This window comes from Acinonyx jubatus, chromosome D3, assembly GCF_027475565.1.
Source record: "Acinonyx jubatus isolate Ajub_Pintada_27869175 chromosome D3, VMU_Ajub_asm_v1.0, whole genome shotgun sequence".
Lineage (NCBI taxonomy): Eukaryota > Metazoa > Chordata > Mammalia > Carnivora > Felidae > Acinonyx > Acinonyx jubatus.
Window position 1 is genome coordinate 11,620,999 of NC_069392.1, and position 60,948 is coordinate 11,681,946.

General features: G+C 51.7%; 1 protein-coding gene and 3 long non-coding RNA genes across 5 annotated transcripts; 2 read left to right on the plus strand and 2 right to left on the minus strand.

The window, feature by feature from the left end:
- Positions 1-30,658: 30,658 nt before the first annotated feature.
- LOC128312424 (uncharacterized) lies at positions 30,659-35,445 on the minus strand. Its single transcript, XR_008291742.1, has 2 exons — positions 35,044-35,445; positions 30,659-33,254 (listed from the first exon to the last, which is right to left on the minus strand). It is a non-coding gene; the product is annotated as an uncharacterized LOC128312424 (long non-coding RNA).
- LOC128312425 (uncharacterized) lies at positions 31,237-35,445 on the plus strand. The gene is made up of 3 exons (XR_008291743.1): positions 31,237-31,783; positions 33,914-34,089; positions 34,802-35,445. It is a non-coding gene; the product is annotated as an uncharacterized LOC128312425 (long non-coding RNA).
- A 3,679-nt stretch (positions 35,446-39,124) lies between these two features.
- TBX3 (T-box transcription factor 3) lies at positions 39,125-53,454 on the minus strand. 2 transcript variants are annotated; one of them, XM_027043914.2, is made up of 9 exons: positions 53,440-53,454; positions 50,907-52,413; positions 48,999-49,266; positions 47,999-48,058; positions 47,562-47,708; positions 45,634-45,710; positions 44,432-44,589; positions 42,303-42,979; positions 39,125-40,599 (listed from the first exon to the last, which is right to left on the minus strand). In XM_027043914.2, the coding sequence occupies exons 2-9, from the start codon at positions 51,293-51,295 to the stop codon at positions 40,138-40,140; spliced, it is 2,238 nt and encodes a 745-aa protein (XP_026899715.1). In that variant the 5' UTR covers positions 51,296-52,413; positions 53,440-53,454; the 3' UTR covers positions 39,125-40,137. The 2 variants fall into 2 exon arrangements, with proteins under 2 accessions (XP_026899715.1, XP_026899716.1); XM_027043915.2 differs by lacking the exons at positions 47,999-48,058; positions 53,440-53,454 and having other exon boundaries at positions 50,907-52,388.
- Positions 49,240-50,712, plus strand: LOC128312312 (uncharacterized). Its single transcript, XR_008291406.1, has 2 exons — positions 49,240-49,987; positions 50,619-50,712. It is a non-coding gene; the product is annotated as an uncharacterized LOC128312312 (long non-coding RNA).
- Positions 53,455-60,948: the final 7,494 nt, after the last annotated feature.

Here is a 60,948-nt window from a genome sequence, read left to right on the forward strand (position 1 = left end):
GGCCCTTGGTACTTTCCCCCAAAGGCCATGGTGATATTTATGGTCCCACACTCTTCCAGAGCCTTAGCGCCCCGCCATCAAGAGGTAGAACTGTTTCCCCTCCCCTTGAACCTGAGCAGACTTCTGTGGCTGCTCACTAAAGACGAGATGGTTTCTGCTTGGGCTTTCTCTCTTTCAGGACACGCGCTATTAAAACCCAGCTGTGGGGCATCGGTTAAGCGGCCGACTTCGGCTCAGGTCACGATCTCGCGGTTCGTGCGTTCGAGCCCCGCGTCGGGCTCTGTGCTGACAGCTGGGAGCCTGGAGCCTGCTTCGGATTGTGTCTCCCTCTCTCTCTGCCCCTCCCCTGCTCTCTCTCTCTCAAAAATAAACATTAAAAATAATAAAAAATTAAAAATTAAAAAAAAAAGCAGCTGCCATGTTGTAAGGAAGCCCAAGACACAGAGAGGACACAGGTAGGTGTGTTGGCCAATGGCTTCAGTTAAGGCACCAGCCTGAGCGAATTAAGCATTGCTGCTTTAAGGCACTAAATGTGTGTGTGTGTGTGTGTGTGTGTGTGTGTGTGTTTAAACTTACATCCAAATTCGTTAGCATATAGTGCAACAATGATTTCAGGAGTAGATTCCAGGGATTCACCGCTACATAGAACACCCAGTGCTCATCTCAACAAGTGTCCTCCTGGATGCCCCTTGTCCAACTAGCTCATCCCCCCCCCCCCAATCCCTCCGGCAACTCTCAGTTTGTCCTCTATATTTAAGAGTCTCTTACCTTTTGTCCCCCTCCCTGTTTTCATATTCTTTTTGCTTCCCTTCCCTTATGGTATCTTAAATTCCTCATATGAGTGAAGTCATATGATTTTTGTCTTTCTCTGGCTAATTTCACTCAGCCTAATACCCTCCAGTTCCATCCACGTAGTTGCCAATGGCAAGATTTCATTCTTTTTGATTGCTGAGTAATACTCCATTGTGTATATATAGCACATCTTTATCCATTCATCCATCGATGGACATTTGGGCTCTTTCCATACTTTGGCTATTGTCGATGGTGCTGCTCTAAACATGGGGGTGCATGTGCCCCTTCGAAACAGCACACCTGTATCTCTTGGACAAATACCGAATAGTGTCACTGCTGTAGGGCAGTTCTATTTTTAATTTGTTGAGGAACCTCCATACTGTTTTCCAGAGTGCCTGCACCAGCTTGCATTCCCACCAGCAGGCACTTAATGTCAACCCTTGACCCAAAGCCATAGATGCCCGGAACGTAAGATGTCAAAGCATGTGGCAAAGAGACTGTCTAATGTAATCTTTAACCAACAGCCACGCAAGGCAGGCATCCTTGTTATGATGCAGGGTAAGTAAGACTTGAAGACGTGAGATGATTTGACCCAAGTCACATGGCTAGGAAGGGGAGAAGCCAGAATCTCTATCCATGTCTCTCGTTGCAGAATCCCGTGCTTTGGATGAGGAACACCTACCCAAGACAAGGCCGGGAAGAACCAAAATTATGTGGCGGCTGTCAGCTCCGGGGCACCTGAAGAAGAGTCCCCCAAATTCATTCAGCATGCTTGCAATTTCACTGTATTAAGACCTTTACTTTCCCAAATAAGGACTCAGCATGGAGCACCTTGCAAAGTGTCCCTCCACAAGGGGGCTCCTTCATGTCCTGCCTCCCACCGTTGTGCTCCAGGGAGAGGCCCAAGATTGTAGGGATGGGCCACACTGAGGGTGGGAAGTTTTTTTGACAGCCTACGGTTTTATGGGAACTCCTTCCTCCCTGGGGATAATTTTTTTAATGTTTATTTTTGAGAGAGAGAGAGAGAGAGAGAGAGAGAGAGAATGTGAGCAGGGGAAGGGCAGAGAGAGAGACAGAATCCGAAGCAGTCTCCAGGCTCTGAGCTGTCAGCACAGAGCCCGATGTAGGGCTCGAACTCACCTGAGCCGAAGTCGGAAGCTTAACCAACTGAGCCACCCAGGCACCCCTCTCCCTAGGGATACATAGCTGATTACATTGAGCCGCTATATACATGGAATGAACCTAGACTGAGGTTTATGATGGGAAATTCAAGCACAGTAGTTCCTCCAACCCACCCCCTCCATTGAATCCTGGTCGCAGCCCCCAATACCACCCCCAAAACATCCTCACGAGGTAGACTATTATTGAAGAATTCGCGAACAATGATGGAGAATTTCCACGTGCCACAATTTAGCCTGTATCGTTATCATGCCCAATGTATGGATGAGAAAACGGAGGTTCAGAGAGGCCAGTGATGTGACCTAGGTCAACGAACTATCAAGTAAAAAGGGTGGGAGGTGAGCTCGTTTCTGTCTGATCTGAACACTGCTGCTCTTTACAAGGGCAAGGCAGACCCCCTATAGATGGGGGAGGGGAGGGCGCGGGGGGGGGGGGGGGAGAGGAAAAACAAGACGACAGAAAGACAGAAAGTTAAGACAGACCTGACTTTACAACTCTAAAGAATACGAAACAGGGGCGCCTGGCTGGCTCAGTCGGTTAAGGGTCCGACTTCAGCTCAGGTCGTGATAGTGTGGTTCAAGGGTTCGATCCCCCGGGTCTGGCTCTGGGCTGACGGCTCGGAGCCTGGAACCTGCTTCGGATTCTATGTCTCCCTCTCTCAGCCCCTCCCCCGCTCATGCTCTGTCTCGCCCTCAAAAACAATAAACATTAAAAAAAAAAAGGGAAATCACTTAAAAAAAAAAAAAGAATAAGAAACACGATAATAATGATGTCAGCTGCGTTATTAAGCGGCTCCTTGCACCTGGGAGGAATCCAAAAAGCATTCACAGGGAGGACGGCAGTTGAGTCTTGAAGAGTCATCTCAGGCTGTCATAGCAAAATACCCTAGACCGGGTGGCTTAAATAACTGACATTTCTTTCTTGAAGTTCTGGAGGCTGGTGAGTCCAAGATCAAGGGGCCAGAAGATTAAGAACTTGGCCTTCCACCTGGTTTGTAGATGGGCACCTCCATGCACATGCTTCTGGGTGCGTGTGCATGGGGAGCAAGAGAGTGCTCTGCCTTCTTGCAAGGAGGCGGTCCCCATCCTAAAGGTCCTATCCTCATACCTCATCTAAACCTAGTCACCCCCCAATAACCATCACCTTAGGTGTTAGGGCTTCAGAACTCGTACTGGGGGTGTGGGAAGGGACACAAAATTTCAGCTCATCACAAAGACCATGCCACCATATAAGCCAGCCATAATGATCAGTGTTGGAATACTGATCACATAATTATATTGATAATATGTTGCCAAACAATATTATTTCTGTACGTACATTGGTGAGGACCCTTTCGGGTTGTCAACGACAGAATCTTCACAAACTAGCTTAAGAAACAAGGAGGGGCCGCCTGGGTGGCTCAGTCGGTTGAGCACTGGCCTTCGGCTCAGATCGTGATCTCACAGTTAGTGACTTTGAGCCCCGTGTCAGGCTCACTGCTGTCAGCACGAAATCCGCTTATGATCTCGAGTTTTCTCAGAGATCTTGGAGCCTGAATGAATACGCACCTGTGGTCAGCATGGTGTCCCCGTTCCCCGCATCCCTCCCTCTCTCTGCCTCTCCTCTTCTCATGCTCTCTCTCTCTCTCAAAAGCAAAAACAAAAACGGGGCGGGGAGGGGGGGATGGAATTCACTGGTTCCTACCGGGAAGAGAAAAAAGTAAACACAGATCCAAACAACATTAGCCAGTCTCAAGTCCTTCCTACCTCTCTTAATCTCTGCATTGGTGTCATTGCCGTGTGCTTTAGCTGTTCTCTTCCCGGGCACTGCAAGGCCCCAGACAGCTTCAGGCTGATATCACCTCCCCCTCTCCCGAACTAAGAGAAACCTTTTTTTCCTCCAGCATTTAGAGCCACAATGCCAGGGAAGAATCTGATTGGTTAGGCCTGGGTTTTATGCCCGCCCCCCGCCTCACTCCAGCCAATCATTGAGGCCCGGAAATGGGAAGAGGTGATTGGCCAGATGTGGGCCACGTGCCCGCCTCATTCCCCCGTAACACCCAATAAAACAGCCTCCCTCCTAAGGTCGCGGGGAGAGCCTCAAATGAGTTGGTATTTTTGAGCGTTCGGACGGATGCTTGGCAGATATGAAGCCTGCGACGAATGCCATTAGTCATTAGTGTGACTCCTTTCACTTCCTCGGGAGAGCTCGAGCTTCCGGATGGCCGAAACCGGGCCTCATCTACCCGTATGATCAACAAAACTGCCCCTCCTGCAGACACCAGCCTATTTGCTGCCTCGTGACGAGAGTGAAAAGCTGGGTTTTTTTGTTTTTGTTTTTGTTTTTGTTTTTGTCCCCACTTTAGAAGGGAAGGAAACTGGGAGGCTCAGCATCTGGTTCAGGGCCAGGAGCACTGGTTACCGATCAGTAAGGAGCTCTTGAAAGAATGTTTCTGACCCCGGAGGAAATAAGAGTCCCGGAGAGCCAAGGGACGTGCCCGCATCCTGTCACTTTAAGAGCCAGGACCTGACTCCAGGACCCTGACTCTTTGGCACTACCTGGACGATCAGATTAGGTAGCTCTAATTTGTCGACTGCTCCTTGTAGGCCAACCCCAGGGGCTGGACTCCTTTCCAATGGAGTTTGACTTCTGGCATCGGCGAGCCACACGATCTTGGGTTAACCTCTCAGCCCTAATTGCTTCTCCAAGTCGTGAGGACAATCGCCGCGTTGCAAAGCTTGGGCTGACAGTGCGTGTGATTCTGAGTTCGGGGTCCTTGAAAATATTTAGAACATTTGTTGCCTGAAGGTTGTGACCTCAAAGACAACCGGCCCCTGCCAGGGGACTGACCCGGTGAGCAATGAAAGGGCGTTGCCACCAGGGGGCAGCAGAGCTCCAGCAGAAACTGCAGACCTCCTCCCGCCCCCCAACCCCAATTGTGGGCGCGCCCCTTTGGGGGAACCTCCATCATGTAACCAGCTTTGCAGTTTGCCTGCTTTGGTCAGACAAAGAGATTTGCAGTTGCCTCTTGCTTTAAGCAAACCCAGCCGTTTAAGGGCCTCGGACTTCTAGAATTAGGTAAGGATGGCTGTTTGACTTTGGATCAAGTCTAACCTTTCTAAGCTCCTTCATCTTTAAAATATAGGTAATGACAGCGACTACCCCCGTGGCATTATTGTAAAAATGAAGCGAAATGATCTCAAGTAAAGCACTGCAGGGAAAGCGTAAGAATCCAAAAACAACAAATAGTTGTTAAAAAACAGACAAGCACGGACCATAGTTGACAATATTGTACAGTCATATTTGAAAAGTTGCGACGAGAGAGCTTAAAAGTCCTCCTCGCGCGCGAGCGCGCACGCACGCGCACACACACAATTGTAACTGTGCGAGGCGATGGATGGTAACTCGGCTTCCTGCGGTAACTATGTCACTGTCTAGACACGTGTCCAACCATTATGCTGTGTGCCTGCAACTAATACAGTGGGACGTGTCAATTAATCTCAATAAAACTCACTAAAAACTACCCCAATAAAAACTAAAAATGAAGCCCGCATGGAACACTTTGATGGAAAAGTTTTTGCACTTTGGAAAATCGGTTTGTTTACGCGGAAGAAGCTACTGGAACCTAGACGCAAAAGTCTATGGCACAAGGATGTTCAGTGCGGTGTGGTTTATAGTGGCAGCAAAAACAGAAGAATTAAGTCCAACGATAGGGGAAAACCAATCCAAAGGAGTTGATTAGACGCACTAGAGAGTATTCATATCAAGGACGCTAAGCAGTCGTTAAGCATGATATAGATAGCCTTAATCGTAACACTGAGGTAAAGAGAAGACAATATATTATTGAATTATTATCATTATGAGTCAGCAAATGTACAATGTCTTGCATGCAAAATTCCATGCGTGCGCACGCATAGATGTGCATTCTTAAGGAGTAGTGTAGGAAATGTACCAGATAGAAACAGTGGTTACTTTTGAGGTCATTTTTGGCTTTTTATTTGGAAAAAAAAAAGAAAAAGAAAAAAACAAAGTTGAAGAGGCAGCCTATGGAATGGGACAAAGTATTTGCAAACCATACATCTAAGAAGAGGTTAATTCCAAAATATATATATTAAAAAAAAAAAAACCTCTTGCAACTCAATACAAATAAATAAATAATCCGATTTTAAAATGGGCAGAAGACTCACATCCGCAGCTTTCCAAAGAAGACTTGACCAGGGCCCGTGGGTCCATGGAAAGGTCCTCAACATCACTCATCATCAAGGAATTGCAAATCAAAACCACAGTGAGATGTCTCTTCATAGTTGCTAGGACACCTGTTATCAAAGATAAAAGCAAGTGTCGGTGAGAGTGCAGAATAAAGAAAACACTCCTGCCCTCTTGGTGGGAATGCAGATTGGTGCAGCCACCAAGGAAAAGAGGGTCAAGCTTCCTCAAAAAGTTTGGAAAAGATGGGGCGCCTGGGTGGCTCAGTCAGTTAAGCATCCGACTTCGACTCAGGTCATGATCTCGTGGCTTGTGAGTTCGAGCCCCCCGTCGGGCTCTGTGCTAACAGCTCAGAGCCCGGAGCCTGCTTCGGATTCTGCCTCTCCCTCTCTCTCTTCCCCTCCCCCGCTTGTGCTCTCTCTTTCAAAAATAAATAAACATTAAAACAAAAATTTTTTTTTTAATTAAGACAAGAACTACCATAAGATTCAGCAATCCCACTTCTGGGTATGTGTCTGAAGGAAAAGTCACTGTCTCCCAGACAGAGCTGCACCCCAGTCCACTGCATGTAGCATTACCGTTCCCAAGATACGGAAACAACTCAAGTGTCCACCATTAACAGATGAATGGATAAGGGAAATGTATTTGCATACAATGGAACACAATGTAGCCGTCCAAAAAGAAGGACATTCTGCCCTTTGCCACAAGGGCCCATGGACCTTGAGGGCATTGTGCTAAATGAAGCAAGGCAGAGAGAAAAAGAAAAACACTATATGATCTCACTTAGAAATGGAAGGTAAAAGAAAGGTCAAAAAAAACACAAAAAAAAACACAAAAAAAACAAACCCACGATAGAAACAGAGAGTAGAGGGGTGGTTACCAGGGGCTGGGGGAAGGGGAAATGCGGACATACTGGTCAAAGGGCACAAACTTCCAGTTACAAGATGAGTCCGTTCTGGAGATGTAATGCACAGAATGGTGACCATAGCTCACGATCGTGTCTTGAATACTTCGGAGTTGCTAAGTGAGTAGATCTGCAATGCTCTCACCACACACACACACACACACACACAAATATATCTGTAAACGGTGATCATTTTTATTTTCCTTTTTATGCGTCTAGAATTCTGATTTTTTTCTGCCTGAGGTGGTAAAAAGCATCCTCACAATTCGAAGGGGCCACACAGGTATGTCCTTTGGGGGGAAAATGATAAAATACAACTCAGAGAGGCAGTGAGTTCCCTGTTGTTGGAAAAAGTAGAGACCAAAGGTGATCACCAGCCCTGGTCCTGCCCACCCAGCTACCCAGGAGAGCCTCCGTTCTCCCTTTCTTGAGCTACCTGGGGGGGGGGGGGCGGGGGGGGTCGAGGGATCTCAGCAGGGAAGATGCTTCTTGGCTGAGTCACCGCAGGAGCCCACATGCTGTGCCAGCCTCGCTCTGCTGGGGACTGGGGACCGTTCAGTTCCTGCCTGCATTCTCTTACCTGCTTCGCATGTTCGTGGAGAGACCCTCGGTCAACCTGAGATTACGGACTAGAAGTCCTCTTCTAAGGTACCTGTTTTGAGAGGTTGAGATAGGCTATAGAAGAAAACGCCTCTACCTCTAATTCCCCCCCCCCAGGAGACCAAGGGCGAAGGCAGTACGGCCACCTCAGAGGGCGGTGTGTTGAGTAGATAGGTCACCCTGCCTCCCAACGCCTCATCCTGGGTTGTTTCCTGGAGAAACTCAGGGGCACATGCACCAGGGGACACGGCCAAGAAGGTTGTTCCCACATAACGTGCATGAAGTCTCCAAACGCGAAACGGACCAGATGCCCAGCGACGGAGGAACGGATGAAGGGCAGCATGTCCACACAATGAGTTTCTACGCCCAAAGGGAAGAGGGGACGTCCGGCCACCTGCAACCACGCGGGGGGACTTCACAGGCAGCATGTCGCAGGGAAGAAGCCAGACCCAAGAAACTCACGGGGCCCGATTCCACACGTATGAAACTCAAAAGCCAAGGAAGCTCCATTAAGCCATATACTTAGGGACCCTTACACGGGAGTTCAAACTACGGAGAAAAGCAAGAAAATGATCATCTCAAAAGCCAGAGTAGTCGTTCCTTGCAGGGGGGAAGACGGGTCCTGGGGGAAATTTGGGGTGCTGGGTCCCGCGTGCTGCTAACACCGATGCTCACTTTGTAAATATCGGTTCAACTGTGCGTATCCCAAGCAGCTATGTTTCACAGAACAAACCCCAAAACAAAACAAAACTTGTGAAAGACTTGAAGCATCCCGTGGAGCATGATGGTTCCTGTGACACCCCCAGAAAGGTGTTTCGCATGTGGGGCTTTCCCACTAATTGCCAGCTACCAGAAACAGCACTGCGGAGTCCTTGTAAGAAGCCCCATGAATGAGGAAGCTACTATTTCTGTCCTCAAGGAGTTTAACATCGGGAGGGGCTGACAGTCAACAGGGGAGGCACCACAGTGTCCCGTGATGGCACTTATGCCGGGCAAGTTCAAAGGGCTGGGACACTAACTACCTTGAAGAAGAGGCAGCCAAATGAGAAAAAAAGAGCCAGTGGGCTGAATCCGAGGAGAGAGAAAATCGAGCATGTTGCAGGCAGGGAGAACAGAAGGTACAAAGTCTCAGGGACAGGGTGCGTGACAGAGCGGGCAGATCATTTGATAAGGCTGGACCATGGACTATGGGCTGTAGTGAAGGAGTGACACAAGAGACGAGAGCCCAGAAGGCAGGGCCCAGAGCAGGAAGTGTTTGATGCGCAGGCAATGGGGAGCCAAGGCAGGATATAGAGCAAGGGGAGCCAGATTGGTTTAGGAGCAAGAGGAAGCAGATCAAATGCTGCTAAGTGATTCAGATGAGAGATGACAGTGGCCTGGTTTAAGGCCATGCAAGTAGACGTGGAAGAAGGGGATATGGCAAAGGAAGAGAGTTGAGAATTCACAAGAAAGCAGGTTGAGAATTCACACATTTACAGACTCTGCGGGGGCAGGAGGAGCTCCCGCGGACCACACTTTGAGTAGCAGCAAAGTTCTGCATGATCTGGGGCGGGCCGTGCTGTTTCCTGACGGTGTCTCGAGTATAACTAAACTGGATTTACACGCTGGTGTTGTTCGACCAGCTCGCGGCCTTGGCTGTCTCCTTGCCACGTTCATCCTGTTTTCCCACCTGTAAAGGGGCCAAAAGCTCACATCTCGGTGGGGCTCTGCTGGTGGTTGAGCAAAGCCATCAGCACTTGACCGACGGGGCTCTGGTGTTTGATGCGTCCGCTCTTAATGTCCAATCCCCTGGCTGCTTCTCTGGGGCCCCAGGGGGCTCCACCAGGGTTGATGAATTGGGGACAGCAGATTCGTCACCACACTAACAACCAGGGAAAGAAAATATCACCACGTTGACCCCAAAGACAAAACATGAACTCGTGAGATTTTTGACAGTTGGGGTATTCTCCGAGAGTTCTGTTCCAGGAGGGCACATGTACCTCTATAAAGTCTCAGAGCCTCGGCTCTGAGCCTGGGGCCACACAGCCTTCCCCGAATCTTACCCAGGAACAACGCCTGGCGACATTTGGCTGTATTTTTCCCCCACGTCTTTGTGTGGCTAGTCTTTAAATTTTCTTTTTTTTACACTTATTTATTTTTGAAAGAGAGACAGGGCACGAGTGGGGTAGGAGTAGAGAGAGAGGGAGACACGGAATCCGAAGCAGGCTCCGGGCTCTGAGCTGTCTGCACAGAGCCCGACGCGGGGCTCAAACTCACGGACCGCGAGATCGTGACCTGAGCCAAAGTCGGACGCTTAACCGACTGAGCCTTCCAGGTGCCCCTTTTTTTTTGTTTACATTAATTTATTTTTGAGACAGTGTGTAGTCTTTTAAAAATTAATTTGGTTGCATACTGTGTATTCAGCCTTACTGAATATTATTGTTTGTTGTAGGTTATAAAAATACTTGTCTTTTTTTTTTTTTTTAATTCAAAGAACACAGTAAAATATACAGGTGAAAGAGAAGACTCCCTGTTCCCTGACCCTCCTTGCCCAGATGTCCTCACTGGCTACTCCCGTGTATTTTTCTTTCCACTTGCCAGACAGGTATTTGCACCTATTCTGTGCCAAGCCCTGTCCTTGGCTTTGGGATCAAAGATGTGTTAGGAAGATAAGAATCACAGGTCCCTTGCCCGTCCGAATGAGCCAAGGGGGGGGGAGGGGCCAGACAAGGCCACAACTTGACCTTAAACCCAGAGACATGGAGTCAGTGTAGCAAGGATGAAAATAAGACAAACGTGTTTTGCTGCATTATAAGTAAGAGGGAGCCCATCCATCCGTGGATCCAGAGTTCCTGGAGAAGGTGAAAGGGAAATAAAATGTTGACAGGGTTCCAGCTCATGAACTGGCTCCAGATTCAACCAGTGGTTGGTTCATCCCAGCCGAGAACGTTGGGATCACACACGGCACCTTGGGAATGAGATCTCAGCCTACAGCAGAAGTTCTGGTTTTTCTTTTTTTTCTTTTCTTTCTTTTTTTTTTTTTTTTTTTTTGGCGCAGAAGGACTCTAGCCCCCACCGCCGCCATCCCAGGGGACATTTGGCTGTGTCTGGACACGTTTTCGGCTCTCACAAATGAGGGAAGAGGGTGTTACCGCTGGCATCTGGTGGGCGGAGGCCATGGGCACTGCTCAACATCCTACAATGCCCAAGACAGCCCCACACAGAGAATGATCTGGTCCAAAATGCTCAGAGCGCCAGGACAGACAAACCGTGGCCTGAACAGATAAGTTAGGAGGCGAGGCGGGTGCTCAGATCCTAGATAGGCCACTCTGTCGCTCAGGCGTCTGGAGAAAACCTTCACCTCTTTAAACCTCAGTTTCCCACTCTGTATAATGGCAGGCAATACCAGTACCTACTTCCTGGGCTTATAAGAAAGATGAACTATGTGGGGAAGCACTTGGTCCCTGGCACATAGTAGGCACTTGATGAACAGGAGTTAAAGCACACACACAGGGGCGCCTGGGTGGCGCAGTCGGTTAAGCGTCCGACTTCAGCCAGGTCACGATCTGGCGGTCCGTGAGTTCGAGCCCCGCGTCAGGCTCTGGGCTGATGGCTCAGAGCCTGGAGCCTGTTTCCGATTCTGTGTCTCCCTCTCTCTCTGCCCCTCCCCCGTTCATGCTCTGTCTCTCTCTGTCCCCAAAAAAATAAATAAACGTTGAAAAAAAAATTTAAAACACACACACACACACACACACACAAGTGAAAGTGATGGGCATGTGGATTACAGAGACAAAAGTGGAATCCTCAAATGCCCCGAGAAGAGTCTAGGCTTCTCTTCTGTTTGCACGTCTGGAGCCTTGAAGGTGTTTAAACATTCGCAGAATTTTACATTCGAGATAATTCACCCCAATTTGAAAAAGATCTTCTTCAACACATACAGCACTGTTACTCTTAGGACACTGAAATGTGCAAGATTTTAACAACAAGACACGTTATTGCTTTTGCAGTGAAGGATAACATTTGCGGGGTGCCTGGGTGGCTCAGCCGGCTAAGCGTCCGACTCATGATCTGGGCTCAGGTCATGATCTCAAGGTTCGTGGGTTCGAGCCCCACATAGGGCTTTTCACTGACAGCATGGAGCCTGCTTGGGATTCTGTCTCCTCTCTCTCTCTGTCCCTCCTCCCGCTCGTGCTCTCCCTCTCTGGAAAAAAAAAAAAAAAAAAAAAAAATATATATATATATATATATATATATATATATATATATATGGAGAGAGAGAGAGAGAGAGATAATTTGGAAAATGTCCAATTATGGGAAAAATCTTTAAATGGCCAAACAAAAGAATGCATTCAAGCGAAATGCAAAACAAAGATAAACAAACCTCTAACGATGATTTACTTATCTTTCAAAAAGTCTTTCGGCCACAGCTAAGGAAATCAATCCTTGAATAATTCAGTGACAACACGCACACATATTAACTTTAATGTCTGCTTGTAACTGATTTCCAAGAAAAATACAGAGCTATACTTCTGTGGTTTTTCTCCACCGGGCACTGAATCCATGGCTCATTCATTCACGCGCTGATCGTGGCAAAATTGACCGCATTACCGTGTAAGAAAAAGATCCAGAGGGTTTTGCTGTGGGATACGTCCTCGGTAGCAAAAGAAGAAAGGTGTGCATCCATATTTCTCAAGCAAACTGCTTCGGGGTGGGTCTCAAATTGGATTTGTCCAATGTAAGCCATCGTCGGTGCACATGAACCACCAGGGACCTTACCCTTCAAGCCTTCTCCTTCTGGAGATCTCTCCGGAATCTTTGACCAGATGCCACTGCCCAAGAGGCCGGGGAAAATACCACGGTCCCCGAAGTCCTTGTCACCCGCAAATAGCTTGGGACCGGTTTTAGTTTAGAACCAGCAAAAGGTGAACAGATCTTTCCTGAAAGTCCAGGCATCTAACAGCAGAATTTTTACATTTTTTGATATTTATTTATTATTTTAGAAGGAGAGAGAGACAGAGCATGAGTGGGACAGGCAGAGAGAGAGGGAGACACAGAATCGGAAGCAGGCTCCAGGCTTCTGAGCTGTCAGCACAGAGCCCCATGTGGGGCTCGAACTCACGAGCCGAGCTGTGAGACCGTGACCTGAGCCGAAGTCGGACGCTCAACCGACTGAGACTCCCAGGTGCCCCTCAACCCCAGAATTTTTTTAAAATTTTTTTTTCAACGTTTATTTATTTTTGAGACAGAGAGAGACAGAGCATGAGCAGGGGAGGGGCAGAGACAGAGGGAGACACAGAATCTGAAACAGGCTGCAGGCTCTGAGCGGTCAGCACAGAGCCCGACGCGGGGCTCGAACTCACGGACCGTGAGATCATGACCTGAGCCGAAGTCCTGTAGTCGGACGCTTAACCGACCAAGCCACCCAGGCGCCCCGACAACCCCAGATTCTAAGTAGAGGACAGTTTGGGGATGGGGAGGGGAGGTGTCACAAAGAACATTAAGGACCAGAAGTTGGAACCCATTGGGGAAGTTCTGGGTGTCCTTGGGTATGTTACTTAACCTCTCTGAACCTCAGTATCTCCCTCTATCAAATGGGTCTATTGTCAGCCCTGGCGGGCTGTTGTGAAAGTATAGAGAGACAAAGGAAGCTGGAGAGTTCTGGAAAATGCCCAGTACCTGCTCTTGTAAGAGGTGATCCCTGTTACACCTTCTACCCACATGGCCCCCCGGGCAGGCCATTTAGACTTCTCAGCCCCTTATCAGCCGGAATGCTGGGAACACCCAAAATAAGAGCTAGTTGGGGCTTGTCTCCACGAGCACAGCTTAACTGACTTTTGAGGTTTGGGTCAACTGGCTGATGCTCTGATTCTATCTTGATTCTGTCTCTGAAAGGGTTGGTGAGAGGCCGAGATTAGCTATCTGGAGCCCTCTCTCCCTCTCAGCATATGCACATACTAGAGATCGGAAAACAACCCAAATCAGATAGTCTCCTGTCCACACCCAGAAAATGTGCGTCCGGGGAGAAATCGAGAGAAACCAAAGAGACCTGGAACATTTCTCAAGAGATGCCCAGTCCTGAGGGGCAGAGCCCCTGAGAGGCTGGGAGGAGGGGGGAGGGTTCCAGAATCCTAAGCAGGGTATTATTTCTTAGGGAAGGAAAGGTGTAGATGAACAAGGCTGGCCTTTACCGAAGACGTGCCTCTCGGGAGGGCGATCTTGTGGTCTCCTGGAAAATTCGACTCTCGGATGGCCCGTTCAACCCCACCGCCACCCCCCACAGCCCCACTAACAACAACCAAAATCACGGATGGCAACCCTGCATTTCCTTTGAGTAGTAATTCTGTGCAACACATTGTTCTTTCAATATATTTGATCACTTTATCCTCATTGAAACTCCTGCCCCGGGAGAGTGTTAATATCTTCAGTGTATGTATAGATGAGGAAAGTGGGTAATTGACTCCCGGAGATTATGGGGAGCCCTTGTAGGCAGGAAGGAGAAAGGGAAGCAGGAATGGATTTTCTGGGATGTGAATTTGAATTTGGGGTGCTGGATGGACGAAGGGGGAGGGGACAGGGGACCAGAGTCAGGTAGCTGGGGCCAGAGCAAGGACCCTCTGGGAAGAAGGTACCCAGTTTAATTTTTTTTAACGTTTATTTATTTTTGAGACAGAGAGAGACAGAGCATGAGTGGGGGAAGGCCAGAGAGAGAGAGGGAGACACAGAATCTGAAACAGGCTCCAGGCTCCGAGCTGTCAGCACGGAGCCCGACGCGGGGCTCGAACCCACGAGCCGTGAGACCATGACCTGAGCCGGAGTCGGACGCTCAACCGACTGAGCCACTCAGGCGCCCCAAGAAGGTACCCATTTTAAAGAAGAAGAACTGGGTGGCCAACGGGAACTTGAAAAGATGCTCAACGTCCCTCCTCATCAGGGAAATACACATCAAAACCACACTGAGATACCACCTCACGCCAGAGTGGCTAAAATGAACAAATCAGGAGACTATAGATGCTGGAGAAGATGTGAGAAACGGGAACCCTCTTGCACTGCTGGTGGGAATGCAAACTGGTGCAGCCGCCCCGGAAAACAGTGCGGAGGATCCTCAAAAAATTAAAAATAGATCTACCCTATGACCCAGCAATGGCACTGCTAGGAATTTACCCAAGGGACACAGGAGTGCTGATGCATCGGGGCACGTGTACCCCAACGTTTAGAGCAGCGCTCTCAACAGTAGCCAGATTACGGAAAGAGCCTAAATGTCCATCAATTGACGAATGGATAAAGAAGATGTGGTTTATATATACAATGGAATACTACGTGGCAATGAGAAAGAATGGAATCTGGCCATTTGTAGCAACGTGGATGGAACCGGAGGGTATTATGCTGAGTGAAAGAAGTCAGGCAGAGAAAGACAGGTATCATATGTTTTCACTCATGTGGATCCTGAGAAACTTAACAGAAGACCATGGGGGAGGGGAAGGGGGAAAAAAAGTTAGACAGGGAGGGAGGCAAACCATAAGAGACTCTTGGATACTGAGAACAGAGGGTTGATGGGGGATGGGGGAGAGGGGAAAGTGGGTGATGGGCATGGAGGAGGGCACCTGTTGGGATGAGCACTGGGTGTTGTGTGGAAACCAGTTTGACAACAAATTATATTATATAAATAAATAAATAATGAAAATTTAAAATAAAAAAAAAAGAGGAAGAATGGGAGATTCAAACTGAAAAGTCTACTTGTTGCCTGAAGTCATAAAACCATCAGGGTGAGTCGAAGAGTCTTGACCTTGCAAGGCAATCATCTAACCCAACAGTACAATTAAATAGCTAATCTCGCTAATCTCTAGAGGCATCTTGGAGTCAGGGACTACATAAAAAAATCCAAGTATCCCCTCCTGATCTCCATGCAACAAATGGGATTAGCACATCAAAGGCTAGATTCTTTGTACTGTAAGGAGTCCTGCCCTAAGGTGAGAGGTGGGCCAGATGGGAGATCCAGGAGCGCAGGAATGGCTCACTGGCTCATGTCTTGGGCTTCGCTCCTCACTAGCTGTGTGACCCAGGACAAGTTACCTAACCTCTCTGTGCCTTAGTTTTCCCACGTACAAAATGCAGATGGCTGGGTTCCATACCCTTGGGAAATTAAGGTAACATTATTTAGGGAGCGGTTAACGTGTGCCAGACCCCGTTCCTTTTTTTTTTTATATTTTTTTTCCAACGTTTATTTATTTTCGGGACAGAGAGAGACAGAGCATGAACGGGGGAGGGGCAGAGAGAGAGGGAGACACAGAATTGGAAACAGGCTCCAGGCTCTGAGCCATCAGCCCAGAGCCCGACGCGGGGCCCGAACCCACGGACCGCGAGATCGTGACCTGGCTGAAGTCGGACGCTTAACCGACTGCGCCACCCAGGCGCCCCCAGACCCCGTTCCAAGCTCTTTTCTTATTCCATCTCACAACCACCCCCGTATTAAGTGAGTTATTACATAAGGCAGTGGACTGTTACATGATGCTTAAAATGATGGCTTGATGCGTGCGGAATCTAGTTAGCCACATGGGAAACACACACTGAGTAAAACAAAGATCGTAAATTTCAAAATACTACGTACTCTGGGTCAACGACCGTTCTCATTTCTGAATGCAAGGGCAGGAGGAGAGAAAGTGGAAAAGCGAGCCTCCGACTTTTGGTAAAATTGTTTGCCTGCCAATGTGTCTTGGGCTGTCGCAGTGTGATTGTTTTTTTGCAAGAAATGAAATTGATGTGTAATATTTGGATAGTCTCATCGCCGAGTGGGTGGATGAGGTCTGAGAAACAAAGATACATGCAGGTACACACCCACATACACGCACAGCTATCTGGTTCCATACCCACGTGTGCGTATAGGTGCATTTACTTCTTAAACCCGGTTCTACTGCTCTTATCACTTTGCACTTTGAGAAAAAGTTGGCCAGGAGGCAAATCCTGTAGGAAAATGTGGCTGGAATGGCTTCAGCCCACAACTGTGTGCGTCACAGACCCTTTGAAGCCCTCGGAAAGGCATGTTATTCTCTCGCCAGGAAGATGCCCGCTCTCAGAACCCAGAAAGTAGGTGGCCCCCCATTCATGGGAATTTAGACCCTCCCTCCCCCCAAAACCCAACCAGTGACCATCCCCCCCCCCCCCGGGATTCTCAGGTGACAGACTTGTGCTTGCATTTTAGGAAGTCATTTTTTTTCCCTCTGTAAATCTCTATTGAGCATGAACCATGTGCCAGAGTGGGTCAGGGACACTTCAGAGTGTCACCTGGGTAGCATTCACATACTCTCTTTTCTCTGGCTTTCTCCCTTTCTAGTCAATTTCTGACCTTGCTTGTGAAAACAGCAACAGAGATCAAAGAATAACTAACCTCTAGGGGGAGACATTACTGATCAGAAAGGGTTTCTTCACACAGGACCTGACCCGTGGCAAGCCCCTGGGCCATGAGTAAGTAGGTATTACTATTATCTCTGTTTAAGGAAAAGAACACAAAAACCCGGAGAAGGTAAAATGAATGACAGGTTTATCTGCAAGTGGAGGAGACAAAATTCTGAACCCGGAGGCTGGGTTTTTGACTGCAGAGATCACAAGGGAGCCTATCGGCCAGTGGGTAAGACCAGAGTTTGAATTCAGACTCCAGCAGGTGCTGTGTGACCTTAGGGGAGTTACTTTCACTCTCTGAGCCTGTGTTTCCCTAGTAAAAAAAACACGAATAATAATAGCGACGTTGGCTCATTCATAACAACGAAAACAATAGGAAGAGTAGGAATAACCACTAGCAGGAGATATGGTGCAATTGTCATCCTATTTAGAAACCAGTGACAGCAAGGACTGTGGCATAACTCGTGACACAGTGCTCAAGATAGGATAGCGAAAATAAAAAATCTCCCTTCCGTGATTTTTTTTTCATCAGGAGGGGAAAATCTGGGCTGAATCTGTGACAATTCTTCCTCCAGGCCCCTTGGACCTAAATTTCCATTGTCGTGAAAGGTTTTTAATTAGTGAGGACGCCCTTTTTGTTGATCCAGGTATCGTTCGGCGTATCTGAAACGGGGCCGGTCTAACCACTGGACGCAAAGTGAACACTTGTCCAAATTAAAACGAATGAAAGCTTCCGTGTGGGCAAAATGTAACTTTATGTCAGCTCGCCAAAGCTCAACTCAATGAACCACCGAAAATTGTATGTATTATGTAACACGGGTGCATTTTAACATGTGGGGCGAGGGTGGCCCCAAAAGTCAGACTGCTAGAGAGGACTCCGTGCAAAGTTATGATAATTGTTGGAACTAGTTGCTACGCATGGGGGGGGGGGAGTTCATTATATTCGCATACGTTCCAGATTTTCCAAATCAAATTAGAAAAGGTCCTTATCCCCTAAATTCCATTTCCCCCCAGTTCTTCCCTGTAAAAGACCTTTTGCTTAGTGGCGTTTGATGTATCTCGTATTTTGGTGAGTCCGTTCCTCCCATCATCAGACCTGAAGGTGGTTTGAGATGGCAGGAGACAACCAGAATGAATGAACGAATGTTTGTTTTCTCCTCTTTTAAAATTCTGGAAGGCATGAGGCAGTAGGTGAATAAACTAGTAAGTAAACTAGTAAACTGTGTCTCTTACCTCTGTTTTTCTAAGACTCTGAGGCTTTGTCCCCCAAGTCAGTCAGTAACAAAGCCATCCCACCCTTGTTTTCAAAGACAGCAGGTTGCATTCAAGGTCGAGGAAGGTCTCCCTCCGCAGCTGGGAGACCGGACCCCCTGGCGTCGCGTGGGCTCACAGAGACAGAGATCGTTAGCCCCAGTTAAGTCCTCCCCAGCTGGCCCACTGGGATGGGAGGGAGGTCTTCACAAACACCAAGGGAGAAAGTTCTCTTTGGACACCCTCCTCCTTCAGGAGGGTGAACTCCTGAAGGTCGTTTGGGTGAAATGTATCACAAACCTTAAAAAAAAAAAAAAAAAAAAGGCTTATCTCGCCTCCTGCCCTCCCACCTCTTGGAATTGATCCTGGAGGAATCCAGGAGATGGGATTGCCAAGATGAGGCTCACTGGGGTTTAAAGAGGGAAAACTCCCACCTCTTGGAATTGATCCTGGAGGAATCCAGGAGATGGGATTGCCAAGATGAGGCTCACTGGGGTTTAAAGAGGGAAAACTCGTGAATTAATTGGAAAGTTAATGCCAATTCATATGGATATAATGGGGGACACAAAAAGCTGCGTGTTGCCCGACTTTGCAAGTGTTAAACGAAGGGGGAGGCGTGTTGCCTTTGCCCGGGTGGACTTGAAAAAATGTGTTTAGTAGTCTAAAGAAAGCAATTCAATTGCAAAACAGTAAAATTTTACTAAAAATAAACTATGCCAGGGCTTGTGCTAAGCACTTTTTGGTGCCTATTTTCTTTTCGATGCATTATTTTCCTTAATCTTTTTTAACATATTTTTTAAGTGTTTATTTATTCGGGGGGGGGGAGGGGCAGAGAGAGAGGGAGACACAGAATCCGAAGCAGGTTCCACAGAATCCGAAGCAGGTTCCAGGCTCCGCACTGTCAGCACAGAGCCCAACGCGGGTTCGAACCCACAAACCTAGAGATCATGACCTGAGCTGAAGTCGGATGCTTAACCGACTGAGCCCCCCAGGCGCCCCTAAATCTTCTTTAATTTTTAGATTAGAAAAGAAAAAAGAAAGATCCTGAATTACATTTCAGTGACAACTAGCAGCGAAGTGACTGGGAGGGGGGTCAGAGAGCCTAGAGATTTTGATCTGAGCCCTTCCCCTGGCTGTCTTTTGTCTTGAGTTGTCACCTTAAATGTCATCTCCTGGAAGGCCTCCCATGAGATCGGCCCCTCCCTGTCACTCTCAGGTCACCCTGTTTATGTTCTGTGTAGCACTTACCACTGTCTGTGTTTATCAGGTGCATTTTTCACTTGGTAGTTTACTCTCCCTGCCCCCTCTGCCCTGCCAGCCGTGACCTTGGCCACCTTGTTCACGGCTACGAGTCCTCAGCAACCGCATGTCATGTACGAGGTCATGAAGACAATTTATGGACTATTGTAGAATAAATCAGTGGATGAATATGAGAGTGTGTGCGTCTATGAGGGAATGAATGAATGAATGAATGGGCAAATAAGTGAATGAGTGAATGAATGAAATTTGACTTCAACGTGAAAACCCTTTGTGCAGGACTCGGCAATTTTGGAATCTCCCAAATGTGGTCACCCTGCACCGTGACAGTCGGAACGTGAGGGATGCGTGGATGTCCCAAGAGTCTGGAGGCCCCTCCCCAGCCCCCTGCGCCCTCTCAACTGACCGTGACTCAGGTCCAAGTAATGCCAACAGAAGGGGACCTCTGTCCCCTGGGATGGACCTCTCATGAGTGCTTTGCACACACCTCCTCCTTTTGCCTTCACGACCACTCCTTGGGACCAGTATGATCATCCCTGTTTTCCTGACGAGGAAACTGAGCCCCAGAGGGGTGAAGCGTTTCATTCAAGTTCACAGAATGAACAGGAAGCGGTCAGAAGTCTGCCCTCAGGCGTTAGGGCTGGATTCAAACCCCATCCTTCCCACCTCCCTATTATTGTGGGACTTCAATTCGCCTGAACCTCAGTTTCCCCATCTGAAAAATGAAGGCAAAAGGCTCATCATGATAGTTAACCAACACAATACTCCATACCCGGCACGACATAATGTCTGAAGACACGGAGGTCTGGAGCCTCTTGCGGTGGATAAAAGGGAGGTATTGTCATTTCTGTCATTCCGTTTCATCTGGAGCCTGTCCGTGAGTGGCACCATCGTGTAGGGAGCCTTGGAATCAAGCAAATCCGAGTTCAAACCCCATTCGCCCTGACTGGCTGCACCACTTTCCAAGCCCGTTTCCTCATCTGCAACTCCCCAGGGAAGGTACCCCGGACAAGAAGTGCTGAGACATCCGTGGGAAAATTTCAAAGGTGCTCCGCATACAGTCGGCCCCCAGGCAAATCGAAGCCTCTCTCAGATCCCCGTCCCAGCCAAGGAGGCCCGAGAGCCTTGCCAGAATATGTTGGAAACCTGGCATAATTTCTAAAGATAATGAGTGTCGGAATAAAGTGATCGGTAACAGACGGAACTGCGTGTTCCCAGGATGGCCTTTCCAGTAGGAGGGACAGGGCACAGGTCAGAATGGCAGCCACTGTGTTCCTCATCTCTGAGTCCCTGGAGCTCAACACACCTGGTGTTAACACCTGAATTAGCCAGTCGTCCACTGACGGCATCTTTTCGGCGAGGCCTGAGAACTGAGCTCTGGGCTGATGACCTAGGATTCAAGGTTAGTGGGTCTAAGCACTTTGCGTCGTCTTACATGCAAATCCCAGAAGACAGAGAAGGTGACAGATCCCTATGCATTCTCGATAATAAAAATGACAAACAGGGACCAAATACTTGCTAGCGGCCAGATGCTGTTCTAGTGACTCTAGATGCGTTGAAGGAAAACACTGAGCTCAGAGAGGCTAGGTTACTGGCTCTAGGACACACAGCTAGGAAGCTACAAAACTATGTGTTGAATGCAGACTCTCTGACAGAATCTAGACATTCCAGGCCAGTGTTTCCCAGACTTTTCATTGTTTTGTACCCCCTCGGGAGCTTTTTCGGACTTTTTTTTCCCTAAAGGTGTCATTTTTTTCTCATTTCTAATGACGTTTTAATATCATGGATGCTGTTCCAGGACACAATGTGTATCTGCTTATGTACATATGCGCATCTGTGCTTTCTACATAAGCAGAGTAAGGTGCTTGACCCCCACCCCACCCCACCCCACCCCATCTCAAATCCTTCTTCGTCCCGATGAGAACACAGGCTCTAAACTACAACCCCCACCCCCACCCCGAGCCAGGAGCTCACTGCCTTTGCTCTCGTTCTGATGCTGGCTGGAGGGGCAGGGGCAGGGGGCATACTGTGGCTGCCACGTCCCCCCCTGCCCCAGATACAGACCAGGGTTAGCTAAAGGTCCCATCTTGGGGGCACCTGGGTGGCTCAGTCGGTTAAGCATCCGGCTTCAGATCAGGTCATGATCTCATGGTCCGCGGGTTCGAGCCCCACATCGGGCTCTGTGCTGACAGCTCAGAGCCTGAAACCTGCTTCAGATTCTGTGTTTCTTCCTTAAACAGAACAGGTGTCCCAGTCAACACCTCACGCCCTCTCTCCTCCGCAGCAGCCGCGAGGAGAGGCCCAGAGCTCCCACCACACTTCCCACTTGCCTTTCATGCACCTCGGAAGGCTCAGGGGTCTGTCTGAAGAGGTCGTCAAGAGCCCTGCATTCTTACCCCATTTCTGCCCAGCCAGCACTCTCTCCTGACCCACAGAAAAGGGACTGAACACAAGCCCCTGATGGGGGGGAGGGGTTAGGGGGCTGACATTGTAATGCCAGCCTCTGTGGCCTTCCCAGAGTCGACAGGATCTGCACCCCCCCACCCCCGCCCCTGCTCTCGTGCACTTCCTCCCCACTCCCATTAACTGATGTCAGCGCAGAAAGGACGGATTGTTCTCGGCCTGCCTGGCGGCCGAGCGCACAATCCCAGCCCGGAGAGAGAGGGTGTGGAATCAAGGAAGCACCCACCACCCTGGAGACGGAAAACTCATTAAACCTCCTGCCAGAGACGCCCCCATCTGCGGGCGCCAATCCTGACATTCAACAACAAAGCCGGGCCTGGCATTCCTGATGAGGGAGGGGACACTTGTCCTTGCCGAGCTCGTAAAATGAATGCCGCCACGGAAAGGAAATGGAACGGGGGTGTTTTTGAAGTCGAGAGGAAAGAGCACATGATAGTTACGGGGCTCCTTGGCTATAAATGCGTGCCTTCCTTTTTTTGTTGGAGCTCTCATGGCCCACTGCCAATGAATCATGGCGCTCCATTGGTGACACAAGAGTTTGGGGCTAAATAAAACGAATCTTCTAGAAGAAGCAACCGACCGACATGGGCAAGACGCTTGGCCTTCCTTGGATCTCACGGGGACACGGTCGCCAAGAGCTTCGAGAATCCCACTGGTCCAACGCGCCCGTTTCACAAATATGGGACAAATATGGAGGTTCCAAGGAAAGAAGGGCTTCCTTGAAGCTGCCTCCCATAGCTCAACACTTGGTAGGTTCTGGTCTCTTATGTACAACCGGGAGGCTCCTTCTTCCCACCGCCTTCCGTCGCACTTCACATTGTCTGCGAAGATCAGCCCGGGAATTCTGTCCGATGGTGAGACGCAGGGTCGCGGGGGAGGGCGGTGGCTCTGAATCTTAGGCTGCTCAGTAACGGTGTGACTTTGGACAACAGACCTGGCTCTCCCGGTTCCCGTCTTCCCACGTGGGGCAGAGAAGTGCTATCCGTGCTTCACAGGGTCACGGGAAGGCCGAGAATGGCGTTGCGTGACAGGTGCACCCAACGCCTGGCATGTTCGTTCACTAGGGCTGCCGGAAAAAAAGAACAACAGACTGGGAGACTGAAGCAACCGAAGCCTCTTTTTTTGCTTCTAGTGTCTGTTTATTTTTGAGAGACGGACTGAGAGCGTGAGCCGGGGAGGGGCAGAGAGAGGGGGAGACAGAGGATCCGAAGCAGGCTCTGGGCTGACAGCACAGAGCCCGACGCGGGGCTCAAACCCAGGAACCGGGAGATCCCGACCTGAGCCGAAGTCGGACGCTTGACCGACTGAGCCGCCCGGGGCGCCCCAAAACGCCACCTATGTTGCTATGGCCTGCGAGCTGAGAGTGGTCCTTTCGTTGTTTCCAGGGGTTGGAAGAAGTCCAAAGAAGAGTCATATTTCACGACATGTAAAAAAGTATATGTCATTTAAGTTTTACTGTCTATAAATCAAATTGTGTTGGGGTAGAGTCACCCCCGTTCATTGACATACCGTCTATGCCTGCTTTTGCCACAGCATCAGCGAGCAGTTGTATGGAATCTTTATTACCTGTCTGGACATGTGCAGAAAACGTCTGCAGACCCCTGATTTAGAGAATCACCAAAGGCGCTAATTTAAAATGCAGATCTTGGGACGCCTGGGTGGCTCAGTCAGCTAAGCGTCTGACTCCATCGAGGCTCAGGCCATGATCTCACAGTTCCCCGAGTTCAAGCCCTGGCAGCGTGGAGCCTGCTTGGGATTCTCTGTCTCCCTCTTTCTCTGCCCCTTCCCTCATGCTGTCTCCGTCTCTGTCTCTGTCTCTGTCTCTCTCTCTCTCTCAAAGAAATAAACTTAAATAAAATAAAATAAAATAAAATAAAATAAAATAAAATAAAAAACTCATGGGGATAAATTAAATGAAAACAAAAACCTCACCGGGAGAGGTGCCTGGGTGGCTCAGTTGGCTGAGTGTCTGACTCTTGATTTCAGCTCAGGTCGTGATCTTGCGGTTCGTGGCTTCGAGCCCCATGTGGGGCTCTGTGCTGATGGTGTGGAGCCTGCTTGGGATTCTCTCTCTCCCTCCCTCTCTGCCCCGTGCTCTCTCTCTCTCTCTCTCTCTCTGTCTGTCTTTCTCAAAATAAATAAATAAACTTCAATTTAAAAACAAAAAGAAAAAGAAAGAAGAGGAAAAAGGAGACACTCTTGGGGAAGGTGGAAGCCATTCAGCAAGTTGAATGAATGAAGGAGTCTGGTAATCACACCCTCGGAACATGGAGTCAGGTTTAGATGTACCTCGAGGGTCACGGGTGCGGCAGCCCGGGGCCTCACCTTCACCTTGGAGCTATCTTCCAAGCCCAAATAACGAAGCTATTAAGAAGTGTATTTCAATATACTTGGCTTCCTTTGAAATCCTACGTAGTTCACCGTATTCGCTTAAAAGCATTCGTCTGAAGAATCCATCCACCAATCTAGCAGATGTGTTTGTGGCTTTAGAAAGATCGGGAATTTCCAGGGAGGTGACATTCCTTCCCTCAAGCAGGAACTGAAGAGACATTGAGCTCCATCAGTGTATATGAACTTAATTTCATCCCTTTTGTGGCTATAATAATCCCATCTAGGGGCGCCGGGGGGTTCAGTCCGTTAAGCATCTGATTCTTGATCTCAGCTCTGGAATTTGATCTCAGGGTCCTGAGTTCAAGCCCCACATTGGGCTCCACGTTGGGCATGAAGCCTACTGTAAATAATAACAGTCATCGTAATAACAATAAGAACAATAATTCCATCTATTTGACTGCAGCCTGATTCATTCTCTCCATTCTGGGCTGGGCCAACATTTGATTTCTCATTTTCCTTTAAGAGGTCTGTATCCCTCCAGGATGCATTGATGGGATAGGCTGCTGCCCAGCTTTCCTTGGGAATCTGCTGACCGCCTTACAATTCATCCCTTCAACACGCCTCTACTCATCACTTGGTTACCCCAGTTTGTCACTCGTGCCCCAGCCCTACTGACTTCTTGAGGGAAACCTTCCCACATCCTCCTGAAATGTCCATGTTCTTCTTGGATTTCTCATGGACACATTTGTCCCCAGTGGGACCGTGAATCGGTCTGTTGTGCCTCGACCTGGAACCTCATTCTCGTCTTTCAGAGAAGCTCTTGGCCTATGTGAGTTTACATCCGTGTTTTTTTGTGCAATGACTGTCTTCTTCCGTAGGCTGTAAATTCCATGAGGGCGGAGCTCTATCTCCCCTGGGCGTCTCCGTATTCCTGACGCTTAGCATAACGCCTGGCACAGAGAAGGGGATCAGTAGAGAGCTGTCAGAGGGCTGGAAGGATGCGTATCAGTCAACGATACAGGAAATACAGAGACAGAAGGGCTCAGTTTGGGCAGGGGGGAGCAGGGATATTGGATTCCGGTTGAACATACTGCCGTTAAGATATGATTGAAATATCTAAGTAAAGACGACCATAGGTCCATGAGTCTGGAGCTCAGTTCAGAAGAAAGATCTGTCCCGAGAGGGACCAGCTTTGAAATGGCGAATGTGTTGATGACTAGAGAGCCCTGGGAATAAGGAGAACATGTTTACCGAAAGGCAGAGGGGGGCCGAGGATGGAAACTGAGGGCTGCATCATGCAACGGACAGGCAAGGAGAAAGACCTGCCCGTGTACTGAGTAGGAAGACGGCCAGAGATGTAGGGGAGAAGCAGGGGCCATGGGATCAAGGGAATTGAGGCTTCAAGGAGGCACGGGGCCAAGAGAATCAAAGGAGTGAAGGCCATGGCCTTGAGCAGTTTGGGCCCAGTGTTGGACGTGATGGCAGAAGATTTGGTGGCATGAGACATAGTTTGAGCCCTCCCCAGTCTCCTTCCTGGAATGCACTTGGTTTGACTTCATTTTGGAGCAGTGACTTTTATTTTTTTTATTAAAAAAAAAATTTTTTTTTTCAACGTTTATTTATTTTTGGGACAGAGAGAGACAGAGCATGGACGGGGGACGGGCAGAGAGAGAGGGAGACACAGAATCGGAAACAGGCTCCAGGCTCTGAGCCATAAGCCCAGAGCCTGACGCGGGGCTCGAACTCACGGACCGCGAGATCGTGACCTGGCTGAAGTCGGACGCTTAACCGACTGCGCCACCCAGGCGCCCCGGAGCAGTGACTTTTAAACTCTTGGGCAGAAGGGCATAGCTATCCACTTACTCTCAGAGTTTGATGAAAACCATGGGTCATCTTTCTAGAAAAATGTACATCGACATATCGTCAGCAAAGTCTGCATCAGGGCATCAGGGACCCACTGAACATAGAGCCCAGGGAAGAAAACTAATACACGTTAGGGCTAGGGGCTCAGGTCTTTTTTCTTGTTCTTTTCTTTTTTTAACTTTTTAAATGTCTGTTTAGTTTTGATAGCGAGAGAGAGCGCACACACATGAGTGGGGGAGGGGCAGAGAGAGAGGGAGAGAGAGGATCCTAAGCAGGCTCTGAGCTGTCAGCCCAGAGCCCGACATGGGACTCGAACCCACGAACTGCGAGATCATGACCTGAGCCGAAGCCGGACGCTCGACCGGCTGAGCCACCCAGGCGCCCCTGACTTGGAGAACTTTCAAGAAAATCCTGAAGCCAACGCCGATCCCCCAACCCCGGATCCAACCAGCCTGGGGGTGGATCCTTTCAAAGCTCACCAAGGTGAGTCTAGTGCACGAGTGGGGTAAGAGTGTCTGTTCGGATCGGAAGGTTGGCGTGGCCAGGAGGGCTTGGTTTTGTCATCAAGCAAATGTTTTCACTCACGTTCTTCACTCTCATACCCCCCTGTGCTTGCTGAGTCGGCCTTGTTTTCACCGCCTGCCGAGCCCTCTGGTCCTGACGCGCAGCCTTGACCCTTCTGGGTCTCCATTTCCTTATCTCTAACCACGGGCTCCTGGTTCTACTTGGTGTCATTGGACACCAGTTTGCTTTTCTCCGGAGTCTGTTCCGTTTGAACTAGGCTACCGCAGCCTATAAAACTTTAATGCACGGATTTCCCATTGTTCGGGCGTCAGTGGGGCACAGGCCTTCCTGTATCGTCGTGGTATGCTGACCAGGAAAGAAACTGGCTGGGAGGTCTGGGGTAGTGGCTGCCTTGTTTCTGGAAAGGCGTGTGATTACGTCCGCTTTCGCCGATGGGACCTCAGACCCCATCAATAATAATAATATAATAACAATAATGATAGCAGGTGCACATCAGATGTACGGTGGGCCAGCCCCGGGCTCTATGCTGGATCTATATTATCCTCCAACAGCCCTATAAAGCAAGGGTCATTATCAGCCGTTTTAAGAGGAGGGAAGTGTAGGTTTCCAGAAGCTTAAGTTTTGTTTTGTTTTTTTTTCAGGGTCAGAAGAAAATTGGAAGCATGGGTGTGCGGGTGGAGGGCAGTGAGGAGAGATCGTAGGTATCTGGCTCCAAACTTCACTCTCTATCTAAGAAATTATAGACCTGATTTCAGTTTTTAAGAAAATTCTCCCTTCATTGTCTAATTTTTTTTTAAACACACACAGGCCGCGGCTTCTTTGATGTTTCCTGCCCTGGGAGCGTGTTCACAGAGTCGACCGTCTAGGGCTTGAGTGTGCCTCCTGGATGGGGTTTTTATGGAAACACAAAGGTTATTGACCTCAAACACAAATTGCTTGGCCCTCCAGAGTTTGTCCGGCTGCCTCTCTCTCCTGGAGTTTTGTTCAGCCCCCTCTCCTTAGCTACCGGCCTTGTTCAACCCGGACAAAACAAACAGGGGCTGTCGGGGGCTGGGGGGGTGGAGAATGGCCTCTTGAACCTCACAATGTGAAGTCGGAGAAGAGACAATTACTCCAATAATTCAGACGTGGATGTTAAAACACTCACAACACAACCCCAACGTTTACCTAAATTATCTGGGTAATTGCCTGCATTTTCAGCTTGAATTTGGGTTCTGTAAATCCTGGGGCTTCGCGTCATAAATAAGGAGACCCTCACGTGGGCCAAAGCCGAGAGGGAGGCAGGGTATCCTTAGAGACAGGGCACAGAAGGGGAAGCCCCAAGCTTTGTGACCAGGTCCTGCCTTGGGTGCAGACTCTTGGGCGAATCTCTTATATTCTCTGTGCTCCAGTATCGTCCTCTGCCCCTTGGGGTGAAGGCTGTTATCTGACATAGGGAGGGAAGGAGAGAAGGAGAGAAGGTACAAAGAAAGAGAGAAAGAGGGAGGGAGGAAGGGAGGAAGGAAAAAGAGAGAGGAAGGAAGGAAGGAAAAAAGGAAGAAAAAAAATTTTTAAGAATAAAATTGTCAGTCCACCTGGGTGGCTCAGTCAGTTAAGTGTTGGACTCTTGGTTTCAGCTCAGGTCATGATCTCACAGTTCCTGAGTTCAAGCCCCATGTCTAGCCCTGTGGAGCCTGCTTGGGATTCCCTCTCTCTCTCTCTCTCTCTGCCCCTCTCCCCTGCTTGAGCTCTTTCTCTGTCTCTCAGAATGAATAAATAAGCGTTACAAAAATTTTTTTAAAAAGAAGAAAATTGTTGTGGCCTCTTCTGTGTTTTAAATTGCTAAAGCATTAGTCAAGGAAAAGACAAGACTTTAAGTCTCCTCCTTTCAGCGAAAAGAAAAGCGAGTCCCAAAGAAGTCACCCCGGCAGCTTTCTGCACTGTTTTTATTTCACTAAGAGCAGGGTCTAGGGCGCCTGGGCGGCTCAGTCTGTGTTAAGCGTCCGACTTCAGCTCGAGTCGTGATCTCGCGGTTTGTGGGTTTCAGCCCCGCATCGGGCTCTGTGCTGATGGCTCCGAGCCTGGAGCCCGCTGAGGATTCTGCGCCTCCCTCGCTCTCTGCCCCTCCCCTGCTCGTGCTCTCTCTCTCTCTCTTTCTCTCTTAAAAATAAATATTAAAAAAAAAAAAGAGTGGGGTCTACAACAAAGCCGCTTTCACCTCGAGTCTGCAACCATTCCATTCACTCCCTGTCTTCCGACTCCTGCAATGTTCTTTTTTTCCTTTCCTTTAAAATTTTTTTTTTATATATTTGATTGATTGATTTTAATTTAAATCCAGGTCAGTTAACGTACAGTGCAATAATGATTTCAGGAATAGAATTCAGTGATTTATCAATTCCATACAATGCCCGGAGCTCATCCCAAGGGCCCCACCTAATGCCCATCACCGGGTTAGCCCATCCCCCCTCCCATGGAGGTACTTTCAATGGAAACTTGCCTCTTCTCCAAGATCCTGAGCTCCTGCCCTCCGAAGTGACCTCTGGTGAGCGAACAGCCATTTTCTTGAGGCCCTTCTAAGTGCTGGGTGTCTTCATGTGCTGAGGCCTGTTTGCACTTCAGGGCAACTTTTCAATGATTCTTATGAGCTTCACTTAACCCATTTGGAGTCCAGCCTTCAAGAAACGGGGCCACTGGTCTGCCCTTCTGGTTCCTCCTTCATGTAAAACAGAAACCGGGCTCCAGCCTTTCTCGGGATCTGTGGCAAACTGGGGGCAGGAACCATGCCTTCCTTTAGACGTGGGGTGGGGAAGATGTGTTCCGCAAAAAATGTGTTTAAAACATTAAATATTTCGGATTCTGCCGATCATATCACTTGCTCTGGCACTGTAGAGAGAAAGCAGCCATGGTTACTATGTACGTGAATGGGTACGTGGGTATGTATGTGATTGGATTCCAATAAAACTTTATTTATGAACACTAAAATTGGAACAGCAAGTCATTTTCACAGGTCATATACATCCTTTGATTTTTTTTTTTTTTTCCTAACCATTTAAAAATGTAATGACCTTTCCAGGCTCACAGGCCCTGTGAAAACAGGTGGCAGGCTGGATTGGACGCCCGCAGGCCCTAGTTCGTGGGCATTTGTTGACATCTGCTTTAGGCCATCGAAGCCTTGAAGGACATCAGAGAGGGGCTGGAGTGACAGGTGGAAAGGGTCCCAGTTGCCCTAAAAGTGTCCAGCAGATGAAACTCCGCTAAAACAAACTTCCAGGCCAGCCCTAATCAGTAGCACAAAACCGTCCCAGAAGCCTTGATTAATCACCTCTTGTTTGCAAGGTCTCCTCCCGCTGAGAAGCTCAGTGAATGAGACCCTTGTGGTCGCTTTCCTTCTCTCAGGGGAGGCAAATATGAAAAACCGTTCTCTACGTACAACTGTTTTCTGCTCAATGGAGGAGACATTAGGGGCTCTGAGAACCCCTAAGAGGGGAACCTACTCTGGTCTGGAAGGTCAGGAAGGGCTTTATGGAAGAAGTGGCATGGATATAGGCACGGCAATGAAACCAAGGAGAAAGACAGCAAAGGCATTCGGGCCCAGCCAGTGGTTTTCAGTCAGCGGTGATGTCCCCCCTACTGGCCCCCCTCCGCGGGATACTTATCGATATCTGGAGACATTTTTGATTGGGACCACTGGAGGATATGCTATTAGCATCTAGTGGGGGTGAGGCCAGGGAGGCTGCCCACCACCCTACAATACCCAGGACAGCTGCCCGCCACAGAGAATTATCGTGTTCAAAATGTCAGTAGTGAACCAGATAATTCCCTATTAAGGAACAACACATTCAAAGACCTTGAGTTGGGTAGAAGGCGTCGGGTGACTTGGCCAAAATAACTTTATTTTGTTTTGTTTTGTTTTATTTTATTTTATTTTATTTTATTTTATTTTATTTTTGAGAGAGAGAGAGAGAGAGAGAAGCAGAGGGAGAGAGAGAGAAAGAGAGAGAATCCTGAGCTGGTTCCGTGCTCAGTATGGAGCCCAACGCGGGACTGGATCCCACGACCCTGAGATCATGACCTGGGCTGAAATCAAGAGTCAGACTCTCAACTGACTGAGCCACCCAGGCGCCCCTCGCTTGACTTTAAAGAGCAGGGCGAAGGAAGTTGGAGAAATGAGCAAGGTGAGACCAGACCTGCCTCTTGATGCTGTGGGCCAGGCCTGGGAGTCTCTGAAGCTGAAGGTGATGAGGGTCGTGACATGAGTGTGGGCAGGATGACAGCAGGAGCTGGGACTGGCATCGTCAATGGCGACTGCTCTCAGCCCCTGTGTGACTGGCAGGAGGGTCCAGAAAGAGGGTGGGGGGCCTGAAGACCAACCTCCTCTCCCTCTTCTTGGACTCTTTGAAGCCCATACCCAGAATCCCCACTCACTAAATACTGGTTGGATTGCATTGCTGGAGAGAGCGTCATAGGGGTAAGGAAGCAGTGTTCCAGAACGATCCGGAGGAGAGGAAAGCTACCGTAAGCAAACTCTGCCCTCATGGAAGCATAGTCACGTAATTCCAAACAGGGAAGATGGTGTCGATGGAGCTGGTACTTTGCAAATAAAAGCGTTCTTTGTCCTCTGCTCTGTATAGCACACCTGCCTGTGAGTACCGTCATTCCAGGTTTACTTTAGGCAGAATCGAGACCCGGGAAAGTTAAGTCACCTGGCCCAGAGACACCCAGCGAGCCGATAACAGACTCAGAATGCTAGTTCCATATCTCTGCCTCCAACTTCCAGGTCTTACCTCTAACATTTTACTCCCTCTGTAGCTTACTTTCAAGGGACGGCCATGAAGCTTGCTTTCCTGGAATACGAGTCTCATGAGAACAGAGACGGTGTCTTGGCCACCATTATTTGCTGGATGGACAGACGGATGGACGGATGGATGGTTGACAGCCTCCCAGAAATCTTGGAAAGGGCATGCGCTTCTCCATGAGACCAGCAGATGGCGGCAAAGGAACGGCCAAGCAAAGGCGCGGGAGGAAGTTGGGGGAAGCAGCTTTTACGGATAGAGCCTCCCTTCCCGGAGCTCTGCAAAACAGGTAGCTTGTTTTTTTTTTTGTTTGTTTGTTTTTATCTTTTCTTCCCCTGGGAGGAACCTCGCATTACTGTTGATTGGAAGTGGAGGTTGTCGGAGGATCTGCTGATTTGGGGGTGGGGGGGTGGAGCTGAGGTGCTGTGGGGGCGGGGGAGAGAGGTAGAGAGGCTCAGCTTAAATTTTACATCGTCGTGTTTGAAATCAACCTTGCCTTGACGCCAGGAAGAAATCCATCCCCAAGTGGCCAAGGACGACCAAAGAGGATTTATTTAGGCAGGACGTGGGGTGATGAGGGGCTTTCCCTGGGACCCTATTTTATCAGAGGGGAGGAAAGAGGGACCCTACCCTCTCCCCTTGAATAGTCTGCAATGCGTAGGAGGTTCCTTGAGTGCTTGCGAATTTTCCAGTGCTGTCGGGGTGTCTGCCTGAATAACAAGTGAAAGAACTCAGAGAGGGAAGCATAATAGAGATGCGGAGGGCTTTTTAAAACGTATCCAAAGTAGTGGGATCCCTGAACATGTTTAGACTTGACCCAGACGCAGGAGTTGGGTAGGTGTCTACCTTGTGCTGAGCTCCGCTGGGCAGTAAAGGTAAAAAGAATTATCAGCCCTAAACTAGGTCCCAGCTTTCGCCTTGTTAATTTCTGCCCTGAGAAAAAGGTTCAGGTGGCCCTCAGACCCCACAGGATCCCCCTCCAACACATACACATCTATAGTACAAAATCCAAGCCCCGGAGTCGACCAGATGTGACTTTAATGAAAAAAACTAAGTAAATCCTCCTGAAGATTCTAACAAAGGTTAAACCTGCCGGTATATCACCATATCACCGTGGTGTATGCGGAGGAGGCCAGTGAAGGGGTGTAGAGGCCAGGGAGCCCCCGGCCTGGACCCCAGGAGTCTCTCTGCAAGGGGGATCCCCCCTACAGCTCCCCTCACCCCAGATCTTGAGGTGGGAGGAATGTAATAAAAACTAATTGTTTTATGAAAAGTGGTTTCCTTTTATTGCCTGTGCTAGTCAAGTGAGGGTAAGCCTAGCAACAGGAAATTAACACAGAATTCATTAGGGGTGATAATGATTGTTCATAATCATTTGGCTGATGAGTTAATATCATTAACTAGTCAACTAATTAGACAATGCCTGGGGCCCTGGGGGTCTGGAGGCTTAGCTTCAAAATAAGCAAGGAAAGAGTGTCCTTCTAGAAGGTTAGAAAGATGGAATTAGTCCCTTAAGCTAAGGTTGACCTGGCCAAGACAAGAGTCCCCAGGGACCACCCGAAAACTTCCTCTCATTTCTTTTTGTCCCCAGGGCAGCGAGGGGTTCTTCATTTGGTTGGGCTCACGCGTCTCCAAGACTCTGGGCAAAATCGCAGGGCTCCCGTGCCCCCAAATCCCAATATATGCGCAGGAACAAACTTCTGTGATTTCTGCGTCTTCCCTGAAGTCGTGAGCTCTGGCTTCCTTGAAGAGCGCCCACCCTAGAGAATAAATACCCAATTAGCTAACCGGTGCTGGCCTTGGGGAGAGTGGGCACCACGGGGTAGGCCGGGTAGTGACCCGGGATGATGGGTCCACTGTTCGGCTGGCTCCCCTAACAGGCTCACACCTCGGTTCCAAGCTTGTGTTGGAAGGATTGGGGGACCGGGCGACGGGGTGGGGGGTGGGGGGTGCGACGAAGTCACGCCCACAAACAGCCGGCCCTCTCCCGGAGTTACAGCCGCCGAAGTGAAAGATGCCGACACACGGGCCGGGGCGAACCGCACCGCCAAAGTGGCGGAAAGGAAGTCAGGCGAGCGAGTGTCAGTTCCGTGCTTGGGTATCCAGGACGCTTTGGGGACCTTGAGGGGGCAGGGGCGCACCGCGCCGGCAGGAAGAGCGCCTAGGCGAGAGTTGGCTGGCGCGGGCCTGGGGGAGCAATCCTTCCCCCCCACCACCACCAAGTGCAATTCCCCAACCCGAAACCAGAGCCGGGGTCATTAGCGGGAAACCGAAGTGGCGCGGGAGATCGCATTTCAAAAGCTCAAAGAGACCGGCTGACTGGGGACTTTGGACTGGGGCTGGGGTGGGGTGGAGACCCGGACAGCTCGGGATGGTCCCAATGTCCCCTCACTAAGCCCCCACGCGCCTCCCATTCCAGGGACGGAGCCGAAGCTGCTCGATCCAAGACGCAAAGGCAGCCTGACTTCATCTCAGCTGCCCGGCAGGAAGCGCTTTGCGGCTTGGGGCAGAGAAGAGGGGTGGCCAGTCCCTACTCCAGCAATGTGTCGTTTCACCCCTGCCCGGCCTGCAGCCCACCCGGCCTTGGCTCTCCAGGTGCGTGGGGCCCGCGGACGCCCAAGCTGCAGGAAGCTGGGCCGCGCCGCGCCATAATCAGGCACCCCTTTTGCTACGCAGGGCTGTGCACGAAACACCCCTTCTCCCGCTTCACCGCAGAATCTTTCTCCCCACGAGCTGAGCTCCCAGCTGAGGCCAGAGAGTTGAGCGGAAGAGGGCAGGGACGACTGAGCTCGCTTAGGTTCCGGGAGGCTGGGCAGGGTGGAAGGAAACAAATGGTGCTGATGCCCGCGGTCCCCACCTGCACGCAGTCCCCGGCCTTGGCGCCTGGGCGGATGGAGCACAGCGAATGTAGGAAGAGAGGGAGGATCCGAGGCCTGGAGTCCAGACGCCCAAGACACCCCAAGCCCGAGTGTCCCTCTCCCACCCCGCGGGGGAGGCGACACTCTGGAGTCAGCGGGGTCACCCTGCCTGGCCTGGCACAGGCTGGCCCCGCTGTCATTCCCTCTGGCTCTCAATTCAGATCAGAATGAGAACACGGTTTCTGCCCCTGGGCCCCGCCACAGGCATTTTTAAATGGGGTTTTGCCCCCCCCCCCCCCGTGCACCCCTGGCTTCATCAAGCCTTTGGTCTTCGCCCGGATGGCTCCTTTGGGGAGAGAGGGCGGGGGAATGGAACACCTAAAAGAAGCTGCATTTTTCCCACTGCTAGACCGATGCCCAGAGAAATGAAAATGTTCTCTCCTCCAAAGGGCGCGTGAGACACACGAAAACCCGGAACACGCCCATAGATTTCTCTGCAGCTGGGGACACGTGCACCATAGGTACGTACATACGCCTCCACCTGAATTAGGAAGAGGGATTGAAGTGGGTTCTGGCGTCCCCTTCGACTGGAATTCCAGCTCCAGTGTCCCAGGTGATCTTGGTTAAGTGACTTAACTGCCGTGTGCCTCAGTTTCCTCCTCTGTTAAACAGGGATAAAAATCATACCCACCTCATAGGGGTTAATGGTGAGCTCACTTGGGTGGGGTGCTTAACGGAGCGCCTGGCACGCGCACGTGCCCCTTGCATGCCAGCTCCTTTTATTATCCTTCCGTGTACTTTGAACAGCGACATCTGCAACATATACATCTTGATTATACGCATCTTGATTGTAAAACAACCAAATGCATCTGCATCCGGAACTGTCTTGCGCGTGCACCTCGAAATCTAAATTGGAAGAGACGTCTGCAGACCGGGCACGAGCAAGTACACGCACACGCGCGCCTCAGAACTCACACACCCAGAGAGCTACCCGCAGGTCCGCACATCCGAGGCCACGTACAGAAGAGCCCACGTCCCGGCCTGGCACCCACACCCAGCAGCCTCTCTCTTGGCCGGTTGCCGTGAGGTCGAATTTGGAAACCAGCGAGGCAGAAAGCGCGGACGCGAAGCGTGTCAAACCTCTTGCAGCGCCCGAAGGCGGCTGCCCGTGTGCTGGTTTAGGGGAAAGGTCACAACAAGGGTTTTCCTTCTCGGATGGAATTTTTTGGAGGGCCTAAGGGCCGAGAACTTTCCCCACAAGGAAGGAGTGGGTTTCCAGGACAGCGCAGATCCAGAGTGGGGCCCTGCACGCGCGCGCGCACGCACGCTCACTCACTCACTCATACACGCAGGCCCGCGTGCACACGCCCCGCTCCTTCGGGCTGGCGGGACCCGGGAGGAGGGAGCGGGAGGAGGGAGCGCACAGGTCGTGACCCCTGCCTCTGCCGGAGCGCGCCCTTCGGCCCCTGCAATTAGCGCCGGGAGGTCAGCAGGAACCCGGACGCCTTTACCCGCGGCTCAAAGCACAGCAAAAGGCGACCCCACCCCGCCCCTCCGCCGGTCTCAGACGCCAGGGCGCAGCCAGGCTTGGAGCCGACCTCCCCAAGCTGCGGGGGCCGCAGGGCTCCGGCCGGCACCCGCATTTGTCACCTTAAATTTACAAATCACGAAGTCGCTCGGCCCTGCCGGCTGCCGCAGCTCTGACCCCCGCCGAGACGGACTGCTGCTCCCTGGAGCCGCGCGGCCTTTGTCCCTGTAGACGCGGCCAGTGCAAAGACCAAAACATTCCAGAGTTCTAAGTAAGAAAGAGAGAGAGAGCGCGCATCCAGGCAAAGGGAGGTCGCATCCAGGCTACATGTTAAATTATGTTATTTGGGGGAGGAGGGAATCCTTCCTCTCTCCATCTGCCCACGAAGAACTCAGGTTATCCCCCGCCCGGCTGGGTCCGGGAGATGCTCGAGATGTCCCCGCCAAGCAGGAGGGCGCTTGGCCAGAAAACGATGAGCAGGGTCCCCTCACCGGATTTCCTGACTGTCTTTGGAAACCCAGAGACGGGAAGGACTGTTTTTCTCATCTGAGGCCCAAAGAGGAGTGAAAGTGATACCCAGGAAAGCGACCACTCACTGCTTCTTCCGACGCTGGGACGTGGGGAGGTGGGGGGGGGGGTGGTCAGAGAAGGAGGGGAGCGCAGGTTGGGGGGGCGAGGCTGCGAAGGGGCAAAGGTGAAACGCCCGAGTTCCGGAACCCGGGAGGCGCTGGGGTGCCCAGCAAGTGGCGGCGACCGGGGCGCATTCGTGGGCCAGACAGATAGGTGGCACTCGAAGCCCGGAAAAAAAAAAAGCCGAAGGCGCCGGCCCCGAGTGGCCTCCGCGGCGGCCGCCGCCACCATAAAGCCCGCGGCGAGATTGCGACCGGCGCCAGGTGAGTAATAGGCCACGAAATCCAGAGAGATTGCGAGCGGTTCACCCCCCGTCCATCAGCGCCACCAGAGTTACTCATTAACATCACTACATACAAATAAGATACACAGGAGATTAAGGGGTGGGGGGGGGGAGCGGTGGGAGAGGCCGGCCACACGTCTGAGCACTGTCCGAGAATCTTGGGGCGGGGGGAGCAGATGGGAGCTGAGAAGGAGAAGCATTCCTTCCCCCTCCGAGGCCGAGGCTCTTTGCTCCCCGACTCGGGAGGGAGAGCGCACGGGGCACACCCTGCCCACTGCCACCTTCCAGGGGCGCGGGCTCCGCGCCGAATCCTTGGGCCCAAAGCCGGCCCCGGTGGGCACGCACCCCGCAAATCTCCCAGCCTTGCGGGGAGCCAGCGCCCCAAAGGTCCCCAGGCCCTATAAGCCCACCCCCCCCCCCGCCCCTCCCCCGGTCGTTTGCCCTCTCACCCGGGAAGACAGCACTGGAGAGGGTGTGTGGCGCCCCACGTGCCTGGCTGGAGATGCAAGGAGCTTGCCACTCCCCCCGCCCCCCCCCAAAGGTCCCGACCTCGATCCCCTTCCAAGTCCGGGAGGAGGGAGGGGAGAGGGATCCTCCATGCCGGCCATTCAAGAGGCCCGAAGGTGACAGGGACTTGGGGCCGGGCTGGCGGGCTCCAGGGAGGGGGAGGGAGGCTGCCGCCAGGCAGGCTCCGGCTGGGTCCTCACGTCACGGCCCCCAGGGCAAGAAAAGGCCTCGAGAACCTTCCCTCGCCCGCCCCACTCCCACCCCCCCACCCCCCGCACAAATACACCTCCACGGCGAGGGTGGGGGTGGGGACACTAGGAGACCAAAAGGCTGTCACGGCCTCGCTATTTTTTATTGAATGTTTCAAAAATAAATTGAACTTCAAAAGGCAACTCCCCAAACAGCCTGGAGGCTGGCTGGAGGGGAGGGCCGGAGGAGGGTGTCAGCCTCCTGGGTGACTTTTCCCTGGGAGGGGGTCAACTATGCGCCCTCGAATTACCTTTCCCTGGCGGTGAAAACCTGCCTCCCCCTCGCGTGACACAGCTAAGTTTGCGCGGAGCTGGCCGCATTCCGCACGCACGTTGGGGAGCCCTGAGTCCGCAGGGTCCCAGCAGAGACACGGGGGACGTTGGGGCCCTGCCAGGTCTCCCACCACCCGGGAGGGTCGCTGCCTTGCCCAGCCTGGTCTGGCGGCGAGATCCCGCTTTTTGTTTTGTTTTGTTTTGTTTTGTTGCACACTGATGCAAAGAGATAGTTTTGACTTGCATTTTCCGGATCGACGTGAAAAGGGAGAGCGAGCCTAAAACGAAAATGTTCGCAGTCCTCGACCGTATTTTTGGTCGGACTCGTGTGGGAACCACGGACTTGGGGAGGGGAGCATTCTTTTTCCATTAAAACTTAAGTATCTGAAATTGCAATTCAACCCGATTCTAATCAGTCTTCTCTTCCCGTCTCTCGTTTTGCTCCCTGATTTAAAGGAAAAGTAATTTCAGATCGGAGCGGCTCCCTTCGTCCCAGTAAGGGACTTTTGTTTTTAGCTTTGGAACTTGAGTGACAGCTCATTTGGGTTCCGTGGGGGCGGTCTTAATTACTTAAAGGCGAAGGGAAGGGGATTGAGGAAGCAAGAGGGGACAGAAGCCTCCGCTTGCAGAAAAGTTTTCTAAAGAAAGCACTTCACACGAGGCCCAGGGACATTTCAATAAAAATTTATTGAAATTTCAATGCTGTTTTTAAAGAGAGGGGAAGAAATACAGAAAACCAAAGAACTCATCAACAATTATAACACAAAATATACCTTCATGAATTTTTGTCTTTAAACCATCCCTCAGCACCTGACTCGTGAACTGGGTATATAGCTCTATAGGCACCAATTCAAAACACCATCAATATTGAAGACAGTAGTCAATCCCACTTGGTTTTGAAGAAATCAGACTAGCAAATACAAATACAAAAGAAAAATTAGAAAATCAATCCACAGCCTCTGCACTCCCGGCTCCCCCCCACCCCCCCCCACCCCCAAGCAATCTCAGAAACACTCTTAGGGTGTTATATTTTAAGGAACTTAAGGTAAGTTGCACACCTCCCCAGTCTGGGGTGAAATAGACAATGGTGCTTCCCCCCCCCCCCCATTCTTGGACACTAAAAAAGAAAAAACTTTTTTTTTTCAGACAGCTCTTTTGAAAGTCTGTTGGTGTCGGTGCAGAAAGTGTGTTTTCTTCTAGTTTTAAAAGCAATCCTGTGGCCTTGAAATAAAATTGACGAAAGGAAAACAAGAACACAAAACCAGGCGGCTGCGATCCTATTTACATAGACCTATGTACAACGTCAATAAATTAAAGTTTAATTTTCCGAGCATTCATATTGCACCTATTTACAAGAGTTATCAAATAATTACATAAATACTTTGTCTAATAGTCTCACTTCTTCTTTATTATTTTTCTTAAAACCTTGTTATTGCATATAGAGGAAAGAGAATTAACTGAGACATAAATCCTGCTACAAAGATGAGATAAAATAAATTCACTTTGTGTGTGTGTGTGTTCTCCCCACCCCTTCCCTTTAAGTCCTCCCCCCCTTGGGATTGCCGATTGGAGGGTAGAGAATGGGGGGGGGGGAAGTATGGGTTCATGTTCTTTTCTCTCTAAAAGCAAGCATTCAAATAAAAACCACAAATACATTACTGTGGATCATGCAAAAAGAGACCTATAGCGGCTCTTAAAACATCACAAGAATATTAAAAAGACACAGATTTCCTTAATAGAGACCAAAGAAGGATGGCAAGGACTTCCTTCCCCAAACAATGCTGCTCAGTCATTTATTTAGAACTGATACGCAAGTCACTATAAAGTTTTAATGTTCACAAACAGAATCATGTTAATGTATTCATTTGTCCCCAGTATATTTTTTTTAATTTTGTTTTTGTTTCTACTTGACACGGTGAAGGAAAAAAATATATATATATATAAATCTGCACTGGGGGAGAAGCCTTTCAACACCTCCCCTCCTGGTGGGCCTGGCTACCTTTTTTTCTCCCCACAGCAACCAGACCAGCCTTGTGGCGGGAGGTGCTGTGGCTATAAATGGTTTAACTCCTACCCCAACAGCTCAAGGCAACAGACATTTCTGGGCCCCAGAATCTGAGTCAGATCCTGGATATATAAACCACGCCAAGAAGACAGGGCCTGTTTCTAGCACATTCTCGAGGAGTCCGGCACCCCTTCCCAGACAGGACTGCACAAAGGGCCAACCCCACGGCGCGCCCGTGGTTTATTTTACATCCAACAAAGTGCACTGCAGACTGGAGACTGGAATGAAGAGATTTTTTTCTAGGGAGGACTTTACGGGGACCCGCTGCGGGACCTGTCCGGCTTGGCCTCCAAGCCGCTGACCAACCGCTGAATGCTCTGCAGTTCGCTGGTGGCCGCCTCCTTCTCCGGGCAGAGTTTGGGCGACAAGGACACAGAGCTGGAGGAAAGCGTGGAGGAGCGGCTGTTGAGTTCCGAGCCTGAGTCCACGGCCACCGAGGCCGGGCTGGCGGCCAGCGCGGCGGCTTTGGCGTCCAGGGGCCCCGCGGCCGCGGCCATGGACGGCAGGGCGGTGGTGAGCAGGCCGCTGCTGTCCGGGACCGGCATGGGGATGGAGTAGGGGCTGTAGCGCAGCCGCGGGCGCATGGTGTTCAGGTTGAGGAAGGGGTGTCGGTGCACCGAGCTGGAGGCCGCGGCCGAAGACGCGGCCGCCGCCGCGGCCATGTACGTGTAGGGGTAAGGGAACAGGCTTCCGAAAGGCGACATGGCCAGGCCCTGCGGGGAGAAAGAGAAACGCAGGCGGTGAATCGGCCCGCAGGGCCTGCGCAGCGGGGAGGAGCCAACCTCGACCGTCCACCCGCCCCCTCCCCCCAACCTTGGGGCCTTGGGCAAGTCATTAATCTCTGGGGCTGGGGCACTCAGCTTTCCTTCTCTAGATCCACTTTACTCCCTGTGCCCCAGCTTTCTTACGGAGGAACAACAACAACAACAACAACAACAAAAAACCCAGGGATATACGAGATAGTTCGTACCCTTACTGGGACTTTGGATAGTGAATGGGCTAAGGCCCGCAATGTGCTACATGGGGCACCTGACCAACAGAACTGTTAGAAATTCTCCCACTGGGGTCAGTCGGTGCACCTGATAAATGGGGCTGCAGGCTAGTCCAGCCACAAAGGTAGCAAAGGGTATAAATTATGGGACATACATTTGCTAAAGGCAATTGGGGGAGCGAAAGGTGTTTGCTCTAAACGGGGACAAAGAAATCATCTGGCGTGATACACTGGTATTACAGGTAGAGAAACCGAGGTAGGCCCCACGGGTACAGGAAGCCACTCAGCTTCAAGTTCCAGAAGCTGAATTTAAAATTCAGGCCCCCTGGCCTGGGCCAGTTCTCTCTGTCCTTTGCCTTGGGGTAGGTACCCTGACTACCTACCTGTTTGCCCAGGCAGCCCCTCCAGGACAGGGTCTCCAGAAGGAGAGGGGAGCAAGGGGAAGGGCCAGAAGCCAGCCCTGTTCTCAGTTCCCTCCTCCCCTTCCCCCCCCACCCCCCACCAGAGGGGAGCAAACCCTGCCTCTTGGCTCAGAGAAGGGAGACGAATGTACTCAGACAAAACAAAGGCAAGGGCGTGCAGAAAACCCCACAGAACCTTTCTCGCTGGGTTCAGAGCATTTCCAGCGGGCCCGACTTCTCCCCAGCTGCCCTGCACCCCAGCACAGCTGTCTGACCCGTATAAGAGGCCGCCAGGCCTGCCACAGCCAGCCGAAGAAGTCTGCCCCTATCCTCTGACATTTCCCACACAGGCACAAACCATTAACCCTTTGGGGGACAGGCTGGCCTGCTTGGGGTGAGGGACAGGGGACAAGCTTCCCACTGGAAGGAAAGGCAGAAGGCTCAACTCCCACCCAAAAACAGTCCCTGCCCCTCCCCGGGCCGTGGTCTCCCCCTTGTGTGATTCCTGGCGGGGCCGTTGGCTACGAGCCATTGGAGAGGCATTAGAGCTCTGAAGCTGACATCATAGACCCTGAAGAAGGTCCTGAAGTCAGCGCCTCTGCCCCACCACTTACAGGCTGTGTGACTTTGGATAAGTGACTCAACATCTCTGGGCCTCTGCCACTTCGTCTATAAAGGGGAGGTGACAACAGTGCCACTGAAAGCAGAACAGACCGAGCACAACCGAAGTGCCAGATAGAGCCATTAGCATGATTACTGCTTACCTACTCTACTAGAAACAGCCCTTAACTTAGAAAAAAATTTGAAGTTTTTTTTTGGGGGGGGTTGGGAGGGAGTGTCAGGTTATGCTGCGTCAGTGAGATAAACCTCGACCTAGCAATTATTATTATTATTATTATTAATTATTATTATTAGGGCTCCTAAGCCAGGGGGACTGGTGGGGGTCTGGCATCACACGCAGGGCGGGTAAGCAGAGCCACCCTGAGGGAGGGTCTGGAGAGCCCGGTGGATGACCCCTAATTACCTGCGAGGCCAGGACGTGCTGCTGGAGGTGGAAGGGCAGGGTGGCCGCCGACGCCCCCGACAGTCCCTGCGCCGCGGCCGCGGAGGCCATGGCGGTGGAATCCAGGCCCGAGACGCCGGTGGAGGCCCCGGACACGGTGGCCAGCAGGGGCCCCATGCCGGCCGCCATGCTGGAGAAGGCGCCCCCCATGGCGAACTGGCCGGGGTGCAGGAAGAGCGGGTGCCCGTTGAAAAACTGCTGACCCGCCAGCCCGGGGGCGAAGCCGAGGCCCGGCAGGGGGCCCTGGCCCAGGTGCGCGGCGGCCGCGTCCGTCTGCACCGTGAGCGGCGCGAAGGCCTCCTTGCCCGGCAGCGCGCGCGCCTCCTCGGCCTTGGACGTGGCCGCGCCCTCGCGGCCCGGGCTCCGGCGCTCCTCGGCGCCCAGGCCGCGGGTGCTGGACGAGATGGTGGCCGGGCTGTGGCGCGAGTCGGGCGACGCCTTGTCCAGCCGCCCGCTGTCCCGGGGCCGGCCGCCGGGCTCGGCGGCGAAGAGGTGCGCCTTGACCGCGGGGCTGCCCTTGTCGCGGCACGGCTCCTCCGACGTGGTGGTGGTGATCTTGGCCGCGTCGCAGGCCTCCGGGCCGTGCTCGTCTTTGCTGTCGGCCTCGGCGTCGCTCTCCCCCTCGCTGGGACACAGATCTACCATAGGAGGGGCACAAAAGCCAAGCGGAAGGGCGTGAGCTCCAATCTGGGCCAGCGGGGAACTCCAGTTGCCTGGTCTGAATCCCAGCTCGGGCCATGTACTAGCTGTGTGGTCCCCGGCCGGCCCCTTAACCTCTCCGGGCCTCAGTTTTCTCATCTGCAAAGTGGGAGTGATGACACCTCACAACTTTCCTGGGACGATTCACTAAGCTAAGCCTCATTTTACAATATTTACATAGAACTGAACCCCTTCCCCACAGAACTCCCCCTCCCCCGAACCACTAGTGGACTTTTACTATTTTTTGCAATCGTCCGTTGAGCTCCTACCCTGTCAAAGCCTCTACTCGCCTTTCCCCAGTTCACTGCCTTCACTTTTTAGAAACAGAATTAAACGTATCCTAAAACTCACTTCAGGAACACCTCCTAGTTACTATCCAGAGTGCAGTGAGTGTCCAAGATTGGCACCTTCCAGAAATTTGTGAATTCTTCCAGAAGGATCCGTTTGAACCCTGCCCTGGTGGCAGTGGCAGAAATCCACACCCTCCCTCCACACACACACATTCAACTGGAACCTTCTGTTGCCCCTGTCCCTGCAGACTGATGGGGGCAGCCCGCTCAGCCACCCTGGGACAATCACAGATTCTTTCACCACACCCTCTGTGGGTCTCCCCCCAGGGGAAAAAAAAAAAAAAAAAGGAAACGAAAAAGGGATCCTATTTTATGTTTAAAGTTTAAATGGACTGAAGTCATAATGGACTTTCATTTTAATTCACTTAAAAACAGGTTTCTTCCCGCTGAGAGAGTGTGTGTGTCTTTCCAAATAAATAGTTCTTGTTCTTTAAACACAGGAACTAACTGGGGGTTTGAAGCATCTTGTCTGCTCTCTCTCTCCCCTACTCTCCCTACTTGGATCCCCAGGGCCTCCTCTGCTTCCCCAGTGCTGTTTTCCCATTGTTGGCTCTAAGGCTGGACGTTTTCTCAGCCACTGTCCCTGTTCCAGGTGGCAGAGAATCCCCTCCCTGCCCCCCCCCCCGCCCCCGCCTCAAGCCAAATACATTTTAATCTAGAGCTCAAAGATAGTAAAAAGTCAGCAGTTGCTAGCTTGTTGCTAGCTTGGAGAGAGTTGAGGGAGAGAGACAGAGACAGAGACGTGCTCCGCGCAAGTTTTCAAAGATGGCCCCACCGAGAAGGAACAGCCACCCCGGCCTCAGCCAAACCAAGGTTTGCAGGAAGGGGGGTTCGGAGTTCTCCTTTATACACCTGAGGGACGGGGACACACCTGGCCACCCTCTTTGAACTGTGGCTCCTGCTTAGGGACTTGAAGAAGCATCTGAAGTTTTTGAAGGGCAGGGTCCCTGGTGGATACCCCCACCCCCCCCCAAATCTCCCAGCCGCGCCCCCCCCACCCCCAAACCTGGAGTGGAGAAGCTGGAGGCGATCAGGTCCTACCTTTGAGGTTCGATGTCCCTACGGTGGAGACAGCTGGAGACGAGGACTGAGCGAAGCAGTTAAAGGCTGCCTGTTCGCTTGAGGACTCATCTGAGGTCCCATTCTCCTTCTTCTGTCTGTCATCGAACACCCTCATAGACTGCAGGGTGAGCTGTTTTCTGTGCCAGAAGCCCACACCCAGCGTCACAGAGCGGAACAGACATTTCCCCTCTTTGTCCGCCTCACCCTCTCCAAAGAGGCGCACTGGGCACACCTCACCCTGCCCACCACCCACGGTTTCTCTGAAACCTGCTTGCCCCGAGGCAGCCAGAGACCCGAGCATTGTTCTGGAGCCTGTAAGGAGGCCTGAGTGTGGCACGGAGGGGAGGGGGCTGTTGGAGGAAGAAGGCTTCAGCTCCACTCAAGATCAGCAGTTCATTAGGGCAAGAGCACGGGCCACAGACAGCTGAACGGCCGGCCTTACAGAAGGAGGGTGAACTGGGTGCCCCAGCTGGTGAACACACACAGCCTCCAAACTCCCCACTGGTTGCTAAGACCGCGGTTGCCAACTTGCTTATTTCATGGTGCACTTTAATTGTGTTACCGACATACCCATCGTAACCGGAGGGGGAAAATAAAAATCTATGTGGATGTTGGACATTATTTTTTGACGCTCACCGCGCCCCCCCCCCCACCCCACCCCGCAAGGGGAGAGGTGAGAAATCTGGGCTGATCTTCTGGATTTTGGAAATTCTTTGAAAGCGGGTGGGGGAGGGTAGAGCCGCTTCCATATACTATCCAGCTGTCTGCTTAATGCAAAATGATATGTATACCCATGAAGGAGAGCATCCTAGATTTCTCAAGGGGCCTCAGTTCTGTCGGACCGTATGTGCAAGACAAGACTGCAAAAATTCCAAAGCATTTTGTGAATGGTTTAGTCCTTTCCTGGGACCTGGCTGGGATGAAGTTCATTAGGAATGAATAGGCGACTGTATATGATCTGTTATCCCTGACACTTTTCTTCCAGAGACCGCTATGGTGTGGCCTAGTTCATGTCCTTGCAAGCAGGTAGCAGAGAGGCGGTCAATTCTTTTCCACCCCCCCCCCCCCACACCTTCTTAATATAAGTGCCTGCATCCCGCTTCTAACAGTTGAGTCTTGGGTCCAAGGAAAATAATTCTCCAAATTACCTGAGAAGATGCTGGTTAAGGGTCTCCACTCACCTTTTTTCTCTCCTGCCATTTCCAGTGTCCCGGAAACCTTTTGCAAAAGGGTTGTTGTCTATTTTTAACTGAGTTATCTAGAGGAGGAGACACAAGCAAGAAAGAGACATTGGCTTCATTTTCTGGAATGTTTCGGGGGGAGTTCCCGCCCCCCCCAACTCAGTCTACTAGAAACTGGACTGCCAAAAGAAGTCATTCGTATATGCCAGGCTAAAGAGAAAGGGAGAGGAATAACCGTTGTAAGGGTGGAAGGGACCCGGAGAAAAATCAAGGATCTACACCATGGCTTACACCTCCCATAGGAAGCCACAGCAGGGATTCCAGACTGAAATTATACCGTCTGGGAAATGCCTCATTCTGTTCTGCAGGCAGCCTTGAGAGCTTGGGTTTAGAAATGGAAAGACTGTCAAAGTTGTCAAAAGAGACAACCTGTAGATCTTAAAATTAGGCTTTCATTTTGTTTTTCATACAGTGCAATTAATCGTAAAATATGTTATGGCGTAAATCCTGCCCCCAAACACACACACACACACACACACACACACACACACACAGCATACACTCCAAACTTTTCTGTGAATCTAATAAAATGATTTATGGGGTTTCGCTGCTCTTGTGCCAGAGTGGGTTTGATTTTTTATTTATTTATTATTATTATTATTATTTTTTTTTTTTGCTGGGTTGGGGTCGGTGCGGGGGAGGAGGGTTGAGGAATTACAATATTGACAATTACTGATGTCAAAGGACTGAATGACCACTGGAAACATTTGTTTTCATTTATATGCTCTGCCACCCCCTTTAGGTTGGAGAAGGCCTGTGGCCTCTTTGTCCCATCAAAAATGCTATGTTTTGTTATTACTTTAACAACTCAGATTCACAGGATTCTGGGTCTAGAGGGAGCGTGCATTTGCACGCTGGGGCAAAATGCCATAGTATGTAATCTTTCAAATCCCTTCCCTTAGAGGAAAAAAAAAAAAGAGATCTAGAAAGTCAGAGGACCCACCCATGGGGACAACGTATTCAAATGCAAAAGGAAACAGGGCTCAGAAGAGCAGGGGTCCTCTGCTGCCCCCACCCCCAGAACAGCCTGCTGACAGTCAAGCTGGGAGCTGGGGAATCAGCAAGCTTCACTTTCCCCGGGTCTCTCGGTGCACATGCCCATGACCTTCAGGCCAGCATAACTTGACATACCAGGTGCTGCCTGCTGGTCCATTTGGGGGTACTTCTAATCTGGGCTTCAGGCCCAAGGGAGAAAAAAAAAACACCTTCAAATGAAGGGATGACTTTGGTCATCTCATCTCAAAAGCCTCAGACAACTCGATTAGCATGACCCTGTGATCAGAGGAGGTTTTTCCAACCAACCACACACACACACACACACACACACACACACACACCATAAAAAACACAGCAGCATAAAAGGTAATAAAAACCAGACCAGCTACCCAGGGTTTCTGGCTAGGGGAGAAAATCTGTTCTCCAATGGGATTCTCCTCCCAGGATATCCCAAATGGCTTTTGCCTTAACTTTTTAGCTGGTGCCTTTAGAACCTGGAACCTGGTTTTTGATGCTTCTTCCAGAAGGAGAGGAAGCTGAGCCTCCAAACAAACAAGAAAAAGCCAGGAGTGGGGAAGCCGGTGGCAACACGGTTATAGGAGCTGCTCACTAGCAAAGTTAGTTTGGCATGTTTTCACTCCGCGTTGGAGTCCTAGCTGGTCCAGTTTTTGTTTTGTTTTGTGCGTTCCCTGCCTCTTGGACACGCTCAGAGCCCCTTCCCCCCCAAAAGCTCCCCTGAAGGTCAAATCACAGAAGAAAACTGAGCCTCTCCCATCCCAATTCTTTTGTAAATCCCTCAGTGTCTTCCCCAGGCAGCTTAAAGGTGAGGGGAAAAATATCACCGTGGAAAAGAAAAAGCGCCTTTTGGTTACCTTGTCATTCTGGTATGCTGTCACGGCGATGAACTCAGTTTCGGGGAACAAGTATGTCCGAAATGTACTATAAGGAAGTTTCAAGATGTCATTGGCCCTCACAATGTGGAACCGTGGCTGGTATTTGTGCATGGAGTTCAATATGGTCTGCGGGGGGCGGGGGGGGGGCGCAGGGGAGAGGGGAGACACACAGCAAAAAAAAAAAAAAGGTTTAGTGAGACAAACGGGACCTTAGGACCCCTGCCAGGCTGACAGCTACCCCACCGAAGGGTACCAAGCTTATCTGGAGCCCACCTCCTCTCCTCGGAGCACCTCTTTGGGCACACTCCGCTCCACACACGTTATCTTCCGGAGAATCCAAACTGCTCCTCGGTTTCCAAAGGGTCCCCCCCACCCTCACCATCTAAGGTCCGTTCGTACCTTGAACCCTAGCCTACCTGAGTACCAAAACTATAATTCCCCTGCCACGTTGCGTGATCACTTGGGAAGGCCAAAGTCTTAAAAGATAGAGAAAAACATGCATTTTAATTTACAAAATGATCCAGTCCTTTAAGCGCCCACTAATTGACGAGCCCAATCCACTTAAAGCCCTGAAAGGTTGAACTCTAGAGAGGAATATTTATGCCTTAATCAAATCAAAGGCTTCAAATGCAATTCCTGCCCGCTGAAGATATTTCCGCGTCATTCACATCTTCCTGGGCCTAATCTTTCCGCTGATTCCTCGCTTATCACTCGGTTTATTTTATTGAAATGCTGGGGAGGGGGAGGGGCAGGGGGCAAAAGGTGTTTTGCTTGACTTTTACAAGCAATTCCAATCTCCTCAAAGTTTCTAAGGACTCTCCCACTGACTCCATACATACACTTCCAACACGCACATCATTTTTATCCTGGAGAGCTCCGTCTCATTTCTAGCAAACCTGACTTTCACCTAAGCCCGAGTTTCTTTTCTTCGTAGGAGAAAAAAAAAAAAAAAAAATCTTTCCAAAAACGTACTCACACCCTTTTAACCATCGTAGCCAGGGCTCTGAACCTTAACCCCCCGCCCAAGAAATAATAAGGCTCCTTTCCAAACAGAAGTAGGATAGCTCAAAACAAATTCCTGGCAGACCCATAACTTTAAAATTGATTTTGTAGCTTAGCAATCGGTTTTTAACTTCACTGTCAGGCGTTTACCAAGACCTGGAATTACCACAGAACGCGAGTGGTGAGGGTTCTCGCCCTCGTTTCTTTTAGAGCGCCAGGCCTTCCATTATCCAAAGAGAAACACCCCGGAATCCTCTCTCTGGCTCTGTTTCCGATCGAACAACTTTTGCTACACTTAGCAACAGAGGGCAAGGGAGAAGTCTGAGCAGAAACCTGTGATTTTACAAGGCCAGGGGAAGCGCTGCCTTTGCTAAGGTGAAGAAAGAGAAAATTTTACTGAGCGGTGAAACTTACAAATCCGTGTTTGTCCGAAATGTTGTTGGTGAGTTTCAGTTTGTGGAAAGTGACAACTTTGGACATCCACTGTTCCCCGGTAGCCGGGCTGTCTGGGTGAATGTACATTCTCTTTGGCATTTCAGGGTCAGCCTTACCAGCCACCATCCACCGAGAATTATGGAATTTATATCGACAGTCATCAGCAGCTATAATGTCCATCAATAGAATATATTTGGCTTTTTTATCCAGCCCAGAACATCTTACTTTAAATGGAGGAAACATTCGCCTACAACAGCAAGGGAAGAGAAAAAGAAATGGCTCAGACTCTTGGGTTTGAGTCCCTGTTTACCCTGAAATATTTCAATCAGATTCAAAACTTTCTGCTGTGATTGACTGAGGAGTTTCTGTTTCAGAGGAAGGCCACCGAGGGCAATATTATATCCTTCCACGACAGAAGTGTTAAGTACCCTCAATTTCTCTACGGTGAAATGTCTCAAGGTTCAAAACAAGTGAATTATGGCACTCCCTTTCTCTACAACGTCTAATAATCTCTCCACAATTTTTTCCTCTTGTAGGACTTCACAGATGGCCCTCTTTACAGAGAAATTCTGGCCTTTCCCCCCTGTCCCCGGAGTGTCTACTTCTAAACAGCTAGGGGTAGGATTTTACTTAAAGTGGGGTCAGTCAAGGCTAGAATTCGCCACTGCTGAGAAAAAGTTAAATTTATCAAGGAAATAAACGTCCAGCTTCCCTGCTACGGAGCAGCGAACCCACCTCTGGGGGAAATGAAACCGGCCTTCAGTGAGTTCTCAAAACGAATTCTGTAGGTTGGGGTGGACTTCTGGGCCCGATAACCAATCTGCCTGGCATGCTGCTAACCACATTTCTCCCCTGGCTCGGGCCCGTCCCGAAAGGCAAGGCTGTACCACCAACAGCTTTTTATTTCCCAGAAGCGGTGGCAACCCACAGTCCTGACTCGAAAGGAAGCACTTCGCTGTGAAACCAAGGTAACGTCTTCTGGGTTTAGAGAATTTTTGCGCCCAGCTTTGGCCTCATTTTGCTAGGAAAGATACCAAAAGCTCGAGACATCCCTCAAGAGAGGGAGTTTATTTTTATTATTCCAACACTATGCCTTGATGGACTTCAATGCCATAAAAAAAAAAAAAAAATCATTGATTTTAAGGGACAGGCAGGTTTCGGTGAGGCAAGGACCTTTTCGTTATATAAAATATGGTTGGTAATATAGAAAAAAGCAGCATGTGTCTCTCCAGGGGCCTTGGATCTGCAAACATCATCTTAATTATCCAAAACTGCCTAAACTCTCCCTCGGATTACGGACACGTGAAGCAGTGTAGACAAACAAACCCAAATGCCCTTCCATTTCTCTGTGACCCTGCCGGAGGCCAGCGCAGGCCCCCCTGCAGACCCAGAGGCTAGGCTGGAGAGCAGAAAGGGCAAATGGAGAGCCAGCTTCGGGGTCTCCCACCACCACACAAAAGAAAAGGGCAGTGAAGTTTTTCTCGCTGGGAACAAAATGAAACAAACAAAACCCAGAACATCAACAAAGACACGAGGATGTTCCAGAAAGGTTTGAACAGCGAACTTCCTGCCATGGGGTGGTTTTCTTTCTTCCTGCAGGAGATGTCTGAGTGCCTTGGAAAAATCCTATCTAGCCTGTAGGGAATCCAGGGTGCCCACCGAGGTGGGAAAAACTAGGGCTGCAAAGGGCCAGGTAAGCTGAAATTTCCGACCCGTGGGGCAGGGGCCGGGGAATGTCTGTACCTGGTTCCAGGGGAACTAAGTTTTGCCTAAGCCCGAGTAACTGGCAAACCGGGTATTCTGGGAACAGAGAGAGATAAAGGCAAGGTGGGGGGAGAAGAAAACACCTCCATTAGCTTGGGGGAGGGGGCCCTGCTACGTGCTTACCTTCCCGACTTGGTAATGACCATCTCGGTGCCCCGCTTGTGGAACTGATCCCAAAGTTCTTTGGCCTCGAGGTGCACCTTGGGGTCATCCTCCACCTCTTCTTCGGGCTCCATGGTCTTCAGAGGCCTCAGATGCGCCTGGGGCCCCAGGGACGAGAAAGGGATGCCGGTCTCGGCCGCCCCCACCAATTGATCCATGATCGGCTTGGCCAGGGCGCCCGGCAGCGAGAGCGCCGCCGCGCCGTTGGGAGGCAGCGTCAGCGCGGGGAAGAAGGGCGGCTGGTGACCCAGCACCGCGCTCATGGCGAAGTCCGGCGCCCGGTGAGGTAGGAACGGATGGTAGGCCATGCTTGTCCCAGGAATGACCGGATCTCTCATGGAGAGGCTCATCCACTCCAGGCGGGGCGCTGGGCTCCAGCCGGGGACAAGTCCGCAGCTGCTGTTTGGTTTTGTTTTGGTTTTTAACAGCAGCACATAGTTTGAGAAAGCAAAAAAAAAAAAAGAAAGAAAGAAAAAACGGGGGGGGGGAGTCACAACTAAAGCACCCTAGGGAAGGGGGGGAAGTGTCTTTTGGGGAAGGGGGAATGCCTCTTTTAAAGAGGGCAAGGCGAGAAATCAGGAGACATAGTCGCTTGGGTGACTGTCCTTGTGCCTTGCGTTTTTTAAAAAGCCGCTCCTGGAAGTCGGTTTCACAGGCGAGAGCAGCGAGCAGGGTCTCACTGGCGCCCGAGCCCCGCCGCTTAGCCGAATCGACACTTCAGCCCCCGGTCCCAGGAATCGCTCCCCGGCCCCCGGTTCTTTGTTGCGATTGCGGACGACTCGGCTCCGAGAGACTTTTTACCTTCTCTTCTCCTTCTTCCCCGCCCCCCTGTCTCTCTTCCTCTCCCTCTCTCTCGCTGGAGGCGTCTGCTGTAGCGCTAGACCCGGCTCCGCCAGCGAGCGAGAGAGCAGAAAAGTCTCTCGCCTTAAAAAAAAAAAAAAATCTCTGATTCAAGCTCTCTTCTACCAGCGCTATCAAAACTTGAACTGCAAACTGGCTTCCGTCCGCCCTCCTCCTCCTTCCTCTGCTCCGAGCCTCCGGAGGGTGTCCTGGGTTGCAATCCGAGTCCCGCGGCGCTCCTCTCCCGCGCCTGTCTTCCTTGTCCTAAAACGTGAGCGAAATCGCTTCCTAAATCTGCGTCCAGACGCGCAGGGCAGGGAGGATTGAGTGGGGGGAATGAACAGGGGAGAGGGGGAGAGAGAGAGGGAGAGAGAGGGCGAGACAGGAGAGAGGGAGAGAGGGACGGAGCGGGAGAGGGAGCGCGAGGAAAGGGAGGGAGCGAGAGCGAGCGAGCGAGAGCTCCGCGCCACCCTCCTCCGCCTCTAGAATTCCCCGGGCGTCTGCACGGCGGCTCTAGAAGGTCGGGCTGTGCTGTGGGCTGCGGGGAGCCGGAGGCCTCTTGATTGGCTCTTTGACGCTTTCGGACCAATTGTGTTGCTGCATAGGCGTGGTTTTCACAGGTCGAGTGCTGGGGGATAGAGCCGAGTTATAAAAAGAAGGTGTCGGAAACTGTAACGTCGCAGCGCCGCATCGGTACTACTGCCTGTCCTGTGAATATGTCAACATGATCAGAGGGAGGGCGGGGAGCCACTGGGGAGCGCGCACAGAGTCGCCTCTAGGTGGCTTATCGAGAGATCGCTGCAGCCCCTGAGCTCGCTGGCTCGCGCTGGCTCAGCCCACGTCTGAAATGCCTCAGTCATCCAGCCCCGGATCGAGGGAGGAGGCAGGGCCCGGGGAGGAAGGGGGAGGAGGAGGGAGCGAGCGAGCCGGGCCAGGAAGGCGGAGAGCGCGCCGGGCGCCGGGCAGGGGCGCTCGCCTCTCGCGCGCTCGGCTCGCCTCTCCTCGCCGGCCGCCGCGGCCGTTTCCCTCTGCGGCTCACCCTCTCGCCGCGGCCCCGGAAGGGCCAGGCGGACGGCCGAGCCCCCGGCGAGCTGCCGTTCGGCCGCCGGCCGCAACAAAAGGCGGCAGCGGCGGAGAGGCGAGCGCCGAGACTCCGGGCTTGCGCGCTCCCCGGCCCCACGTGGAGCCCAGCTCCGCCCGGCCGCCGCTGAAGGGCTCCCGAGCTCGGGTGGCTCTCGGCGCCGGGCTCCCGGCTCCTGGGCTCGCGGGCTCCCGGGCACACGCGTGCGGGGGCTCCCTCTCCCCCAGGCCCCACCCGAAGCCGTGGGCGGGGACCCGAGCGCCCGCCACTCCCGCGCGCGGACACGCGCGGGCACCCCGGGACCGAGCCACCCGCGCGAAAACACGTACACGCAAACACGTACACAGCCTGCGCCTCCGGCCCTGGTTGCGCTCACCCCGGGAGGCGGACTCGGGGATGTTTTTGAAATGCATTTGCCAGCCCTTTTAGATCTCGTCTTCTATCCGAATCCGGGCTCCCCGAGTTCCACCTGAATGTGTGCGTGAGTGTAGAGGAAAGAATGGAGATCGGAACGGAAGGAGCGCGGCGAGGGACTAGGTTCTGGGCCTGCCCCGGCCGAACCTCTGCCCTCACCTCGGCGGCCCTGGGAGAGCTGGTAGGGGGAGGCGCGCCCTCCTTGTATCTTCTCCGGGCATTGCACCTATCTCTCTCGTGCCTCAGTCCTTTCTCCACCCGGGGACTTATCTCACCAGAAGTCGGGGGTGAATTTGTAAAACAAACCGTGATACGCCCCCACCCCAGAGGCCAGGTGACTGGTTCCAGTTCAGGTAGGGTGTGTGGGGGGAGGGGGGGCTCAGCGGGGGTGAAGGGGAGGGAGGCGTCTTCCGAATCAGACCTGTCGCCGAATTGGTATGTTACCACAGGTTCCCTGTCTGGATCAGAGGCTTCCCCAAACCCACGTTTCTCGCTTCTGGGGTGGGGGGCAGGGAGTTGGGCCGTCCCTGCCTGGATGGATGGAAATCTTGGGTGGAATGTTCTTTTACCCTTTCTGGGTGGAGAGCTTCCTTGAGTGTAAAGGAGCGGAGAAAGGTTTGATTTCAAGGCCTAGGGGGCTAAGAAACCCAAGGCTTGGGATGTGTGTGTCTGTGTGTAGGCAGCCAGCGCGGTCCTCTCTTAGTCCGCCCTGTATATCCCCACGCCCCCAGCTCCCAGACTCCGAAATGGGAGCAAGTGGAGGGTGAAATGCACTTCTCTTGTGGGCCAACGGCCTCGAGATAGGGGCGGAACTTTAGAGGCGACAAGCTTTTCCAGCCTCGCATTTTTGACGCACATGGTTAAGAGCGCTTGGCGCCAGCGCTGAGAATTCCCTGAAGTCACCAGAGAGAATGGAGTGGTTCTTCGAACTCCGTCTGGCTCGCCATCTCACCCCCTTCTTTCCCTTTCGGCCTGTCTTTCTCTGGTGTCTCTCTGCCGGTGGTGGAGAAGAGAGAAAGAGGGAGAGAGAAGAAAGAGGCGGCAGGGCCCTGGGGTGTCAGACGCCCCCTCCCCGCGTCCCTAGCGGCCGATCCTGGAGGGTGCGAGAGGCCAGGCCTACCCCTCCTTACGCCTTCCACCGAGGTCACTGCAGGGTTTCACGAGTCTCTGGAGGCCCAAGCCCACCCCCTCCCCCACATCGCTCGCCTCCTGAGCCCGGGGCAGCTCGGCGGCGCTTTCAGGAGCGGCCCCAAATCCCCGCGATCTGGTTTTGCCTACAGTCGCCAGCCAATCTCTGCCCGGCCGCTCCATGTAGAAAGTAGTTCTGCAGCCACAATGCGACTGACACCCCCCTCCCCCCCCCTCACTGTCTCGGTGCCCTCAAGCGACCAGATGCACCGGGAGAGAGATGTTTCACTAGGTCCTCCGCTTTCTTGGCCTCCCTTCTGTTTTGGACTTGGGAAGGGAGCTTGCTAATTTCACTCGTAAATATCTCGACTTGCCTCTGGCCCCAGCGTGGACCGAGCGGGATTTCTGGCCCTCACATGGCCCCCTCCCTCGAATGCCTGTATTTTGCCCGTAGTTCTGACTTAACCCTGGGGTCACCCCTGTTACCGCTCCATAACCCGTCCCCCATTCTTGCTCACAAGGGGTGGAGGGGGAAGAGTGGAAAGTTTGCGGGGTTCTGGATCGAAAATGTCGACATCTTGCTAATGGTCTGCAAACTTCCGCCAATTATGACTGACCTCCCAGACTCGGCCCCGGGAGGCTCGTATTCTGCTGGGAGGCCGCGGTAACTCGGGATCAAAAGCGGGAAGGTGCGAACTCCTCTGTCTCTGCTGGGCCGTCGCGCCCCCCTCCCGGTGGGTGATAAACCCACTCTGGCGCCGGCCGTGCGCTGGGTGATTAATTTGCGAACAAACAAAAGCGGCCTGGTGGCCACCGCATTCGGGTTAAACATTGGCCAGCGCGTTCCGAAGATTTGTGCCAGGCCTGGCAGCCAGGGGAACCCACAAGGCTAGCGCGCCCCGGGACCCACGGCTTTAGCCTCCAGACGCGGGGTCTACACGGCCTTCTCTCTCTCTCTGTGTTTGCAGACCCCCACCATAGTCTCTCTCTCTCTCTCTCTCTCTCTCTCTCTCTTTCTCTCTCTCCCCCGCCTCACACTCAACAAAAGACATACGGGAAACATTGAAGGAGCCTGGCCTTCGGTAGAGTCTGGAAAGCGGTGTTTTAAATGTCGGAGAAGGGGGGGGGGGGGCTTGCAAAGTTCGGAGAGGACCTACGGAACTTCTGGTGTCCCCCAGATAGTCCTGCACATTTTTGCAAAAAAGAGTTTTCACTTAATTGCAGGCCTGATTTTTTTTATTAATTAAAAAAACAAAACCCACCTCTGTCTATCTGTAATGCCTGCAGCGTTTAAGGAGAAGCTGTGTGTGTGTGTGTGTGTGTGTGTGTGTGTGTGTGTATAGATGGTAAAGCGGGGAAGGGGCAGAGGAGCCTCAGAACAAATTTCGTGTAGGCACACACAAATGCGAAACCAAAGCACCTATCCTCATAGTCCGGGCCACCGATGCGGCAGAGAAGTTAGCCTTCCCTAAAGAATCGCCCCGGGAAGCGTCTGGTTGATCCTACTTTTTCCCTATGGCACTGCCTGCCTCCAACTATAAAAGGGACAAACCGACCCTTTTGTGACCGAATGGTGTTTATCTGAAGTTTACAAAAAAGGGAGGGAGGGAGGGGGAAAGGTTGGTGGGTAGGCGGGGTGGTTTACTTTGGCAAGTTTGCTGTAAATACTCTCTTCAGCATGTGTGAGGTCTGGCGAGGGACTATTACACGCTTATTCCCTCTTAAACTTTCACACCCCCCCCTTTGCCACCCAGCTTTTTTCAGTCCGAGGTGTCGGTAAATTGGAAACTCTGTTGACATAAAGACATCCGTGTTTCTCTAGGGGTCTGAGGCCTAATTAAGAAGTTTCCTACAGTGGTCAGGTCAACGCAGAAACTTTTACTGGGGAGGGGTTCTCTGATCGCCTGGCAGTGTAGAGATGGCTCCCTGTTTCTGCCCAGTGCCCCCCCCCTGCACCTAGGATCTGGCCTTTTTGTTTTTGTTTTTGCTTTCGAAATTGACAAGCTTTGAAACCCACTGTATGTGGCTATAGGGCTCCCACCCCCTTTGGCCGCCCCATTCTGCTAACTGGGGACTTGATCTTCCTGCCAGAGATCCCAGGGAATCCGCTGTCTCCGGAGTGCCTAGCTTAGTGTTTGTGAGTCCTGCAAAATGCTGCCAGCAACCTCCTCCCCACCTTAGCACTCCTGTGCTACCCCAAACCCTGACTCTGCCATATGCAGCTCTGAACCCACTAGAGGACCTCAGCACAGACCACGGAAGCTAGATGTTCCTCCTGGAGCTTGACGGTCGCTTCACCCACCCACCCTCTCCCTCCCCAAAGCTTGCTTTAAGAGCTCAGTTCCTCCCTGGCCAGGAGTCAGGAATCAGCCTCCCTATCTTTCCTCCCTCTGGGGGCAGGCACAAGCCTCTAGGTTGGACCAGACAGGACACCCATCTTTTGTTTCTTTTTTGTTTTTGTTTGTTGGCCGGTTGGTTGGTTGGTTGAGGTCCCGGTCTCTGTTCATCCTTCAGGACTGTGACTGTAGACCTGTATAATCTTTTTTGCTCTGTTTCTTTGACCTTTTCTCTTCTCTCCCTTGTCTCTGTCTTGTTCTGTTTCTATTTCTCCTTCCCGGCTGTCTCTACCCGCCCCCCGCCCCCACCAGCCGTTAACTTCTCTTGTTCCTTCTGCTTCTGATTTGCTCTCTTTTCCATCCTTTCTTCATCTTCTTTCTTCCTTTCTATTTTCTCTGACTTTTTTTTTTTTTTTTTGGCCCTCTCTGAATTCTCTCCTGCTTTTCTGTGTTTCTGGATTGCCCCTGTGTTCCCTCTCACGCCCCCTTCATCTTTGCCAGTGACCAAAACAGGCTGGAAGTTCTTCTTGGGGTTCAAGCAGACAGCCCCCCCCCCCCGTCCCTGCCATGCCCTTGGCCAGGAAGAAGACACAGTGTCCTGAGAGAAATAGGGTTGGACCCATCTGTGTAGGTTGGAAGGATCACCCAAGTCTCCTCCCCCCCACTCAGAGGATCTCTCTCCCTCCCTTTCTATCTCCTTTGGAAAGCAGGAGTCCCGGGTGAGGGGAGGCCCCTCTGCCCTAAAGCCCCAGCTCTGCCTTGCCCTAGCAGCACAGGGCCTTCCCGTAAGGCACATTTCCCTGTCCTCTGACAGCCCTCTAAATTATTGATCAGGGCGATTCAGTGCTAGAGTCTGAAGTGTGTGTGTGTGTGTGTGTGTGTGTGTGTGTGTGTGTGTGAAAAGGTTGTCAAAGTTGTCTAGCTTGGGGAAACAGTATTTTTAGTATGGAGGCTCACTTTGGTGCCAGCTGGTTTATGCTGTTTCTAGAGCATCATCCGTTATTCACGTATTCCCTGCTCATCATATCTCCTTTGAATGTAAATATGGTTTTGGCTGAAACAAAATGGAAAGATTTCACCCTCTGCATTATTCTTATTAGCACCTACCTTTCATCAAAGCCGATCACCCTGGAAAATGGCACATTTGCACATGGCTAGTGAGTTAGATAAGTTGGAAGGGAAACAAGGGAGGGGGATGAAGTGGGTGTGGAGGGGGGAGAGTGCCTTTTATACATCTGTGAAGGGTTTTTTCCTCCCTCTCTCTCTCACAGGAAAAGGAACTAATTGTGGTTTCCTAATTTCAAACCAATCTACATCTTCAATGTTCCCTTTGTGCGTTTTACCCAATTACTTAAAGAAAAAAAAAACCCAGATAATGTAATGGACGTTTCTTAGGCCAGCAGCAATGAATTCACGAGGAAGAGGGCAGGGAATTTTTCCTCTCATCTTATCTGACCCAGAATCAGCGAGACACAGGCCAGAGCTGGCTTGGGCCTCAGGCACCTGTGACCACCCAACACCTTTCTTTATTCAACATCCTCTTTCCAGATTTTCAGTCCAGACAGGTAAGCAGGCAAATGGTCCCTCAGCAGTTCACGCCAGGAATTTGGCTTGGGGGGCGGGGGTGTCTGAGGCTGAGGGACAGAATACTCTAAAAAGGTGGAGGAAAAAGACAACAGTACGTTCTCCAGTCCCCACCGGCAGATGGGAGGCTTCATCTGGACGGGAGAGCTTGGTTTTCCACGGTTTCCCGCTTCTGCTCCTTCCCACTATTACTGGCGGGGCCGTCTGGTGCCAGTGGCTTGGGGGCGGTGGGGTCTTGCCCTCTGAGAGCAGACGGGGCAGAGGGAACAGAGGGATGTGTAAGCGAGGGGGCATGGCTAATTAAATGGCCGCCACTGTCAGGAAGGTTGACGGGGCCAAGAAAGATGGGCTCCTCCAATTCTGCTGAACTAACTGTCCCCTTAGAGCTACAGACACGTTTTCTCAATTTGAGCACAATATCCATTACTATTTCCCGTACTGGGTTTCAATTAAAGAGGATCAGAGCAGAGAGGGAAGGCAAGAGATAAATGAAAGAGAAGAGTGGGTGCAGAAGTGTGTGTGTGTGTGTGTGTGTGTGTGCGCGCGCATGTGTGTGTGTTTCCTCTCCATTTTCTTCTAGTAGCTGCTCCTTGTGAGCCATCCAGTTGGCCTATGTTCTGAAAGTCATGTTTTCGTGTCTCCCCAACCCATTAGGAGATAACACACTCAGACAGTCTTTCCTATCCATCGGAGCCCCCAAAATGTAGCTGTCCCTGGGAGAGCTATGGCTTTGGGGAGGGATTGGTCTTTCCTATGTGGGCGCGAGGTTCCAAGGACTCGAGGGGTGTGAGCCTGGAAGGCTCCCACGTTTTACTGTCACATTGAAAGCTGCTAAAACCCTATCTGCCTTGAACAATCCTATGGGAAACATAACCTCTTGTGGGTCTGGGACAGAGGGTGGCGGGGGAGTGATTTCACCCGCTTCTCCGGCTCCCTCGCCTGGCAGGTGGGGGACTTGGAAACCGGTGGCCAAGGCTAGGGTGTGAGTCTTAGGTTCAGGATGGTGACTCCAGGCCTGGTCTGTCCCTGAGCAGCTAGCTGCCTCACGCCCAGGGAAACGCTCTGGCCCAACTCACTCCTCACAGTTTGGAACCAAGCCCCAGCTCCGTCTCTGTGATCACTGACCCCGCCACTCAGAAAAGGGGGCGGGGGTCGCTGAACCTCAGTGTCAGTCTTAATTACCTGACAATCTGGGTAGCCTCCTCCTCTGTGTCGCTGAAACAAACTTGAGGCCTCAACAATGTGCCTTTAAGTCGCTGCCTTGCCTGCAAACTAATCTTCCCAGCCTTCAAATAGTACATAACAAATCCTGCCTGAGTCTTGTAGAACATCCAGGGAGCGATGGGGGGGGGGGGGGGGTGCAGCGCAGCTGGAGGGACTGTTGTCTCTCTCCCAACCTGAGCCCAAGGTTTGGGTGACACTTGTGACCTTAGAGACCCCAGAAGCCTTCCCAAGGCTCCAGCTTGGGGTTTGAATAAATAACCGAGAGCTGGAGAAGTTTCTCTCTCTTTTCCTTTTACCTTTTTATTTATTTTTAAGAGGAGGAAGACAGAGGCAAAGACACACAGATACATAGAAAGAGAAAGAAAATGTTTGCAATTGTCAAAGCGCTTTCCCCAAGACCTGCTTTTTTTCTGGTGCCCAGACCTCAGTGCATTTCATCTCCAAGCCAAATATTAAAAACCCTGGCAGGCGCGCGGGCAGAGAGCAGCGGCCTTCTCGATCTGGGAACCTCTCCTGGCAACGTCCTTTCCTCCTTTCCCCTGGAAAAGGAAAACTTGCGGCCCCCAGGAAGGAGCGTGAGGCAGCGACAGCCCAGAGCTCCCCATCCAGGTCCTGTGGACGACGTTGTCCGGCCCCCGGGGTGCTTCGCCTCGCGCCGCAGCCGCCTTACCCCGGTTCCAAATGCGGAAGCTGGACGCGTTCCGTGCGGCTCCAGGCCTCGCCCAGCACGGAACCCGAGGAGACACTCGCTGCCTCGGATTACACCCGCACCCTGGGGTGGAAGGGTGAGACTCGGGTCTGCCCCCCCCCCCCACCCCCCGGAACGCCGCACCGGCCCGCCGGGGAGCCAAGAGGCCCCGGGCAGGCCGGCCTACCCCGATCTCCTGTCGCCAGGAGGTCCCGCCGGCCCGGGAACGCGCGACCCGCGCGCACTGGCTCCCCGCGCTGGTTACCTGCTCTCCCTCCGCAGCTACCGGGGCGGGGCGAGGCGAGGCGGGCTCCCCGGCGCGAGTGCAGAAAGCGCGCCGGCCCCGTCCGCGGAACGCAGGCCCTTTTCCCGTAGCCCAAACTAGGGTTACAGGGGTTCCGTGAGGAGCCCTCCTTCTCCCCCCCGCCCCCCAGCTCCGAGTTGTGCTTTTCCAGCATTGACTCCCACCCCCACCCCCCTGCTTGCAAAGGACAAATCCGGGGTGGATACTAAAGACCTTAAGTGCTGGGGGTGCAGGGGTTACCGAAAATAGAGGAGAAACGCAGCGCTCTCCGGCTCTCAAAGTGATGGAAAACCCACTGCGAGGAGATAGCCTCCCGGGGAGAAAAGCAGGGCTCGGAGGCCGCCGAGCAGAGCCGGGAGAGAATCTTCGCGTACAAAGGGAGGAGGGTGGGGTGCGAGGGAACG

Bases quoted from the DNA above. Each gene is read 5' to 3' on its own strand.
- TBX3 (XM_027043914.2), bottom strand. From the start codon at position 51,295: ATGAGCCTCTCCATGAGAGATCCGGTCATTCCTGGGACAAGCATGGCC. The intron at 48,059-48,998 runs GTAAGTTTCACC...CTATCTTTTAAG, and splicing joins TTTCGGACAAACACGGATTT to ACTTTGGCCTTCCCAAGTGA. The intron at 47,709-47,998 runs GTAGGCTAGGGT...CGCCCCCCGCAG, and splicing joins ATTATAGTTTTGGTACTCAG to ACCATATTGAACTCCATGCA.